Source organism: Diplotaxodon limnothrissa, linkage group LG3 (assembly GCF_057381915.1).
Source record: "Diplotaxodon limnothrissa isolate DT_005_m linkage group LG3, D_limnothrissa_male_GT1.1, whole genome shotgun sequence".
Lineage (NCBI taxonomy): Eukaryota > Metazoa > Chordata > Actinopteri > Cichliformes > Cichlidae > Diplotaxodon > Diplotaxodon limnothrissa.
In genome coordinates, this window is record NC_140598.1 from 60728068 (window position 1) to 60794470 (window position 66403).

The window sequence follows — 66403 nt, forward strand, 5'->3', positions numbered from 1 at the left end:
AACATCAACATTAGAAAATGAAATACATTTATAGTAGGTGATCATTAATCAGTATTATTGGCACTATTAAAGGGCCCCAAAAATCAAACTTTGCTTAGGGCACCACGGAGGGCCAACCCTTTTTACACTTCAACGATTGTACACAAAATACAATCATCCATCCTTCTATCTATTTATTTTCTTCCGCTTATATAATTCAGCATCACAGGGAAGCTGGATCCCAGTTGTTTTTCACAGAGGGCCAAGCAGTGGAGGGAGCTGCCGACCTCCCAGCAATACATGTAAAAGCTTTATTTTACACTGACTCTGGTCATCTTTATCTATCATAAAAATGTTCTTCATGATCTGAAACACGTAAGTGTGGCAAATATGCAAACAGCTAAGAAATCAGGATGGGCTAAATCGTTTCTTACTGCACTTCTGTTAGGCGACTGAATAAAAACACAAAGTCAGCAGTCTGGCTATGAATGTCTTTAATGTTTCCCAGATCAGAATCACAGCATACAGTGTATAATAACTTCTAAAGTAAACAGAAATATCATCACCTCATTTATTTATATAATTTTACTTTACTTTTTTTAATAATCATCTTTTTTTTTATTCCATTATTTAACATTTTTCTTCATCTCAAGTCTCGAGTTTCTGAGTTCAACAAAGAAAGTAGAAACAAGACAACAGGTGCAGATTTGCAATGGACACCAAGCTGAGGGTTTCTCTGTGGGTGTCACTGTCTCTGTGCACGTTTGACACTGTGGACGTGACACAGGATCATCCAATCATCATGTTTTGCTTTGCTGACAGGTTTTGAGTGTTGGAATAAAATAAATCCAGCAGTTATACCACAGAAAGGACAAAGTGTGGCTCTAACAGCTGTTGAACACACACAGACTGTGATGTTCTCCACACGTCACCCATCGCTCTGCACTTTTCCAGCATCCAACTGTTTTTCTGCTACATAACATCACTGCAGGAGAAAAACAACGGACAGACAGACAGACAGCACAGTGTGACACGAGCAGGTCAGACCACCTGTGTGATCTCATGAGTCTGTGAGGATATGAGGCATCTTATGGTATCAAAGCCCTGGAGTCTGTCAAACATGGCTACATGTAAACACTGCTACATGTTAGGTGAGCTAACATTTAACTGACTGCACTTTTTTCAGTCTCAGTTTAGGTCATTTATGTCCTTACTGCGAATCACTGAAAGGCAAAGCTGGCTTTTATCGCTCTGATGTTACGCACATCATGCAGCACAGATTCATCTCTGATCACAAGACTCATTTTTCAAAATAAAAGCGAGCTAAGGCTTGAAAAGAGGACGACGATTTTATGATAATAGCAGAGAAAAGAGCAACGAAAGGATTTAAAACTTGATGAAAATGTTTTTTCTCACTGAAAACTAGCAAATCCTAATAAACAGCATGACTGGCCCTCTGCTGTGAGGGGGCTTCAGTGGAGATGACTTCTGCTACAGCGACCTTCCTGCTACAGGATGGTCACATGATAACGATCAACGTTATGACAAAAATAAAATAATTGTTGAAAAAACAAAGACAAAACTGATCGGTGGTAAGGATGAACTCATTTGAAACCTCAAGCTAACGGCCATTTTTTTCTTCTCATTACAAACTGCACCTGTTGTCTTTTGTCATCACAAAATAAGCATATCATTCATTCACTCCAAAAAAAAAACAAACAAAACAAAACATAAAATAAACAAGAAACTTAATATTTACAAATATTTTGTCTGTTTTTTTTTCTTACACTTAAAAATGTACAGTTCTGATCTTCCAGATGTTTCGTCTCCATCCGTCTCCCAGTTTGGTATTTTCTTCTCTGTCCAGTGACCTCAGAGTGAGCGCTGAATGTGCCACAATGGCGCCCTCTAGTGTTAGCTTATAAAACAGACAAGGAGAAAGAACAGAGCCGAATGAAAGGACTCGTTTGTGTTCTCTCCTCTGCTGTAGCTGTGTGGTGCTGAGGTTAACTACACAACCCCTCGCCGCCTCCTTATACACAGGAGTGAGTACAAAAGGGTTCGTACGGACGCATCAGCCGGCCGTCCTTCTGCTCGACACTGTTAGCTGAAAGATGATCGGATCATCCTCTGTCCTGTATTTAAGGCTGAGAGTCTTTGTCCAGTCTCTTTTCCACAGCTACTGTCCACAGCACTGATCCACCTGCAGCACAGCCCCAGTCAGTTGTTTTATGATTTACATTGTGCACGTTTCCCTTCCAGTGAGCTTACAAAACCTCTGACAGGAGAAGTCAGGCATGTGTTTCCCCCACCTCCCCTTTTAGGCAGTAATAAAATAGAAAACAAACAATCAAACAGGCTAAAGCTAGAGCACAAGCAAAGACAGCACCGGTGACTAAGTTCTCCCATACTGGACGTACGCTACCACGTGGGCTCAAACAGCAGCACATCAGCTCAGTTTACATACTGTTGACATCTTCATCAGAGGATCAGCAGGGAGCGCTGCTGAGCTGCAGTCGTCTCCACCAGAGTGACGGAGCAGGAATCACAAACAGCACAAACCCACCGTGTTGTTTCTACCCTGTTCAGGAGATCTGAGCCCCCATCCCTTTTTGTCATGTTGCAGCTCTGCACTGCAGGCCCTGAACGCCTCCCGGTTACCCTCAGTGTGCTTAGAGTTTAATTTACAACCGACGAGCTCACAGATCATCTGCAGGCAGGTGAACGAACCCTTAATGTGAGGATAATAGCAGAGCTGAACTGAGGTCAGAAATAGTCAGGAACGGTGTCGACACAGTGAAGTCAGGTGTTTGGGAATTTGTCTGATTATCAGTTTGGGGGGGGGGGGGTCGGTGTTAAATAACAAAGGTGGTGTAGGATGGAGAGAGGAGGAGGGAGGGAGCAGTGATGATATGGAGGAAGGTGATTGGTTAAGCAGCAGGAAGGAGCTCATGCTGGAGTCTGAGTTTTTACTGTTGGCCTTTTTCTGCTTTTTGTTTATTGTTGTCTGACGCGGGCCCGCCTACGCTTGAGTGATGCAGATGTGATATCACACTCACACAGCGACAGCAGCACACACACACACAGGGGTCAGACAGGAGCAGCATCAGTCTCTGCTCTGTTTTGTTAATAACGTAGAAAAATAATTTTGTACAGTCAAGCTACATCGACGGACGCTTTACCTCACGTACCCTAAAATGAAAAAGTAGTGACAGTAAGATGAAGGCTGCACATGACACCATGACTGAGTTCACAGCTGTTGCTTTGATTCTAACGTTTAAGACTTTTGGCATCGACTCCGTTTTAATAAATGAGTGCTGGGAGGCGTCGTTTGACTTCAGGAGCTCCTGCGATGCTCTTACTCTGCGGGAGAAAACCAAAAACCAAAAGTAGCAAACATGGAGCGATATGACTCGTTTAGATTTTGGGAAACGTGCATCGACAGGTACAGTGTCCTTTTCCCCGCGTCTTTAAAGCTGCCAACTCTGCCTCAGCTTTCATACGAACAGATGAAGTTGAAGATCTTGAAGAAGTTTTGTGGCTTTCAACATTTGAAACTGCAAGAAACTCCATTCCGGGTTTCTCTGAGGCGTGGGCTTTCATCATCAGAGTTCATCCTTTAACCTATAACAATTAAAATATTCTCAAGTATGATCAACGGTTAATTACAGCACCGGCCGGAGTACCGGGAGCAGTTTGGAAGAACAAAAAGACGCGGAGACTGTTCTAAATTGTCATCCCAAACTAACTCAAAGTTTATTCTTTGTGCAGCAGTTTTTATAGGCAGACAACAAGTTTCAGTTCAGACCCTGCCCACTGGGTGGGGTGGTGTCCTTCGACAGTTGGAATCCTTTGTTCAGCAAGGGCAATAAAGATGCACTCACAAGGCCTATAAATCTTATACAGAGGTCTCCTACATCCGTGAGTTCTGACACAACCCAGATGGTCTTCACATAAACATCTTCTGCAAGGGAGTGATAAGTAAAAGAGTGATTTGTTGGTGTTTTCCCTCCAACCTTAGTATCTACTTTCACACCATAAAATCTTCAGTTGACACAGCAAGAGGAGATGAGGTTAAAACAAAGGGCATTGCAGAAACAGGGTCCTTTGTATAATATCATCAAAAACAATACTCAGTAAATGCTACCATGGTATCAAAATATCACAACAGAAACACTATCACTTGGCTTGATATCATCCTCCACTTCTGTCTCAGTATTTGATGCAACATTGTTTTCCAATAAATTGATTTGCTTTGGACAAACAGCAGGATTTTGTTCTCTTTGATTTATCCAGTTCTGAATTTCATTTAAAAACACATTTGTGTATTTCATGATACTTGAAAAGCATTCCTCTTGTTTTATTACTTCCTCTGGCACCAAAGACAACACCTCAACATGTGAACTTGAAGCCTTTTCGCACAGTGCCTTTAAATCCACCAAATACTGCTTAATTTGAGAAAGATTTTCATTGTGTTGCATGAGCGCTTTCATTTTTTGTATTAGTCCTTTCATTTTATTAACATATATTTTGCATTCATTTTGTGATTTTTCGATTTTATTCAACAATGCCTTTCCAGTCATTTTTCTTTCTCTCTTTCCCCCCAAATCATTAGAGGAACAATCATCATCACCTGTTTGACTCATGATTTTCCCGTTTGTTTGTTCGATTTTTTATTTATTTATTTATTTATTTTAATCTTCAGTGATCATCCATTAAAACATATATCCACTGGAAGCCACAATAGACTTTGACCATAAAATCCTTTCAACGTAACGGCACTTTAATTGTCCATTTGAACATCATCCAAGCAGCATAATTAATAAGACGCAGCGCAGTCATCAATCCAAGAGCGCAGCCAAAAACATTGCACATTTAACCAACATTCATTCCATTCAGTGTCTCCTCTTAAAACATCTCAGCGCTAATGCAATGTCGCTTCCTTTTCCACAACCAGACATGCACAGGTATTCTTACCTGCGCTCCTCAGAATTGCGTCAGGTGTGTCGGTGCTGCTGGGCTCACTCATTCAGATGCGCTGCACTTACTTGGCGTCTTTCAGGTTCCTTGATCTGATTTCTTTGATCCTGCTTGTGGCTGGCTTCTCCAGAATGCCGTTTTTTGTTGACTAAAGATGTAGCGACTTCCACAGTCGCTAGAGGCCGGGGATGGAGCCTGCCTATTTGCCTGACGCGCTGTCAACTTTACGCAATAATGCGAGAGGTGGAACTGTTTGCTTGTTTATTAAAGTGCTTTGAGAGTTTACAGAGTAATGTCATCGGCTCCTGATTCAGACTCTTAATGGGGACATTTCATTTTCCAGCAGGAAGCTTTTTGTTATAGCCTTTAGATCAGGGGTCGGCAACCTGCGGCTCCGGAGCCTCATGCGGCTCTTTAGTCCTTATAGTGCGGCTCTGCGTGGTTTGGGAAAATAAATTAGTATTTAGCTGAAGTGTATTTTATTTATGCCAGTTCTTTTTTTTTACTTGTAGTTCTAAATTGGAAGCTTATTGTGATTTTGCAATATACAAATAAAATTATATTTTGTTATTTTTTCATCGCTCAAAATAAGCATCACACTCGCGGAAGCCGGTGTACCCGGCGAAACACCGTGCATTTATCGAGCCTTTCAACCCCAGATAGGCCAATTATGGCTCTTTGGGTCTTAAAGGTTGCTGACCCCTGCTTTAGATGAACAGAGTTTTTTAATTAAATACATACTCTTTAATAAATGTTCTCTTTTATAAAAAGTAGGATAATTAAAAAAACTTTTATTATACCTCTATTAGAAAAAAAACTGTCTTGTTTTCTGTTGTCTGTTATGTAATATTAGGGATGTTTGTGACAATTAATTTCTTCATCGGCTAGACTAACCAATAGTCCACAACTAGGAAACAATGAAATTTTAAGTTAAGTTTGAAAACAGTTTAAAAAAAAACACCCCATTCCAAAACGTCTTGTGACAATCTCATTGGAGTGATGATGTCATAGAACGTCATAAGTCCTTTGATGTTTTTCCTTAAATAGGGGTGAGAAACAGCAAGATTTAGTTCGTTTCAGCAGCATCTGTGTTTGCAGCATACAAAACGTTCACCACAGAAACATTTGGAAAGCTCTTCAAAGTCATCGTATAGAAACTCCAACATGTTTCCAAGAAAAAAACAACCAATTCAAAAAGATTACGCCGCCTCTCCTTCCTGGAGTGGCCAGCCAATTTCCCCAAATGGCGTCTCATCCTTCCAAAGGGCATTAGAGGAGAGTAGGAAGGAAAACTACCTTCTCCAGAAAAAAATGCAACAAATTGAAGAAGAAAAACATCAACTGGAGGACAAGTGTAGACGAATGGAAGCCCAAAATAAAGAGCTGGAAGAAAGACAACAGCGCCAGCCAGACATAAACATTATTAATGAGGGCTGGGGAATCAAGTTTGCTCAGGCCCGAGAGCAGATTGTGCACCTCAATAAAGAAAACAGGCAAAAGCGCGCAGAACTAAAAGAAATGACCAACCAGCTCCAAGACAAGAAAACGATGACTGATAAGATACAACGGGATCTCCAACACATGGACCGAAAAAATCGGCTCCTCCAAAGACAGCTCCATGAAGCTGTGGAAGAAAAGAATAAATTCCTCCAACAGAAGGAAGAGCAGGACAAAAAGCAACAAGACATGCAGCACAAACTGAAGAGCATGCAGGAAAAATACCGCATGCTGAAAGAAAGCCTGGATGAAACACTGCGCCAAAATAAAGACCTTCTTCAACAGAAAGAGCAACAGCAAAAAAGACTGAAAGAAGGAAAACGCATCGTCCAGGACTTTGAGTCTAAAAATCTAAAACTGCAAGAGTTTTGTAATCAGCTGAAGGACAAAGCAACTAAAGTGGAAGAAGAAAGGGACAAACTGGAGAAACGGTGCTCACAGATGCAGAAAAGGATCGATCAGATAGCGAGAAACAACTCCGAGCTCGTTAAGGGGCGTTTGGTGGAATTCAATAACTTGAAGAGTGAACACACTCAAATGCAGTCACAAAAACAACAAAAAGACAAAATACATGAAGACAAAAATCAAGAAATCAAGAAAAGAAAGAAGCAGTTAAAAGACAAGCACAAAGAGGTCCAACAGAGAAATGCAGACATGCACAAGGACAAGCTGATACAGGAGGAAACATCCAAACAACTCAAAGACAAGCTTGAAGAACAACAAGCAGCATTGGAAGAGGTGGAACAAAGATGTGAGAAACTTGAAGAAAAACCACTTGCAGAAACCATCGACGAGCTGAGAAATCTCATCGTGGAGAAAAAAGCGCTCGTGGAAAAGTGCATGAAAAAAAAGAAAAAAATGGTTCCACTTGTTCCAGAGGAGAGACGCTACTGCTTCCTCACCTGATGTAGCCTCGTCTTGCTCCACCTCTGTTAACCCCCCCCCCCCCCCCCCCCCCCCCAGCCAGTCCCGGCAGTTGACTGTCCCCTCCTGAGCCTGGTTCTGCCGGAGGTTTCTGCCCGTTTAAAGGCAGTTTTTCCTCCCCACTGTCGCCAAGTGCTTGCTCAGAGGGGATTGTTGGGGTTTTCTCTCCTCTGCCTTTTTTCTTCTTTTACTTGTTTAACTTCTTTCATTATTACTTCATTTTACCTTGTTTCTTCATTTACTTGTTTAACTTCTTTCATTATTACTTCATTTTACCTTGTTTCTTCATTTACTTGTTTAACTTCTTTCATTATTACTTCATTTTACCTTGTTTCTTCATTTACTTGTTCAACTTCTTTCATTATTACTTCATTTTACCTTGTTTCTTCATTTACTTGTTTAACTTCTTTCATTATTACTTCATTTTACCTTGTTTCTTCATTTACTTGTTTAACTTCTTTCATTATTACTTCATTTTACCTTGTTTCTTCATTTACTTGTTTAACTTCTTTCATTATTACTTCATTTTACCTTGTTTCTTCATTTACTTGTTTAACTTCTTTCATTATTACTTCATTTTACCTTGTTTCTTCATTTACTTGTTTAACTTCTTTCATTATTACTTCATTTTACCTTGTTTCTTCATTTACTTGTTTAACTTCTTTCATTATTACTTCATTTTACCTTGTTTCTTCATTTACTTGTTCAACTTCTTTCATTATTACTTCATTTTACCTTGTTTCTTCATTTACTTGTTCAACTTCTTTCATTATTACTTCATTTTACCTTGTTTCTTCATTTACTTGTTTAACTTCTTTCATTATTACTTCATTTTACCTTGTTTCTTCATTTACTTGTTTAACTTCTTTCATTATTACTTCATTTTACCTTGTTTCTTCATTTACTTGTTTAACTTCTTTCATTATTACTTCATTTTACCTTGTTTCTTCTTTTACTTGTTTAACTTTTTCATTATTACTTCATTTTACCTTGTTTCTTCCTTTACTTGCTTGTTATTCTTATCTAAATAATAAACCAATTAAATTTATCCTTTGAGTATTTTTCATCTCATCTTTACAGAATCTTTCCAAAACATTTTCAAACATTCAGATCTGTCTTTTATTTTCTTCTTGAAACCTCATAAATGGTGAACTAAAAACCCGGATTACGGTTTGAAACATAGTTTCAGCTGAAACTGGCATAACATGCTGTGTGTGTGTGTGTGTGTGTGTGTGTGTGTTTGTGTGTGTGTGTGTGTGTGTGTGTGTGTGTGTGTGTGTGTGTGTGTGTGTGTGTGTGTGGAGAGAGAGAGCTCACAAAATTAGGTGGTGTTCTTCATTGTAATAGGAAAGGTAACATGGGTCCCCACCGTTTCTCAAAGACTTGTTTCTGTAGTCTGAGTATGTAATTTGTTCCATCAGACAGACACTCACTGGATCCATAGATTATATCTGGTTTTAACCATCTGATAGTTATGCATTTTAGGGCTGCAGTGAGTCATATATTTAGCAGGTAACTTTTGGCTTTGCAGTCAATATGTTCTGCAATCCTTCCCAACACTGCTACTGTAGGACTTAGTGGAATATTTACCTTGGAAAATGTCTTTGAGAGCATCAAATATCTGCCTCCAGAATACACAGAGTTTAGGGCAGAGCCAGAATATATGAGTGTGGTTGGCAGAGTGTGTCCCACAGTTCCTCCAGCATGAACTCAGATGTGTTGGACCCATCTTAGCAGTTATTTCTGGTGTTCTGTAGAATCTGGCACATTAATGCCCCCTTTATTTTGGGCACTGCAGGGTTTTGAGTCTAATTCTAGGCCGCTGTTTAGCCTACATGAAGTTAGAAATTCTTCAATACAGCTTGGACTCTCCACCATTTGACCCTTAGAACTGAAGAAGCTTCTCGGATGAGAGGTGAAACGTCTTCAAGTAACTCAAAGAAGTCCAGACGCTTTTCTTTCCAAGCTCCTTAGACTACGATGACCTGGATGACTGAGAACCTTCACAGACTTCTCCACACTTTAAATGCGCTCTAATGATGGGAACGTGTGGTAACATTTAGTCTTAACTGAAATAACATATTGCATCTATAAATGCGATTAAAATGTTTACCAAAGACTAACGTTTTTCATTCAGAACAAACAGCATATTTCAGGTTAGGGCTGCACAACTAGTTTGTCCAATATTAAAATGACAGTTGTTTGTTACAATTATTCACAGATTGTTGTGGCAAAATGTGTTTTGATTGCACTGTCATGTCAGAATACTGCTTTCACCTTTACTTTGTGCTACACTCATGTTAATTAATCTTCATAAATTAATGTTTGCAAACACAAAGTATAAAGTTTTCCACTCTGCTATTTGTACCTGCACAATAGATGTGAATAAAACTCAAACCTATACGAGCTCCTTCTCCGTTTCCCTGCAACATTTTGTATAGATCTAACTTTTTGCCACATAAAGAACCTTCTGATGTGTTTACAGTAAATGTATTTGATAGTAGCTTATTTTGTAACTTTTAGTGGGCCTATGCAATGTTCCCTCTAAGCTGCGCACGTGCGCAATTGCGCACTGCTGGCACAGTCTCTGCGCACAGAAATTCTGCTTTGTGCACAAAAAAAGATCTAACCTGAATTGAAATTAAAATTAATACTTTAACAATTCTGTTTTGCAGTGTTGGTCAGTAAGTGACTGGTTGCTCCCATATGGGAACGATGCCACCTTATCCCATAGTCCAGCCAATAATGCGTATATGCGCAGCTAATCAACGTGGTTGACAGGCTATGACAGCGTCCTTATGTGACGCTTTTTTGTTTTTACATTTTCATGGTAAATGGGCTAAAGCAGTTAATTAAAAGTAGTCTAACATAAATGTAAATGCTGTAATTTGATTCTTTTAATAAACCATGAAACTTGGATGGATTCGATGCCGGCGTGACCACAGTGCACACGTCTGATGTCGCTCAGTGGTCCAAGGGATCGCTCAGGGAGTTTGTGTGTTCGCTCAGACACATGAAAAATTAGAGGGAACACTGGAGTTGACCATGAATTCCTCTATGTGAAGCCATCTATCTGATAGCTGAAGCTTGGCTCAAATTGGGTCATGCAACAGGGCACTTATCCTAAGCACACCAGCAAGTCTACAAAAGTATGGAAAAAGAAAATCAATCAAGGTTTTTCCATTGCCCAGGGAAAGTCCAGATTTTGACCTGATTTAGATGCTGTGGTGGGACTTCAAGAAAAGTGTATATAAATGAATGTCCCAAAAACCCAGCAAATTGGGGCATTGTTGTAAAAATTATGCCAAATTATGGCAAATATTCTGTTGAGCTTAAATACAGAGTTTCCTGTGTCATGAAAGTTGCTCACTTTTTACCTGGTTCAAATTCAAAGTACACATCAAGTCAAGTTGGCTCAAAATGCTCTTGCTCCGCTTCTGTCAAGAGTGCATCAGTAGTCAGTTCTGTGTACTTGGTTTAGCCAAGTATTCTAAAATGCATTTTGTCTGAAACGAAATAGGACATTACTTATTTGCAAAAGCCCTCCAATGTTTTTGGACGTCTCCATTCCCGCTGGTTTAACAGAGAGCTCTCCCTATCAGTTGTCAGCTGACCAAGAGGCTGAGGCTCACCGGAGAGAACACCTGACTCGCACATCACTTTCAAAATCCCTGCTGACTTTTGCCACTTAGTGAAGCACAAATCTTCAAAAATGACACTTCTGTGAAAACAGAAAGGATTAGTGGATATGGATTAAAGGATACGTATATACACTCACACACATACCTCAGGGGCTACACAATAATGAGGCACATTTCCAGCAACAGCATTACGTTTTAAAATAGTAAATATACAGAGTGTAACTTTCTAAAGGTTTATATCCATTGAAATGTCATCTGTAATTAAGAGTATCCATAAACAGTAACAATTTCCAGAACACTTTCTAAAAAAATACATCTATTATTTTTATCTGTAGTAATGCCATTTTATTGCAAATACCTATTAAAACAAAACCGATATTAGAGTTGATGCAATCAAAAGTGACCTATTTCTTTTTATTCTTCTGTGTTGTTTTTCAGAAAAATAACTTTATTTACTATAACTACGTTGGACCGGAAACAAATATGACAGTAAATTAAACAGAAAGAACATGTGCTGTAAGGTCGCTGTAGCAGAAGTCATCTCCACTGAAGCCCCCTCACAGCAGAGGGCCAGTCATGCTGTTTATTAGAATTTGCTAGTTTTCAGTGAGAAAAAACATTTTCATCAAGTTTTAAATCCTTTCGTTGCTCTTTTCTCTGCGATTGTCATAAAATCGTCATCCTCTTTTCAAGCCTTAGCTCGCTTTTATTTTGAAATATGAGTCTTGTGATCAGAGATGAATCTGTGCTGCATGATGTGCGTAACATCAGAGCGATAAAAGCCAGCTTTGCCTTTCAGTGATTCGCAGTAAGGACATAAATGACCTAAACTGAGACTGAAAAAAGTGCAGTCAGTTAAATGTTAGCTCACCTAACATGTAGCAGTGTTTACATGTAGCCATGTTTGACAGACTCCAGGGCTTTGATACCATAAGATGCCTCATATCCTCACAGACTCATGAGATCACACAGGTGGTCTGACCTGCTCGTGTCACACTGTGCTGTCTGTCTGTCCGTTGTTTTTCTCCTGCAGTGATGTTATGTAGCAGAAAAACAGTTGGATGCTGGAAAAGTGCAGAGCGATGGGTGACGTGTGGAGAACATCACAGTCTGTGTGTGTTCAACAGCTGTTAGAGCCACACTTTGTCCTTTCTGTGGTATAACTGCTGGATTTATTTTATTCCAACACTTAGAAACTGTCAGCAAAGCAAAACTTCATGATTGGATGATCCTGTGTCACGTCCACAGTGTCAAACGTGCACAGAGACAGTGACACCCACAGAGAAACCCTCAGCTTGGTGTCCATTGCAAATCTGCACCTGTTGTCTTGTTTCTACTTTCTTTGTTGAACTCAGAAACTCGAGACTTGAGATGAAGAAAAATGTTAAATAATGGAATAAAAAAAAGATGATTATTAAAAAAAGTAAAGTAAAATTATATAAATAAATGAGGTGATGATATTTCTGTTTACTTTAGAAGTTATTATACACTGTATGCTGTGATTCTGATCTGGGAAACATTAAAGACATTCATAGCCAGACTGCTGACTTTGTGTTTTTATTCAGTCGCCTAACAGAAGTGCAGTAAGAAACGATTTAGCCCATCCTGATTTCTTAGCTATTTGCATATTTGACACACTTACGTGTTTCAGATCGTGAAGCAAATTTTTATGATAGATAAAGATGACCAGAGTCAGTGTAAAATAAAGCTTTTACATGTATTGCTGGGAGGTCGGCAGCTCCCTCCACTGCTTGGCCCTCTGTGAAAAACAACTGGGATCCAGCTTCCCTGTGATGCTGAATTATATAAGCGGAAGAAAATAAATAGATAGAAGGATGGATGATTGTATTTTGTGTACAATCGTTGAAGTGTAAAAAGGGTTGGCCCTCCGTGGTGCCCTAAGCAAAGTTTGATTTTTGGGGCCCTTTAATAGTGCCAATAATACTGATTAATGATCACCTACTATAAATGTATTTCATTTTCTAATGTTGATGTTGTTGTGAAAAATGTCATAAAAACAGATAACAAATTTGCAACTTTCATGAAAAATGTTTTCATTAATATTTTAAAAAACCAGCAAAACACCTCCCCCTGCTGGCCACACAGAGAAACAATAGATAAAACCTGAGAGCTGCACAGTTGCAGCAGTGTGGTTTACGTCATTGTGTTGTCAGCCTGTTTTACACATCGGTGGTTTCTTATTGACGTGTAAAAAGATCTGAAATCGTAGTAAATTCAGCTGCTATTGTGGGCTGGGGATGATTTACACTTAACATTTTAATAACTGGGTACTGAATGTCATAGGCCCAATGTTCCCTCTAATTTTTCACGTGTCTGAGCGAACACACAAACTCCCTGAGCGATCCCTTGGACCACTGAGCGACATCAGACGTGTGCACTGTGGTCACGCCGGCATCGAATCCATCCAAGTTTCATGGTTTATTAAAAGAATCAAATTACAGCATTTATGTTAGACTACTTTTAATTAACTGCTTTAGCCCATTTACCATGAAAATGTAAAAACAAAAAAGCGTCACATAAGGACGCTGTCATAGCCTGTCAACCACGTTGATTAGCTGTGCATATACGCATTATTGGCTGGACTATGGGATAAGGTGGCATCGTTCCCATATGGGAGCAACCAGTCACTTACTGACCAACACTGCAAAACAGAATTGTTAAAGTATTAATTTTAATTTCAATTCAGGTTAGATCTTTTTTTGTGCACAAAGCAGAATTTCTGTGCGCAGAGACTGTGCCAGCAGTGCGCAATTGCGCACGTGCGCAGCTTAGAGGGAACATTGCATAGGCCCACTAAAAGTTACAAAATAAGCTACTATCAAATACATTTACTGTAAACACATCAGAAGGTTCTTTATGTGGCAAAAAGTTAGATCTATACAAAATGTTGCAGGGAAACGGAGAAGGAGCTCGTATAGGTTTGAGTTTTATTCACATCTGTTGTGCAGGTACAAATAGCAGAGTGGAAAACTTTATACTTTGTGTTTGCAAACATTAATTTATGAAGATTAATTAACATGAGTGTAGCACAAAGTAAAGGTGAAAGCAGTATTCTGACATGACAGTGCAATCAAAACACATTTTGCCACAACAATCTGTGAATAATTGTAACAAACAACTGTCATTTTAATATTGGACAAACTAGTTGTGCAGCCCTAACCTGAAATCTGCTGTTTGTTCTGAATGAAAAACGTTAGTCTTTGGTAAACATTTTAATCCCATTTATAGATGCAATATGTTATTTCAGTTAAGACTGAATGTTACCACACGTTCCCATCATTAGAGCGCATTTAAAGTGTGGAGAAGTCTGTGAAGGTTCTCAGTCATCCAGGTCATCGTAGTCTAAGGAGCTTGGAAAGAAAAGCGTCTGGACTTCTTTGAGTTACTTGAAGACGTTTCACCTCTCATCCGAGAAGCTTCTTCAGTTCTAAGGGTCAAATGGTGGAGAGTCCAAGCTGTATTGAAGAATTTCTAACTTCATGTAGGCTAAACAGCGGCCTAGAATTAGACTCAAAACCCTGCAGTGCCCAAAATAAAGGGGGCATTAATGTGCCAGATTCTACAGAACACCAGAAATAACTGCTAAGATGGGTCCAACACATCTGAGTTCATGCTGGAGGAACTGTGGGACACACTCTGCCAACCACACTCATATATTCTGGCTCTGCCCTAAACTCTGTGTATTCTGGAGGCAGATATTTGATGCTCTCAAAGACATTTTCCAAGGTAAATATTCCACTAAGTCCTACAGTAGCAGTGTTGGGAAGGATTGCAGAACATATTGACTGCAAAGCCAAAAGTTACCTGCTAAATATATGACTCACTGCAGCCCTAAAATGCATAACTATCAGATGGTTAAAACCAGATATAATCTATGGATCCAGTGAGTGTCTGTCTGATGGAACAAATTACATACTCAGACTACAGAAACAAGTCTTTGAGAAACGGTGGGGACCCATGTTACCTTTCCTATTACAATGAAGAACACCACCTAATTTTGTGAGCTCTCTCTCTCCACACACACACACACACACACACACACACACACACACACACACACACACACACACACACACAAACACACACACACACACACACACACACACACACACACACACACACACACACAGCATGTTATGCCAGTTTCAGCTGAAACTATGTTTCAAACCATATTCCGGGTTTTTAGTTCACCATTTATGAGGTTTCAAGAAGAAAATAAAAGACAGATCTGAATGTTTGAAAATGTTTTGGAAAGATTCTGTAAAGATGAGATGAAAAATACTCAAAGGATAAATTTAATTGGTTTATTATTTAGATAAGAATAACAAGCAAGTAAAGGAAGAAACAAGGTAAAATGAAGTAATAATGAAAAAGTTTAACAAGTAAATGAAGAAACAAGGTAAAATGAAGTAATAATGAAAAAGTTTAACAAGTAAATGAAGAAACAAGGTAAAATGAAGTAATAATGAAAAAGTTAAACAAGTAAATGAAGAAACAAGGTAAAATGAAGTAATAATGAAAGAAGTTAAACAAGTAAATGAAGAAACAAGGTAAAATGAAGTAATAATGAAAGAAGTTAAACAAGTAAATGAAGAAACAAGGTAAAATGAAGTAATAATGAAAGAAGTTGAACAAGTAAATGAAGAAACAAGGTAAAATGAAGTAATAATGAAAGAAGTTAAACAAGTAAAAGAAGAAACAAGGTAAAATGAAGTAATAATGAAAGAAGTTAAACAAGTAAAAGAAGAAACAAGGTAAAATGAAGTAATAATGAAAGGAGTTAAACAAGTAAATGAAGAAACAAGGCAAAATGAAGTAACAATGAAAGAAGTTAAACAAGTAAATGAAGAAAAAAGGCAGAGCAGAGAAAACCCCAACAATCCCCTCTGAGCAAGCACTTGGCGACAGTGGGGAGGAAAAACTGCCTTTAAACGGGCAGAAACCTCCGGCAGAACCAGGCTCAGGAGGGGACAGTCAACTGCCGGGACTGGCTGGGGGGGGGGGGGGGGTTAACAGAGGTGGAGCAAGACGAGGCTACATCAGGTGAGGAAGCAGTAGCGTCTCTCCTCTGGAACAAGTGGAACCATTTTTTCTTTTTTTTCATGCACTTTTCCACGAGCGCTTTTTTCTGCAGGATGAGATTTCTCAGCTCATCGATGGTTTCTGCGTTTTTTTTCTTCAAGTTTCTCACATCTTTGTTCCACCTCTTCCAATGTTGCTTCTAGTTCTTCAAGCTTGTCTTTGAGTTGTTTGGATGTTTCCTCCTGTATCAGCTTGTCCTTGTGCATGTCTGCATTTCTCTGTTGGACCTCTTTGTGCTTGTCTTTTAACTGCTTCTTTCTTTTCTTGATTTCTTGATTTTTGTCTTCATGTATTTTGTCTTTTTGTTGTTTTTGTGACTGCATTTGAGTGTGTTCACTCTTCAAGTTATTGAATTCCACCAAACGCCCCTTAACGAGCTCGGAGTTGTTTCTCGCTATCTGATCGATCCTTTTCTGCATCTGTGAGCACCGTTTCTCCAGTTTGTCCCTTTCTTCTTCCACTTTAGTTGCTTTGTCCACCAGCTGATTACAAAACTCTTGCAGTTTTAGATTTTTAGACTCAAAGTCCTGGACGATGCGTTTTCCTTCTTTCAGTCTTTTTTGTTGTTGCTCTTTCTGTTGAAGAAGGTCTTTATTTTGGCGCAGTGTTTCATCCAGGCTTTCTTTCAGCATGCGGTATTTTTCCTGCATGCTCTTCAGTTTGTGCTGCATGTCTTGTTGCTTTTTGTCCTGCTCTTCCTTCTGTTGGAGGAATTTATTCTTTTCTTCCACAGCTTCATGGAGCTGTCTTTGGAGGAGCCGATTTTTTCGGTCCATGTATTGGAGATCCCGCTGTATCTTATCAGTCATCGTTTTCTTGTCTTGGAGCTGGTTGGTCATTTCTTTTAGTTCTGCACTCTTTTGCCTGTTTTCTTTAATGAGGTGCACAATCTGCTCTCGGGCCTGAGCAAACTTGATTCCCCAGCCCTCATTAATAATGTTTATGTCCGGCTGGCGCTGTTGTCTTTCTTCCAGCTCTTTATTTTGGGCTTCCATTCGTCTACACTTGTCCTCCAGTTGATGTTTTTCTTCTTCAATTTGTTGCATTTTTTTCTGGAGAAGGTAGTTTTCCTTCCTACTCTCCTCTAATGCCCTTTGGAAGGATGAGATGCCATTTGGGGAAATTGGCTGGCCACGCCAGGAAGGAGAGGCGGCGTAATCTTTTTGAATTGGTTGTTTTTTTCTTGGAAACATGTTGGAGTTTCTATACGATGACTTTGAAGAGCTTTCCAAATGTTTCTGTGGTGAACGTTTTGTATGCTGCAAACACAGATGCTGCTGAAACGAACTAAATCTTGCTGTTTCTCACCCCTATTTAAGGAAAAACATCAAAGGACTTATGACGTTCTATGACATCATCACTCCAATGAGATTGTCACAAGACGTTTTGGAATGGGGTGTTTTTTTTTAAACTGTTTTCAAACTTAACTTAAAATTTCATTGTTTCCTAGTTGTGGACTATTGGTTAGTCCAGCCGATGAAGAAATTAATTGTCACAAACATCCCTAATATTACATAACAGACGACAGAAAACAAGACAGTTTTTTTTCTAATAGAGGTATAATAAAAGTTTTTTTAATTATCCCACTTTTTATAAAAGAGAACATTTATTAAAGAGTATGTATTTAATTAAAAAACTCTGTTCATCTAAAGCAGGGGTCAACAACCTTTAAGACCCAAAGAGCCATAATTGGCCTATCTGGGGTTGAAAGGCTCGATAAATGCACGGCGTTTCGCCGGGTACACCGGCTTCCACGAGTGTGATGCTTATTTTGAGCGATGAAAAAATAACAAAATATAATTTTATTTGTATAATGCAAAATCACAATAATCTTCCAATTTAGAACTACAAGTAAAAAAAAAATCGAGAAGAAAAACGAAAGAAAAATAAAGTATCGCTATTTACCGTCAACTAACAGAGTTCTGTCATGTTCTCGTGACAAAGTGCCAAACTGGCCTCAGTCGTGTTTTTCTTTCTTTCATCTTCTCTTCTTTTGTTGTTTTGTTTGAAGCATTTGTTTAATTGTTGTTTTTTATTGTGTGGAAAGAATTTTTCTGAAAATATAGATATAGAGAAATGATATTATATATAGTTCTATATAAAATGTGTACAAAGGAGAAAGTATATAAAAGGGTTTTCTCAGTGGGGGATCTATGCATGAATTATTTTTAAAGACGCGGGGAAAAGGACACTGTACCTGTCGATGCACGTTTCCCAAGACTAAACGAGTCATATCGCTCCATGTTTGCTACTTTTGGTTTTTGGTTTTCTCCCGCAGAGTAAGAGCATCGCAGGAGCTCCTGAAGTCAAACGACGCCTCCCAGCACTCATTTATTAAAACGGAGTCGATGCCAAAAGTCTTAAACGTTAGAATCAAAGCAACAGCTGTGAACTCAGTCATGGTGTCATGTGCAGCCTTCATCTTACTGTCACTACTTTTTCATTTTAGGGTACGTGAGGTAAAGCGTCCGTCGATGTAGCTTGACTGTACAAAATTATTTTTCTACGTTATTAACAAAACAGAGCAGAGACTGATGCTGCTCCTGTCTGACCCCCTTGTGTATGGCACGTGTGTGTGTGTGTGTGTGTGTGTGTGTGTGTGTGTGTGTGTGTGTGTGTGTGTGTGTGTGTGTGTGTGTGTGTGTGTGTGTAGGAGCGGCAGTCGCTGTGTGAGTGTGATATCACATCTGCATCACTCAAGCGTAGGCGGGCCCGCGTCAGACAACAATAAACAAAAAGCAGAAAAAGGCCAACAGTAAAAACTCAGACTCCAGCATGAGCTCCTTCCTGCTGCTTAACCAATCACCTTCCTCCATATCATCACTGCTCCCTCCCTCCTCCTCTCTCCATCCTACACCACCTTTGTTATTTAACACCGACCCCCCCAATCTGATAATCAGACAAATTCCCAAACACCTGACTTCACTGTGTCGACACCGTTCCTGACTATTTCTGACCTCAGGTCAGCTCTGCTATTATCCTCACATTAAGGGTTCGTTCACCTGCCTGCAGATGATCTGTGAGCTCGTCGGTTGTAAATTAAACTCTAAGCACACTGAGGGTAACCGGGAGGCGTTCAGGGCCTGCAGTGCAGAGCTGCAACATGACAAAAAGGGATGGGGGCTCAGATCTCCTGAACAGGGTAGAAACAACACGGTGGGTTTGTGCTGTTTGTGATTCCTGCTCCGTCACTCTGGTGGAGACGACTGCAGCTCAGCAGCGCTCCCTGCTGATCCTCTGATGAAGATGTCAACAGTATGTAAACTGAGCTGATGTGCTGCTGTTTGAGCCCACGTGGTAGCGTACGTCCAGTATGGGAGAACTTAGTCACCGGTGCTGTCTTTGCTTGTGCTCTAGCTTTAGCCTGTTTGATTGTTTGTTTTCTATTTTATTACTGCCTAAAAGGGGAGGTGGGGGAAACACATGCCTGACTTCTCCTGTCAGAGGTTTTGTAAGCTCACTGGAAGGGAAACGTGCACAATGTAAATCATAAAACAACTGACTGGGGCTGTGCTGCAGGTGGATCAGTGCTGTGGACAGTAGCTGTGGAAAAGAGACTGGACAAAGACTCTCAGCCTTAAATACAGGACAGAGGATGATCCGATCATCTTTCAGCTAACAGTGTCGAGCAGAAGGACGGCCGGCTGATGCGTCCGTACGAACCCTTTTGTACTCACTCCTGTGCATAAGGAGGCGGCGAGGGGTTGTGTAGTTAACCTCAGCACCACACAGCTACAGCAGAGGAGAGAACACAAACGAGTCCTTTCATTCGGCTCTGTTCTTTCTCCTTGTCTGTTTTATAAGCTAACACTAGAGGGCGCCATTGTGGCACATTCAGCGCTCACTCTGAGGTCACTGGACAGAGAAGAAAATACCAAACTGGGAGACGGATGGAGACGAAACATCTGGAAGATCAGAACTGTACATTTTTAAGTGTAAGAAAAAAAAACAGACAAAACATTTGTAAATATTAAGTTTCTTGTTTATTTATACATCCGGCCCTGTATGCTTCAGGAAAAACTGAACAGGATGGAGGTGGACCCCTGCCTGGTGGCTTGGATCTCCGACTACCTCACCGACAGACCACAGTACGCCAGGCTGAAGGACATCACGTCTGACACAGTGGTCAGCAGCACAGGAGCACCACAGGGAACTGTGCTGTCCCCTCTTCTCTTCACCCTGTACACCTCTGACTTCTCTACAACTCTGAATTATGCCATATTCAGAAGTTTGCAGATGACACAGCCATCATGGGGTGTATCTGGGATGATCAGGAAGAGGAGTACAGAAGTCTGGTGAGGAACTTTGTCGCATGGAGTCACACAAACCACCTGCAACTCAACACCTCAAAGACTAAGGAACTGGTTGTGGACTTCGGGAGGTCCAGAGAAGGTCCGCTGCCGGTTCAGATAGAGGGGGAGGAGGTGGAGGTGGTCAATAAGTACAAGTACCTCGGGCTGTGGGTGGACAATAAACTGGACTGGTCATGCAACACAGAGCACCTGTATAAAAAAGCCCAAAGCCGACTGTACTTCCTCAGGAGGCTGAGGTCTTTTAACATCTGCAGGAAGCTCCTGAGGATGTTTTACCAGTCAGTGGTTGCTGGAGTACTTTTCTATGCTGTGGTGTGCTGGGGGAGCAGCACAGCAAAGAAGGACTCATCCAGGCTGGAGAAACTGATCAGGAAGGCGGGCTCTGTGGTCGGCATGAAGCTGGACACTCTGGTGACAGTGGCAGAGAAAAGGACATTAAAGAAACTGCTGGACATTATGAACAATGCTGGGCATCCTCTGCACACGGCCATTAACAACCAGAAGAGTCTGTTCAGTGACAGGTTGCTTCTCTCAAAGACAAGAACCAACAGACTTAAAAACTCCTTTGTCCCACACGCCATCAAACTGTTTAACTCCTCTCTGGAGGGGAGAGGGAGGGGAAACAGGAGGACAAAGGAGGACAAAGGAGGGGGGAACAACTAAGCTGTAGTGCCTCTTCACCTCACTGTACAATACCTTTGTGCAATACTTTTGTAAATAGTCAATGGTGCAAATAGACCTCAATACTTGAAATGTGCAATTCACTTGTATTTTTATTTTTATTCCTATTTATTCTATTTATCCCCTTCGTATATTTTATTTATATTTGTCTCTGTATTTATGTGTGTGTGTGTGTGTGTGTGTGTGTGTGTGTGTGTGTGTGTGTGTGTACATATATATATATATATATATATATATATATATATATATAACATTCTGTAACTGTAACTTCTGTCGGTGCTGTGCTTTTTTGGAAACCGAATTTCCCAGAGGAACCCACCCGAGGGATTAATAAAGTTCTATCTTATCTTATCTTATTTTATGTTTTGTTTGTTTGTTTTTTGGAGTGAATGAATGATATGCTTATTTTGTGATGACAAAAGACAACAGGTGCAGTTTGTAATGAGAAGAAAAAAATGGCCGTTAGCTTGAGGTTTCAAATGAGTTCATCCTTACCACCGATCAGTTTTGTCTTTGTTTTTTCAACATTTATTTTATTTTTGTCATAACGTTGATCGTTATCATGTGACCATCCTGTAGCAGGAAGGTCGCTGTAGCAGAAGTCATCTCCACTGAAGCCCCCTCACAGCAGAGGGCCAGTCATGCTGTTTATTAGGATTTGCTAGTTTTCAGTGAGAAAAAACATTTTCATCAAGTTTTAAATCCTTTCGTTGCTCTTTTCTCTGCGATTGTCATAAAATCGTCGTCCTCTTTTCAAGCCTTAGCTCGCTTTTATTTTGAAATATGAGTCTTGTGATCAGAGATGAATCTGTGCTGCATGATGTGCGTAACATCAGAGCGATAAAAGCCAGCTTTGCCTTTCAGTGATTCGCAGTAAGGACATAAATGACCTAAACTGAGACTGAAAAAAGTGCAGTCAGTTAAATGTTAGCTCACCTAACATGTAGCAGTGTTTACATGTAGCCATGTTTGACAGACTCCAGGGCTTTGATACCATAAGATGCCTCATATCCTCACAGACTCATGAGATCACACAGGTGGTCTGACCTGCTCGTGTCACACTGTGCTGTCTGTCTGTCCGTTGTTTTTCTCCTGCAGTGATGTTATGTAGCAGAAAAACAGTTGGATGCTGGAAAAGTGCAGAGCGATGGGTGACGTGTGGAGAACATCACAGTCTGTGTGTGTTCAACAGCTGTTAGAGCCACACTTTGTCCTTTCTGTGGTATAACTGCTGGATTTATTTTATTCCAACACTTAGAAACTGTCAGCAAAGCAAAACTTCATGATTGGATGATCCTGTGTCACGTCCACAGTGTCAAACGTGCACAGAGACAGTGACACCCACAGAGAAACCCTCAGCTTGGTGTCCATTGCAAATCTGCACCTGTTGTCTTGTTTCTACTTTCTTTGTTGAACTCAGAAACTCGAGACTTGAGATGAAGAAAAATGTTAAATAATGGAATAAAAAAAAGATGATTATTAAAAAAAGTAAAGTAAAATTATATAAATAAATGAGGTGATGATATTTCTGTTTACTTTAGAAGTTATTATACACTGTATGCTGTGATTCTGATCTGGGAAACATTAAAGACATTCATAGCCAGACTGCTGACTTTGTGTTTTTATTCAGTCGCCTAACAGAAGTGCAGTAAGAAACGATTTAGCCCATCCTGATTTCTTAGCTATTTGCATATTTGACACACCTACGTGTTTCAGATCGTGAAGCAAATTTTTATGATAGATAAAGATGACCAGAGTCAGTGTAAAATAAAGCTTTTACATGTATTGCTGGGAGGTCGGCAGCTCCCTCCACTGCTTGGCCCTCTGTGAAAAACAACTGGGATCCAGCTTCCCTGTGATGCTGAATTATATAAGCGGAAGAAAATAAATAGATAGAAGGATGGATGATTGTATTTTGTGTACAATCGTTGAAGTGTAAAAAGGGTTGGCCCTCCGTGGTGCCCTAAGCAAAGTTTGATTTTTGGGGCCCTTTAATAGTGCCAATAATACTGATTAATGATCACCTACTATAAATGTATTTCATTTTCTAATGTTGATGTTGTTGTGAAAAATGTCATAAAAACAGATAACAAATTTGCAACTTTCATGAAAAATGTTTTCATTAATATTTTAAAAAACCAGCAAAACACCTCCCCCTGCTGGCCACACAGAGAAACAATAGATAAAACCTGAGAGCTGCACAGTTGCAGCAGTGTGGTTTACGTCATTGTGTTGTCAGCCTGTTTTACACATCGGTGGTTTCTTATTGACGTGTAAAAAGATCTGAAATCGTAGTCAATTCAGCTGCTATTGTGGGCTGGGGATGATTTACACTTAACATTTTAATAACTGGGTACTGAATGTCATAGGCCCAATGTTCCCTCTAATTTTTCACGTGTCTGAGCGAACACACAAACTCCCTGAGCGATCCCTTGGACCACTGAGCGACATCAGACGTGTGCACTGTGGTCACGCCGGCATCGAATCCATCCAAGTTTCATGGTTTATTAAAAGAATCAAATTACAGCATTTACATTTATGTTAGACTACTTTTAATTAACTGCTTTAGCCCATTTACCATGAAAATGTAAAAACAAAAAAGCGTCACATAAGGACGCTGTCATAGCCTGTCAACCACGTTGATTAGCTGCGCATATACGCATTATTGGCTGGACTATGGGATAAGGTGGCATCGTTCCCATATGGGAGCAACCAGTCACTTACTGACCAACACTGCAAAACAGAATTGTTAAAGTATTAATTTTAATTTCAATTCAGGTTAGATCTTTTTTTGTGCACAAAGCAGAATTTCTGTGCGCAGAGACTGTGCCAGCAGTGCGCAATTGCGCACGTGCGCAGCTTAGAGGGAACATTGCATAGGCCCACTAAAAGTTACAAAATAAGCTACTATCAAATACATTTACTGTAAACACATCAGAAGGTTCTTTATGTGGCAAAAAGTTAGATCTATACAAAATGTTGCAGGGAAACAGAGAAGGAGCTCGTATAGGTTTGAGTTTTATTCACATCTATTGTGCAGGTACAAATAGCAGAGTGGAAAACTTTATACTTTGTGTTTGCAAACATTAATTTATGAAGATTAATTAACATGAGTGTAGCACAAAGTAAAGGTGAAAGCAGTATTCTGACATGACAGTGCAATCAAAACACATTTTGCCACAACAATCTGTGAATAATTGTAACAAACAACTGTCATTTTAATATTGGACAAACTAGTTGTGCAGCCCTAACCTGAAATCTGCTGTTTGTTCTGAATGAAAAACGTTAGTCTTTGGTAAACATTTTAATCCCATTTATAGATGCAATATGTTATTTCAGTTAAGACTAAATGTTACCACACGTTCCCATCATTAGAGCGCATTTAAAGTGTGGAGAAGTCTGTGAAGGTTCTCAGTCATCCAGGTCATCGTAGTCTAAGGAGCTTGGAAAGAAAAGCGTCTGGACTTCTTTGAGTTACTTGAAGACGTTTCACCTCTCATCCGAGAAGCTTCTTCAGTTCTAAGGGTCAAATGGTGGAGAGTCCAAGCTGTATTGAAGAATTTCTAACTTCATGTAGGCTAAACAGCGGCCTAGAATTAGACTCAAAACCCTGCAGTGCCCAAAATAAAGGGGGCATTAATGTGCCAGATTCTACAGAACACCAGAAATAACTGCTAAGATGGGTCCAACACATCTGAGTTCATGCTGGAGGAACTGTGGGACACACTCTGCCAACCACACTCATATATTCTGACTCTGCCCTAAACTCTGTGTATTCTGGAGGCAGATATTTGATGCTCTCAAAGACATTTTCCAAGGTAAATATTCCACTAAGTCCTACAGCAGCAGTGTTGGGAAGGATTGCAGAACATATTGACTGCAAAGCCAAAAGTTACCTGCTAAATATATGACTCACTGCAGCCCTAAAATGCATAACTATCAGATGGTTAAAACCAGATATAATCTATGGATCCAGTGAGTGTCTGTCTGATGGAACAAATTACATACTCAGGCTACAGAAACAAGTCTTTGAGAAACGGTGGGGACCCATGTTACCTTTCCTATTACAATGAAGAACACCACCTAGTTTTGTGAGCTCTCTCTCTCTCCACACACACACACACACACACACACACACACACACACACACACACACACACACACACACACACACACACACACACACACACACACACACACACACACACAGCATGTTATGGCAGTTTCAGCTGAAACTATGTTTCAAACCATATTCCGGGTTTTTAGTTCACCATTTATGAGGTTTCAAGAAGAAAATAAAAGACAGATCTGAATGTTTGAAAATGTCTTGGAAAGATTCTGTAAAGATGAGATGAAAAATACTCAAAGGATAAATTTAATTGGTTTATTATTTAGATAAGAATAACAAGCAAGTAAAGGAAGAAACAAGGTAAAATGAAGTAATAATGAAAAAGTTAAACAAGTAAATGAAGAAACAAGGTAAAATGAAGTAATAATGAAAGAAGTTAAACAAGTAAATGAAGAAACAAGGTAAAATGAAGTAATAATGAAAGAAGTTAAACAAGTAAATGAAGAAACAAGGTAAAATGAAGTAATAATGAAAGAAGTTAAACAAGTAAATGAAGAAACAAGGTAAAATGAAGTAATAATGAAAGAAGTTAAACAAGTAAATGAAGAAACAAGGTAAAATGAAGTAATAATGAAAGGAGTTAAACAAGTAAATGAAGAAACAAGGTAAAATGAAGTAATAATGAAAGAAGTTAAACAAGTAAATGAAGAAACCAGTTAAAATGAAGTAATAATGAAAGAAGTTAAACAAGTAAATGAAGAAACAAGGTAAAATGAAGTAATAATGAAAGAAGTTAAACAAGTAAATGAAGAAACAAGGTAAAATGAAGTAATAATGAAAGAAGTTAAACAAGTAAATGAAGAAACAAGGTAAAATGAAGTAATAATGAAAGAAGTTAAACAAGTAAATGAAGAAACAAGGTAAAATGAAGTAATAATGAAAGGAGTTAAACAAGTAAATGAAGAAACAAGGTAAAATGAAGTAATAATGAAAGAAGTTAAACAAGTAAATGAAGAAACCAGTTAAAATGAAGTAATAATGAAAGAAGTTAAACAAGTAAATGAAGAAACAAGGTAAAATGAAGTAATAATGAAAGAAGTTAAACAAGTAAATGAAGAAACAAGGTAAAATGAAGTAATAATGAAAGGAGTTAAACAAGTAAATGAAGAAACAAGGTAAAATGAAGTAATAATGAAAGGAGTTAAACAAGTAAATGAAGAAACAAGGTAAAATGAAGTAATAATGAAAGAAGTTAAACAAGTAAATGAAGAAACAAGGTAAAATGAAGTAATAATGAAAGGAGTTAAACAAGTAAATGAAGAAACAAGGTAAAATGAAGTAATAATGAAAGAAGTTAAACAAGTAAATGAAGAAACAAGGCAAAATGAAGTAATAATGAAAGAAGTTAAACAAGTAAATGAAGAAACAAGGCAAAATGAAGTAATAATGAAAGAAGTTAAACAAGTAAATGAAGAAACAAGGTAAAATGAAGTAATAATGAAAGAAGTTAAACAAGTAAATGAAGAAACAAGGTAAAATGAAGTAATAATGAAAAAGTTAAACAAGTAAATGAAGAAACAAGGTAAAATGAAGTAATAATGAAAGGAGTTAAACAAGTAAATGAAGAAACAAGGTAAAATGAAGTAATAATGAAAGAAGTTAAACAAGTAAATGAAGAAACAAGGTAAAATGAAGTAATAATGAAAGGAGTTAAACAAGTAAATGAAGAAACAAGGTAAAATGAAGTAATAATGAAAGAAGTTAAACAAGTAAATGAAGAAACAAGGTAAAATGAAGTAATAATGAAAGAAGTTAAAAAAGTAAATGAAGAAACAAGGTAAAATGAAGTAATAATGAAAGGAGTTAAACAGGTAAATGAAGAAAAAAGGCAGAGCAGAGAAAACCCCAACAATCCCCTCTGAGCAAGCACTTGGCGACAGTGGGGAGGAAAAACTGCCTTTAAACGGGCAGAAACCTCCGGCAGAACCAGGCTCAGGAGGGGACAGTCAACTGCCGGGACTGGCTGGGGGGGGGGGGGGGGGGGGGGGGTTTAACAGAGGTGGAGCAAGACGAGGCTACATCAGGTGAGGAAGCAGTAGCGTCTCTCCTCTGGAACAAGTGGAACCATTTTTTCTTTTTTTTCATGCACTTTTCCACAAGCGCTTTTTTCTGCAGGATGAGATTTCTCAGCTCGTCGATGGTTTCTGCGTTTTTTTTCTTCAAGTTTCTCACATCTTTGTTCCACCTCTTCCAATGCTGCTTGTTGTTCTTCAAGCTTGTCTTTGAGTTGTTTGGATGTTGCCTCCTGTATCAGCTTGTCCTTGTGCATGTCTGCATTTCTCTGTTGGACCTCTTTGTGCTTGTCTTTTAACTGCTTCTTTCTTTTCTTGATTTCTTGATTTTTGTCTTCATGTATTTTGTCTTCTTGTTGTTTTTGTGACTGCATTTGAGTGTGTTCACTCTTCAAGTTATTGAATTCCACCAAACGCCCCTTAACGAGCTCGGAGTTGTTTCTCGCTATCTGATCGATCCTTTTCTGCATCTGTGAGCACCGTTTCTCCAGTTTGTCCCTTTCTTCTTCCACTTTAGTTGCTTTGTCCTCCAGCTGATTACAAAACTCTTGCAGTTTTAGATTTTTAGACTCAAAGTCCTGGACGATGCGTTTTCCTTCTTTCAGTCTTTTTTGTTGTTGCTCTTTCTGTTGAAGGAGGTCTTTATTTTGGCGCAGTGTTTCATCCAGGCTTTCTTTCAGCATGCGGTATTTTTCCTGCATGCTCTTCAGTTTGTGCTGCATGTCTTGTTGCTTTTTGTCCTGCTCTTCCTTCTGTTGGAGGAATTTATTCTTTTCTTCCACAGCTTCATGGAGCTGTCTTTGGAGGAGCCGATTTTTTCGGTCCATGTGTTATCAGTCATCGTTTTCTTGTCTTGGAGCTGGTTGGTCATTTCTTTTAGTTCTGCGCGCTTTTGCCTGTTTTCTTTATTGAGGTGCACAATCTGCTCTCGGGCCTGAGCAAACTTGATTCCCCAGCCCTCATTAATAATGTTTATGTCCGGCTGGCGCTGTTGTCTTTCTTCCAGCTCTTTATTTTGGGCTTCCATTCGTCTACACTTGTCCTCCAGTTGATGTTTTTCTTCTTCAATTTGTTGCATTTTTTTCTGGAGAAGGTAGTTTTCCTTCCTACTCTCCTCTAATGCCCTTTGGAAGGATGAGATGCCATTTGGGGAAATTGGCTGGCCACGCCAGGAAGGAGAGGCGGCGTAATCTTTTTGAATTGGTTGTTTTTTTCTTGGAAACATGTTGGAGTTTCTATACGATGACTTTGAAGAGCTTTCCAAATGTTTCTGTGGTGAACGTTTTGTATGCTGCAAACACAGATGCTGCTGAAACGAACTAAATCTTGCTGTTTCTCACCCCTATTTAAGGAAAAACATCAAAGGACTTATGACGTTCTATGACATCATCACTCCAATGAGATTGTCACAAGACGTTTTGGAATGGGGTGTTTTTTTTTAAACTGTTTTCAAACTTAACTTAAAATTTCAGTGTTTCCTAGTTGTGGACTATTGGTTAGTCCAGCCGATAAAGAAATTAATTGTCACAAACATCCCTAATATTACATAACAGACGACAGAAAACAAGACAGTTTTTTTTCTAATAGAGGTATAATAAAAGTTTTTTTAATTATCCTACTTTTTATAAAAGAGAACATTTATTAAAGAGTATGTATTTAATTAAAAAACTCTGTTCATCTAAAGCAGGGGTCAACAACCTTTAAGACCCAAAGAGCCATAATTGGCCTATCTGGGGTTGAAAGGCTCGATAAATGCACGGTGTTTCGCCGGGTACACCGGCTTCCGCGAGTGTGATGCTTATTTTGAGCGATGAAAAAATAACAAAATATAATTTTATTTGTATAATGCAAAATCACAATAATCTTCCAATTTAGAACTACAAGTAAAAAAAAAATCGAGAAGAAAAACGAAAGAAAAATAAAGTATCGCTATTTACCGTCAACTAACAGAGTTCTGTCATGTTCTCGTGACAAAGTGCCAAACTGGCCTCAGTCGTGTTTTTCTTTCTTTCATCTTCTCTTCTTTTGTTGTTTTGTTTGAAGCATTTGTTTAATTGTTGTTTTTTATTGTGTGGAAAGAATTTTTCTGAAAATATAGATATAGAGAAATGATATTATATATAGTTCTATATAAAATGTGTACAAAGGAGAAAGTATATAAAAGGGTTTTCTCAGTGGGGGATCTATGCATGAATTATTTTTAAAGACGCGGGGAAAAGGACACTGTACCTGTCGATGCACGTTTCCCAAGACTAAACGAGTCATATCGCTCCATGTTTGCTACTTTTGGTTTTTGGTTTTCTCCCGCAGAGTAAGAGCATCGCAGGAGCTCCTGAAGTCAAACGACGCCTCCCAGCACTCATTTATTAAAACGGAGTCGATGCCAAAAGTCTTAAACGTTAGAATCAAAGCAACAGCTGTGAACTCAGTCATGGTGTCATGTGCAGCCTTCATCTTACTGTCACTACTTTTTCATTTTAGGGTACGTGAGGTAAAGCGTCCGTCGATGTAGCTTGACTGTACAAAATTATTTTTCTACGTTATTAACAAAACAGAGCAGAGACTGATGCTGCTCCTGTCTGACCCCCTTGTGTATGGCACGTGTGTGTGTGTGTGTGTGTGTGTGTGTGTAGGAGCGGCAGTCGCTGTGTGAGTGTGATATCACATCTGCATCACTCAAGCGTAGGCGGGCCCGCGTCAGACAACAATAAACAAAAAGCAGAAAAAGGCCAACAGTAAAAACTCAGACTCCAGCATGAGCTCCTTCCTGCTGCTTAACCAATCACCTTCCTCCATATCATCACTGCTCCCTCCCTCCTCCTCTCTCCATCCTACACCACCTTTGTTATTTAACACCGACCCCCCCAATCTGATAATCAGACAAATTCCCAAACACCTGACTTCACTGTGTCGACACCGTTCCTGACTATTTCTGACCTCAGGTCAGCTCTGCTATTATCCTCACATTAAGGGTTCGTTCACCTGCCTGCAGATGATCTGTGAGCTCGTCGGTTGTAAATTAAACTCTAAGCACACTGAGGGTAACCGGGAGGCGTTCAGGGCCTGCAGTGCAGAGCTGCAACATGACAAAAAGGGATGGGGGCTCAGATCTCCTGAACAGGGTAGAAACAACACGGTGGGTTTGTGCTGTTTGTGATTCCTGCTCCGTCACTCTGGTGGAGACGACTGCAGCTCAGCAGCGCTCCCTGCTGATCCTCTGATGAAGATGTCAACAGTATGTAAACTGAGCTGATGTGCTGCTGTTTGAGCCCACGTGGTAGCGTACGTCCAGTATGGGAGAACTTAGTCACCGGTGCTGTCTTTGCTTGTGCTCTAGCTTTAGCCTGTTTGATTGTTTGTTTTCTATTTTATTACTGCCTAAAAGGGGAGGTGGGGGAAACACATGCCTGACTTCTCCTGTCAGAGGTTTTGTAAGCTCACTGGAAGGGAAACGTGCACAATGTAAATCATAAAACAACTGACTGGGGCTGTGCTGCAGGTGGATCAGTGCTGTGGACAGTAGCTGTGGAAAAGAGACTGGACAAAGACTCTCAGCCTTAAATACAGGACAGAGGATGATCCGATCATCTTTCAGCTAACAGTGTCGAGCAGAAGGACGGCCGGCTGATGCGTCCGTACGAACCCTTTTGTACTCACTCCTGTGTATAAGGAGGCGGCGAGGGGTTGTGTAGTTAACCTCAGCACCACACAGCTACAGCAGAGGAGAGAACACAAACGAGTCCTTTCATTCGGCTCTGTTCTTTCTCCTTGTCGGTTTTATAAGCTAACACTAGAGGGCGCCATTGTGGCACATTCAGCGCTCACTCTGAGGTCACTGGACAGAGAAGAAAATACCAAACTGGGAGACGGATGGAGACGAAACATCTGGAAGATCAGAACTGTACATTTTTAAGTGTAAGAAAAAAAAACAGACAAAACATTTGTAAATATTAAGTTTCTTGTTTATTTATACATCCGGCCCTGTATGCTTCAGGAAAAACTGAACAGGATGGAGGTGGACCCCTGCCTGGTGGCTTGGATCTCCGACTACCTCACCGACAGACCACAGTACGCCAGGCTGAAGGACATCACGTCTGACACAGTGGTCAGCAGCACAGGAGCACCACAGGGAACTGTGCTGTCCCCTCTTCTCTTCACCCTGTACACCTCTGACTTCTCTACAACTCTGAATTATGCCATATTCAGAAGTTTGCAGATGACACAGCCATCATGGGGTGTATCTGGGATGATCAGGAAGAGGAGTACAGAAGTCTGGTGAGGAACTTTGTCGCATGGAGTCACACAAACCACCTGCAACTCAACACCTCAAAGACTAAGGAACTGGTTGTGGACTTCGGGAGGTCCAGAGAAGGTCCACTGCCGGTTCAGATAGAGGGGGAGGAGGTGGAGGTGGTCATTAAGTACAAGTACCTCGGGCTGTGGGTGGACAATAAACTGGACTGGTCATGCAACACAGAGCACCTGTATAAAAAAGCCCAAAGCCGACTGTACTTCCTCAGGAGGCTGAGGTCTTTTAACATCTGCAGGAAGCTCCTGAGGATGTTTTACCAGTCAGTGGTTGCTGGAGTACTTTTCTATGCTGTGGTGTGCTGGGGGAGCAGCACAGCAAAGAAGGACTCATCCAGGCTGGAGAAACTGATCAGGAAGGCGGGCTCTGTGGTCGGCATGAAGCTGGACACTCTGGTGACAGTGGCAGAGAAAAGGACATTAAAGAAACTGCTGGACATTATGAACAATGCTGGGCATCCTCTGCACACGGCCATTAACAACCAGAAGAGTCTGTTCAGTGACAGGTTGCTTCTCTCAAAGACAAGAACCAACAGACTTAAAAACTCCTTTGTCCCACACGCCATCAAACTGTTTAACTCCTCTCTGGAGGGGAGAGGGAGGGGAAACAGGAGGACAAAGGAGGACAAAGGAGGGGGGAACAACTAAGCTGTAGTGCCTCTTCACCTCACTGTACAATACCTTTGTGCAATACTTTTGTAAATAGTCAATGGTGCAATAGACCTCAATACTTGAAATGTGCAATTCACTTGTATTTTTATTTTTATTCCTATTTATTCTATTTATCCCCTTCGTATATTTTATTTATATTTGTCTCTGTATTTATGTGTGTGTGTGTGTGTGTGTGTGTACATATATATATATATATATATATATATATATAACATTCTGTAACTGTAACTTCTGTCGGTGCTGTGCTTTTTTGGAAACCGAATTTCCCAGAGGAACCCACCCGAGGGATTAATAAAGTTCTATCTTATCTTATCTTATTTTATGTTTTGTTTGTTTGTTTTTTGGAGTGAATGAATGATATGCTTATTTTGTGATGACAAAAGACAACAGGTGCAGTTTGTAATGAGAAGAAAAAAATGGCCGTTAGCTAGAGGTTTCAAATGAGTTCATCCTTACCACCGATCAGTTTTGTCTTTGTTTTTTAAACATTTATTTTATTTTTGTCATAACGTTGATCGTTATCATGTGACCATCCTGTAGCAGGAAGGTCGCTGTAGCAGAAGTCATCTCCACTGAAGCCCCCTCACAGCAGAGGGCCAGTCATGCTGTTTATTAGGATTTGCTAGTTTTCAGTGAGAAAAAACATTTTCATCAAGTTTTAAATCCTTTCGTTGCTCTTTTCTCTGCGATTGTCATAAAATCGTCGTCCTCTTTTCAAGCCTTAGCTCGCTTTTATTTTGAAATATGAGTCTTGTGATCAGAGATGAATCTGTGCTGCATGATGTGCGTAACATCAGAGCGATAAAAGCCAGCTTTGCCTTTCAGTGATTCGCAGTAAGGACATAAATGACCTAAACTGAGACAGAAAAAAGTGCAGTCAGTTAAATGTTAGCTCACCTAACATGTAGCAGTGTTTACATGTAGCCATGTTTGACAGACTCCAGGGCTTTGATACCATAAGATGCCTCATATCCTCACAGACTCATGAGATCACACAGGTGGTCTGACCTGCTCGTGTCACACTGTGCTGTCTGTCTGTCTGTCCGTTGTTTTTCTCCTGCAGTGATGTTATGTAGCAGAAAAACAGTTGGATGCTGGAAAAGTGCAGAGCGATGGGTGACGTGTGGAGAACATCACAGTCTGTGTGTGTTCAACAGCTGTTAGAGCCACACTTTGTCCTTTCTGTGGTATAACTGCTGGATTTATTTTATTCCAACACTTAGAAACTGTCAGCAAAGCAAAACTTCATGATTGGATGATCCTGTGTCACGTCCACAGTGTCAAACGTGCACAGAGACAGTGACACCCACAGAGAAACCCTCAGCTTGGTGTCCATTGCAAATCTGCACCTGTTGTCTTCTTTCTGCTTTCTTTGTTGAACTCAGAAACTCGAGACTTGAGATGAAGAAAAATGTTAAATAATGGAATAAAAAAAAGATGATTATTAAAAAAAGTAAAGTAAAATTATATAAATAAATGAGGTGATGATATTTCTGTTTACTTTAGAAGTTATTATACACTGTATGCTGTGATTCTGATCTGGGAAACATTAAAGACATTCATAGCCAGACTGCTGACTTTGTGTTTTTATTCAGTCGCCTAACAGAAGTGCAGTAAGAAACGATTTAGCCCATCCTGATTTCTTAGCTATTTGCATATTTGACACACCTACGTGTTTCAGATCGTGAAGCAAATTTTTATGATAGATAAAGATGACCAGAGTCAGTGTAAAATAAAGCTTTTACATGTATTGCTGGGAGGTCGGCAGCTCCCTCCACTGCTTGGCCCTCTGTGAAAAACAACTGGGATCCAGCTTCCCTGTGATGCTGAATTATATAAGCGGAAGAAAATAAATAGATAGAAGGATGGATGATTGTATTTTGTGTACAATCGTTGAAGTGTAAAAAGGGTTGGCCCTCCGTGGTGCCCTAAGCAAAGTTTGATTTTTGGGGCCCTTTAATAGTGCCAATAATACTGATTAATGATCACCTACTATAAATGTATTTCATTTTCTAATGTTGATGTTGTTGTGAAAAATGTCATAAAAACAGATAACAAATTTGCAACTTTCATGAAAAATGTTTTCATTAATATTTTAAAAAACCAGCAAAACACCTCCCCCTGCTGGCCACACAGAGAAACAATAGATAAAACCTGAGAGCTGCACAGTTGCAGCAGTGTGGTTTACGTCATTGTGTTGTCAGCCTGTTTTACACATCGGTGGTTTCTTATTGACGTGTAAAAAGATCTGAAATCGTAGTAAATTCAGCTGCTATTGTGGGCTGGGGATGATTTACACTTAACATTTTAATAACTGGGTACTGAATGTCATAGGCCCAATGTTCCCTCTAATTTTTCACGTGTCTGAGCGAACACACAAACTCCCTGAGCGATCCCTTGGACCACTGAGCGACATCAGACGTGTGCACTGTGGTCACGCCGGCATCGAATCCATCCAAGTTTCATGGTTTATTAAAAGAATCAAATTACAGCATTTACATCTATGTTAGACTACTTTTAATTAACTGCTTTAGCCCATTTACCATGAAAATGTAAAAACAAAAAAGCGTCACATAAGGACGCTGTCATAGCCTGTCAACCACGTTGATTAGCTGCGCATATACGCATTATTGGCTGGACTATGGGATAAGGTGGCATCGTTCCCATATGGGAGCAACCAGTCACTTACTGACCAACACTGCAAAACAGAATTGTTAAAGTATTAATTTTAATTTCAATTCAGGTTAGATCTTTTTTTGTGCACAAAGCAGAATTTCTGTGCGCAGAGACTGTGCCAGCAGTGCGCAATTGCGCACGTGCGCAGCTTAGAGGGAACATTGCATAGGCCCACTAAAAGTTACAAAATAAGCTACTATCAAATACATTTACTGTAAACACATCAGAAGGTTCTTTATGTGGCAAAAAGTTAGATCTATACAAAATGTTGCAGGGAAACGGAGAAGGAGCTCGTATAGGTTTGAGTTTTATTCACATCTATTGTGCAGGTACAAATAGCAGAGTGGAAAACTTTATACTTTGTGTTTGCAAACATTAATTTATGAAGATTAATTAACATGAGTGTAGCACAAAGTAAAGGTGAAAGCAGTATTCTGACATGACAGTGCAATCAAAACACATTTTGCCACAACAATCTGTGAATAATTGTAACAAACAACTGTCATTTTAATATTGGACAAACTAGTTGTGCAGCCCTAACCTGAAATCTGCTGTTTGTTCTGAATGAAAAACGTTAGTCTTTGGTAAACATTTTAATCCCATTTATAGATGCAATATGTTATTTCAGTTAAGACTAAATGTTACCACACGTTCCCATCATTAGAGCGCATTTAAAGTGTGGAGAAGTCTGTGAAGGTTCTCAGTCATCCAGGTCATCGTAGTCTAAGGAGCTTGCAAAGAAAAGCGTCTGGACTTCTTTGAGTTACTTGAAGACGTTTCACCTCTCATCCGAGAAGCTTCTTCAGTTCTAAGGGTCAAATGGTGGAGAGTCCAAGCTGTATTGAAGAATTTCTAACTTCATGTAGGCTAAACAGCGGCCTAGAATTAGACTCAAAACCCTGCAGTGCCCAAAATAAAGGGGGCATTAATGTGCCAGATTCTACAGAACACCAGAAATAACTGCTAAGATGGGTCCAACACATCTGAGTTCATGCTGGAGGAACTGTGGGACACACTCTGCCAACCACACTCATATATTGTGGCTATGCCCTAAACTGTGTATTCTGGAGGCAGATATTTGATGCTCTCAAAGACATTTTCCAAGGTAAATATTCCACTAAGTCCTACAGCAGCAGTGTTGGGAAGGATTGCAGAACATATTGACTGCAAAGCCAAAAGTTACCTGCTAAATATATGACTCACTGCAGCCCTAAAATGCATAACTATCAGATGGTTAAAACCAGATATAATCTATGGATCCATGTCTGTCTGATGGAACAAATTACATACTCAGGCTACAGAAACAAGTCTTTGAGAAACGGTGGGGACCCATGTTACCTTTCCTATTACAATGAAGAACACCACCTCACTGTAAAAAAAAAAAAAAAAAACGTTGCTAAAACTTAAAAACTCAAGGCAACAGACTGCATTTACGTTTTTAGGTTCTGATGGATAACTTATAATTTCAAGTTTAGGTGATAAGTTGCTTTAGCTAATGTTTTTGTGTTGACAAAATTAATAATTGTCCTTTTTCTCAACTCATATTTTATTGTTTTTGCAACGTATTTCCTAAAGTTTACACAACATATTTTTTTTGTTTTGCCAATCAATTTCCTAAAGTTTAGAAAAAGTATCTTTCATAGTTTTCATGAGGTGCTCCCTGTTGTACCAATGAATGTTTACACAGTTGATTTTCAAATAACTTTGTGTTCAAACACAACTGCACCACTGACAATGTTGACTTTTGAGATCAGCCATTTTTAACATACTGACAACATTCAGCCACAAATAAAGTCCTTCCAAAAACACAAAAAAAGTCAAATTTTTGTAACAAATGTTACTCATCCAATTTTAAAGGTGGTGTTGTCAGACAGAATATCAAACCTATCTTGATAGATAGTCACTAACAAACAGATTCAAAACATCAGATGGCAGGATGTGAACAACTTCCTGGTTTCCATACAGCTAACAACTTTCAAACAAATTTTTCCACCACTTGTCTTTTAATAGTAATGGTATCAACACTCCAATTTCCTGTGAAGTTCAGTATCGCGCCACATTTGTTATAAAACTAATACAAATGTACCTAAAACCAGATTATAAAAATTGTTTAAAACAGCTCAAGTTAGAATAAAACCTTTCAACATTTTATAATAACATGTTATACATGAAATCTGCAATCAGCCATGCAAGCTACATTAAGTAAAGTTAGAACAGAAGACATTGATTCAGAACTTTCTGCACCTTACAGTTTTCTTAAAGACAGAAATTAACTTTTTTCAGAGCAACTTGCCACGAAACCCAAAAACAGTAAATCAAAACAAATTGCCATTCTGTTTTACACAAGTTGTATTTGAGTTGAACATGTTGTCAAATAGGTTAGACTTTGGTTAAGAGCTTGGTTTTGAAGCTTCTTATCCTCTGGGAACAGGTAGATGTCAACTCCATAAAAATGTGTTGCACAGCTTCAAATGTGTACTTGAGTTCTTTGGGAAACTCCATGTTGAGCCCATAAAGTAGGCCAAACAAGTAGGCAAAGGCAGTGGGAAGGTCTGGCAGATCATCAAGAATAATGTCCTCTTCCAAAACAATGGCAGTGTTGACCACTGTGGACTGCGAGTTGGGTCCCACGTAGTCCTCCAGAACAGTGAGGATGCCCACCGTAACACCTCGGGTTGCCCTCTCAACTGGGCCCTGTTTCAGAAAGCCGGTTTGGAAAACTCAGAGTGAAAAACGACACTCACGGTTGAGTAACCCCGAACTGTCCAACTCGGAATATTCCGTTTCAGAAAGGCTGATAACAATTAGTTCAGTCAACGCGGAGTTGCTTTAACCCCAAGTGAAGCGCGCGGACGAGGATACATAAAGCCCTGATAAGCGGAGCACAGATTAAGCGAGTCACCATGGAGACGGAGGGAAAGAAGGCGCGGTCAATGTATTTCACAGCGCTTGAGGCCGAAATTCTGATGGCAGCATATGCCGATAACATGCAAATTCCGCGGAAAAAAGTAACACAGCCACAGCTGCAAAAGCATGCATGGCAAAACATAGCCGACAGAGTCAATGCGTGAGTGTTAATTTAAACATTGATCGAGGGATTTCCACCCATTTAACACGTTATTTTATCATATGTTATTTTATTTGTTATTTTATACATTTTATTTTGTGATGTGATGTGAGCGCAGGTGCAACCCAACAGGCCCCAAACGTGCCTGGCAGCAAGTAAAAATGAAATATAAAAATATAGTCCAAACAGGTAAGGTGTAATTGTATTATGAGCCATAGTGCTTGGTCTGTTTGTCCCATGTAAATCAATTGCAGTTAGAGGCTACATTAATTTTCTTTCTGTAAGCACTTATTGAAATTATCTGAGCACATTACAAGTACATATTTGCTTACTCTGTATGCTCAAATGTGGCCCGTTATAGCCAACAGAAAAAAAGCGGAGGCCCGAAAAACAGGTGGGGGTCCTCCACCACCACCACTCACAGAGGCTGAGCAGTTGGCCCTCAGCCAAAACAGTGGGCGCCCTGTGGCTGAAGGCATCTCTGCGGGGACATCCTCTGAGTCAATAACCCCGCAAGACACAAGTGCCTACATAAGGGGTAAATTCAAAATAATACATGATGTGCATACATCCTTTCTTCACAGTCACCTTTGCAGTGCGACACATTCATTTGATAAACTCTTTACCATAATGGATTATTTTGTAGTGAAGTTATTTTCCTACTGATTTTGCCTTCCCTCAGCCTTGGTTGTCTTTGAGAGCATAATGACAATGAAGTGTAAGGTGCTTGGTATGTTTGTTAATTGCCATTTGGTCCCTTGTAAGTTATAAGTGACCTGTATAAACCTCATATTCTATCAGTTGATGGTGATGGTGTACTGCATCTGGTGCAGCCTCCTGTTGAGCCAGACCAACATGCAGTTGTGAGTAATACTCCACAGATTATATGAGTTTACAGTAGAACAGCAATGTTGTCTATTTCTTTACTACAGGAAAATAATGAAGAAACATTGACAGCTGTTACAGAGGAGGAAGCAACAGAGACACTTTATGAGGTTTACATCTTTTAATACTTTGTGTACAGGAAATACAGGCGACCAATAAAGCCAGTTGAACAAAAAATCTGTTTATTCTTCTTTCAACATGTTGAGGTGATGGGTCAAAAGAAATGATTGTGACATATGGTGTCTCTGACTGCTCTTCCATCTTGTATGTCCGTGCGAGGGTCAGGATGTTCATGGTTTGGATCACTGCTGATGTTTGGTTCAGAAGGACAGTGTTCTCCTCTAATTGTGGCAATGTTGTGAAGAATCACACATGCCACAATAATGTCACATGCCCTTTCTGGGGTGACCCTGAGTCTTTGCAGGCACTGGAACCGGGCCTTAAGCATTCCGATAGTCATTTCAATTCTGGCTCTTGTCCTGCAATTAGCCAGATTATATCGCTGCTGTGGGCCCGGTTCAGGGTCAGGGTAAGGGGTAAGCAAATAGGGTAAACATGGATACCCCCTATCACCAAGCAAGTAGCCAGTGAACTCTCCTAAGACAGAAGGGTACACTTCAGTTCAAATGTCCCTGAAGCAATTGGTCTTTATATATTTTAAAGTATTCTCAACTCACCATGTCCAAATTTTGTGCTCAGTGTACATTCACGGAATATTTGTGAGTCATGGACAGAGCCTGGCCACTTGGCTTCCACATTTGTGATAATGTTGGCAGCATCACATATGATCTTCACAGTGCAGAGAACACAAATTAGCATCCATTACTATAATGAAATAATTTGTTAGTTTGACATGCTACAGGGAACTATGTACCTGTACATTAATGCTGTGGAAAGACTTCCTGTTCACATAGTCTCCTTCATTTACTGAAGGAGCAATGATTGGAATGTGAGTGCCATCTATACAGCCAATCACGCCTGGGAACCCTGAAAATAAATGTGCAATTTATGTAGTAGTCCAAGTATCACCACATCATAAATTAAGTTTTGTTCATCCTGATACCTGCAATTTTGTGGCATCCCTCTTTGATAAATCTTGTGGGTCTGTGACCGGGGAACACCACAGACGAGTACAGGAGACGTTTCAGTGCAACTGTAACATTCCTGACTGCCCGACAGACGGTAGCCTTGGAAACGTGCTCAGCGTCACCAATATTATACAGAAAGCTCCCGTTTGCAAGAAACCGAAGTGCAATACAAATAATATGCAATGAACTGAGAGCATGTCCGCGATGTGTCACATGCGTAATATATGGCCTGAGGATGTTATCCAAATAAATTATAGATTGTGCTGAGAAACGGTAACGTTCGCACAGAAAATCATCAGGAAATGATAAAATGTCCAAACGCGCTCTGATCACTCTCTCCCGGCGGAGAGCTCTGCGGAGAATTTGGGCTTCACGATCTACTGGCTCTTCAAGGAAGTGGCACGCCATGTCCGACACTTCCTACTGTCAGGTTTCCGACAAAGGGGCGGAGACAGTCAGGGTTAGTTGTAGTAAACCTGCTAGGGGGCAGGTTAGCTTCACGGAGTGTGTCGTCATAGTGACTCACTCAGGCTGCAGCTGAACTCGCTTTGTGAAACCGAAAACCCAGAGTTTTCGTTAACTCAGGGTATACTTACTCAGTTTTTCCACTAAACCGGCTTCCTGAAACAGGGCCCTGGATCTGTATCCTATGCAAAATAAAAAACAACAGTACATATAAGTCTCTGAAAACCAAAACTGAAGATTGAGTAGATTTGCATACTCACCAGACATGTTAAGAAGAGTTTGGTCTCGTCGTCGCGAACAAATATCGGTAACCCTTCCAAACTGATGGTTCGTCGATGCTGGACTATGTTTGAGACCTAAAACAAGGAAATCAAATAAGACTCAGTCTCATTTATAAACCTACCATTTTGTTTTTAAAACACATTAAGTGTTGTTGCTCAAAATACAGCCTTAAGAAATAAGATGTTGAAATGAGTTATTACAGATAATTGGTCATGTTTTTGTCAGTTTTTTTTATTTATTTATTTTTTAAGTAATTTTGATGTGCAACAAATGTAGCACACTTATTACAACATTTATAACAAAAAGTGCCATGAGCGGGATGAGAGTTGAACTGTCTGTCATTACCTGCAATCTGCCAAACACAGCGCTGCTTGTTAGCTTATAATCCCATTCAGGACACACTTTTTGAAAACTAACAATTTTTACATCAATTTAGTAAATATTTAATAAAGTATCTTTCGTTACAGTGGGAACTTCAGGTTCCTCATAAACCAGACACAAATACATTTTTATATATTACCTGTTCATCAAACTTCTGCAACAGGGAATCCATGTCATTGCGGAAAGCAGCTTTTCTAATTCGATACAGCTTAATCAGCCGAAGTGAGTAAGTGTCGAGGGCAGTCAAGAAGGTCCCCATGAGATCCTTGGTGGTAATGCGTGAGAATTCCGCACAAATCTACAAAGCAACAAAAAAAATATAGAAGAAAACTTTTAAAGGTACATTATATAAAAATCACATTGTTTTCAAATTTGGTTAAAAGAGCTTAATTTCAAAACATTTAGTTAGTCTCGGTTGATCTATTGGTCAGGCCTTGATTGGATTTTTTTTTTTCTTTTAGTGGTAGTGGTGGTACAAATTATAACTGACGTATTAAAAAAAAAAAAACAAAACAAGAAAAATCTGATCGGCAGATTTTACAGTAAGTCTATAGAATACCTAATCAAATGTTGATAAGACAAAATAATGGTTTCAATTGTTACAGGATGTATTGCAGAAAAGAAATAAATCAATAAATTGTATTTTAAATTCATTGAAAAAATTCCATTAATTTTATAGTTATGTAGAAATGAAGTAAGAATAACATCCTGTGGTCAAATTTGTATACTTTCATAACACGTAAGTGACTTTCTCAATCCTGTTCTGTGAGTTTCATGGCTGTTGCCCGCTAAGGGTCAGCACCAAAAGATTCTAGATGCCCAGTGAAGACAAGTCATTGTGGCGACCGTGGTTCAGGGGGTTGGGAAGCTCATCTGTAACCGGAAGGATGCTGGTTCTATCCCCAGCTCTCTCTGTCCTGGTCGTTGTGTCCTTGGGCAAGACCCTTTACCCCACCGCTTACTGGTGTTGGCCAGAGGGGCCAGTGGCGCGATATGGCAGCGTCACTTCTGTCAGTCTACCCCAGGGCAGCTGTGGCTACAACTGTGGTTTCCCTGCACCGATGTGTGAATGTGAGAGTGAGTGAGTGAGTAGTGGAATTATAAAGCGCTTTGGGTGCCCAGAGAAGAGCGAAATAAAAGCAATCCGTTATTATACACAGCAAGTTGACAAGTAAATAGATTTCACTTCAATAGAGTTCATATTTTTAGAGCCAAGTATTTTTTTATATTTTACCACTAGCATTGTTAGCTCAACGGTAGCCTTCAACCTTTTCTACAAGATATTGGAGTGATACAAACAGATGCTTCTCAAGGGCACAAGAAATGGAGCTCACGTTCATTTACTCACCCAGACAAGTTTCGAGGCATTTGGAGTTGTTCAGAAGGAATTGTAAAGGTCCTATATCATGTAAAATCAACTTTTTGGAGCTTTTAAACACATTTTAATGTTATTTCCTTAGATTAAAATCCCTCCAGAGTGGTTTTTGGCTTAATTCAGGCATTTCTTAGTTGTCTCAGTGAATCCTTTCCCCATAACCGTGGCTCAGCTCTCTCTTGCAAAACGACTGACTCGTAACATTGGGATTAAAATTTCTTTCTAACAACTCCAAATGCCTTGAAATTTTTCTGGGTGAATAAATGAACGTTTTCAATTTTAGAAATAAGACCACACTGGGGAAAAAGGGAAGAAGAAAAAAACGGAAGTTTTCCTTTAAATATTTAAGAGATTATCTTACCTGTTCTTTCAAGAAGAGAGCTGGCCATCTGAGCTGCATTTCCTTGACCAAGGGCTGCATCTCCACAACTTCTTTCCTCCTGAGAGAGAATGTGATGTCCATCTTTTGGGTGATGAGTGCCATGTTCTTATCCCTCTTCTTCACCTTTTGGTTCTGTTGAGATAATTAATGAGTTGGTTTTGAAAAGTGCATCATTTATATTTTTAATTACATCATCATCTGCCTCAATGTTCTGTTAAGCAAGCACCTGTTTGATTCTTTGAAATGAATGAACCTGAGAAAATTTTAAAATGTCACTAATTTCCTCAATAATTCTCTGCAAAGCACTTTTAGAAACATGTAACAATGTTTGCATGCATAGAAAAAGTCTAGCTATTTTATGTTCAAGACATTGGTAATCTACAAACTCATTGTCCTCTTTATCACTTGATGCTACACCTGAACCACTTGGTAATGTCTCTGGCTCCTGAGAGGTATTTAAGGATTTATCAGGGGAGCTACTTTCACTAGGACATGCATTTGCATGAGAAATCAGTCTAATACAGTTTTTTATATCTTTTGAGTTTTTGTGCTTTCTGCTTGTGTGTGACGTAAAGGTTGTTAAATTGTTGGTAGCATAGTCACATTTTTGGAAAGGACAGGATACAGTCTGATTTTTTTTTAAGTGCCTTAAAATATGTGAAATAAATGTATGCTGTGAGCAGTTTTCCTTAAATTCACAAAAATCACAAAAAAATGTTGAGATCTCCTGCCTTTTCTTAGCCCTGTTGTGTGATCTGCTGAGGTGAGACTTCAATGCCCCTCGTGTCCTGAACGAACAGACGCAGTCACTGTAAACACAGGGCAAATGAAATCCTCTTCTATGTCGTAGCTGGTGATGTCTTAAGAGTACTTCTTGGCTTGAACAGACAAAAGAGCAGAACTGGCACTGCATACAAAAGCTATAATGAGAAGAGAGGAGAGGACAGTGTCAACAATTCAAAAGAAACCTGAATTAATCTCAAATTACCAAAGTTACATTACCTGATAATGTGTTTGGGGCGGGGGGCAGGCACTCCTGTTCTGATTCCTCTCCTTACCAACTCCTCATCAGTCCCTCATAAATCAGGACAAGCAGTGGTCTGGAGTTGGCTTTTAATTCTCTAAATAAATAAAAATAGCAATTAGTTTTAAAATAAAATACCAGCTTCCTGACATTACTTAAGAATTTTTTTGGCTCACTAAAGTGAGCTGATTCTGCCTTGTAAAATGCCATGTGAAACACAGTAAAACAAATAATTTACAAAACATACATTACATCAAATGTTTAATTTATTTAATTTATTATTAACAAATTGTATTCTACATGGAATGCACCAACAGTATACTGGGATGTATTATGTAAGCCAAGGATAATTTTGTGTGATTGGTTTTACAACTTAGAATGACAAACATTGGATTGAGAGTATGAGTGGGATAAAACTCCTGAAGCATCTGTTTAAATTATCAGTGCATTTATTAATGGTGCTCCATAAATAAACCAAAACAATGTTGTTTTGTGCATAACAAAAAGCTCACAATTGTGCGATCAAAATGTAAACTAAAAGATGCTGAGCATAATAACAAAGACAGATTTTGCAGCTGCTCTGTTTCCAAGTTCTACTGCGCAACTGACAGCCTGGAGTTTGAAATCCTCTTTGTAACCGTGTCTCTTACAGGTGCCATTTATGGTCCTTACACACATAATATGGTAATATTACGTTGAAGCAGAGTACGTATCACTCTGCGAGGCTCCTCGGTAGCCGTAATGCTCCAACAATCCATCAAGCAGTGCAGCTTCATAGCTTACCAAAGTCGTACCAAAACATTTTTTGACATATTTTTTTAAGCTGTGTACCACATAAAATTGGTTCGAGGTCAGTAAGCACAACCAGAATTCATACATAAGGCAGACTGTCGATTTTTGAGATGAAAGGATTTTAGGCCGTGCGTCAACGCGTTAGCCCGGTTAGCTCACTAACGCCACCCAGCCCCACGCACGGGGTGATCCGCGGTAACTAGTTAACGGAGATTTGCCCCGTTAATGCAGTTATGGCATTAACTTTACGCTGACAGTACTAAAATAGTAATCTTCAAATGTTTTCTTTTTACCGACCAGCTCCTCTTTGATAGCTGCCGTGTCCATCTTGTCGTTGCCTGCAGGTGAAGCGATGGGGGAGGGGGAGTTGTGTTCAGTGAAGGAGAGAGGCGGAGTAACACAGCGTAGAGACAAAAGTGGACGAAAGAGAGGCAAACTTGCGGCTCCACGAGTATAATGATAATGTAGACTATATCGATATAAACTATATTGTCACATCTCATATTTCATTTAGTGGAGCTCGCTGGCCATGAGGACTCCACCACCCCGTTCACACAGAAACTAAAGCACACATTTTATTGGCTAGATGTGATTCGAACAAATTAAACGACATGGCAGCAGGCGCCCCCGAACTTTATTTTATTTTATTTTATTTAAATAGCGGCGGGGGGTTGCTGCCGTTGGTCATGAGTGAGCCAGCCTATTTTGTTTCGTTCGGTGGTATGGCGGCCACAGACTGCACTTCATGAAATACGCATAGGGGGCGTCGCGGAGGCTTGTCAGATATGAGCGCGCCTCTTTAGTAGCGAAGTTTGTCGGATTTTCATTGTTTTGTGACATGGCACGTAGTTTGTGACATGGAATCTTAAATGATATAGTAAACACATACCCATAAGCCACAAGGCTTCTTAGCCAAGAAAGTAATGCTATGCTAAGTTTCGGAAAAATACGAAGAACTTCAGTTGTGATATTTCTAACAGACAAATTGAGACTGTTCAAACATATACTGTCTGATATAATAAAAGAAACATTACTTGCCTTTAGAAACTTGAGATGAACGATCTATCCAGCTCCTAGCCTCACGTTCTCATTAAGGCAGACGGGCAGGTGGCTTTCAGTCCTTGCAAAAGCGCAAAGTAGACCCCGTAGCATCCAAAAATATGAGGTGCGCATGCGTACTCAGGCACAGAAAGGCGCCAACAGCTTCAACTCATGTAAAACTTGAATTCATTCATTTTGCCAGCAATAAATTTCATCTGAGACCAACTTTTGCTCCAAAACGTTAAATGATTAGTTGAAACCCTTAATGTATTTGAGTTTATGGGCCAACTGAACTTTTATTGTTGAATTGTGAAAGAAATGACTGTAAGCTCAACAACTGCAAGTTTGATTTTTTACAGTGAGTTTTGTGAGCTCTCTCTCTCTCCACACACACACACACACACACACACACACACACACACACACACACACACACACACACACACACACACACACACACAGCATGTTATGGCAGTTTCAGCTGAAACTATGTTTCAAACCATATTCCGGGTTTTTAGTTCACCATTTATGAGGTTTCAAGAAGAAAATAAAAGACAGATCTGAATGTTTGAAAATGTTTTGGAAAGATTCTGTAAAGATGAGATGAAAAATACTCAAAGGATAAATTTAATTGGTTTATTATTTAGATAAGAATAACAAGCAAGTAAAGGAAGAAACAAGGTAAAATGAAGTAATAATGAAAGAAGTTAAACAAGTAAAAGAAGAAACAAGGTAAAATGAAGTAATAATGAAAGAAGTTAAACAAGTAAATGAAGAAACAAGGTAAAATGAAGTAATAATGAAAGAAGTTAAACAAGTAAATGAAGAAACAAGGTAAAATGAAGTAATAATGAAAGAAGTTAAACAAGTAAATGAAGAAACCAGGTAAAATGAAGTAATAATGAAAGGAGTTAAACAAGTAAATGAAGAAACAAGGTAAAATGAAGTAATAATGAAAGGAGTTAAACAAGTAAATGAAGAAACAAGGTAAAATGAAGTAATAATGAAAGAAGTTAAACAAGTAAATGAAGAAACAAGGTAAAATGAAGTAATAATGAAAGGAGTTAAACAAGTAAATGAAGAAACAAGGTAAAATGAAGTAATAATGAAAGAAGTTAAACAAGTAAATGAAGAAACAAGGTAAAATGAAGTAATAATGAAAGAAGTTAAACAAGTAAATGAAGAAACAAGGTAAAATGAAGTAATAATGAAAGAAGTTAAACAAGTAAATGAAGAAACAAGGTAAAATGAAGTAATAATGAAAGAAGTTAAACAAGTAAATGAAGAAACCAGGTAAAATGAAGTAATAATGAAAAAGTTAAACAAGTAAATGAAGAAACCAGGTAAAATGAAGTAATAATGAAAGAAGTTAAACAAGTAAATGAAGAAACAAGGTAAAATGAAGTAATAATGAAAGAAGTTAAACAAGTAAATGAAGAAACAAGGTAAAATGAAGTAATAATGAAAGAAGTTAAACAAGTAAATGAAGAAACAAGGTAAAATGAAGTAATAATGAAAGAAGTTAAACAAGTAAATGAAGAAACAAGGTAAAATGAAGTAATAATGAAAGAAGTTGAACAAGTAAATGAAGAAACCAGGTAAAATGAAGTAATAATGAAAAAGTTAAACAAGTAAATGAAGAAACAAGGTAAAATGAAGTGATAATGAAAGAAGTTAAACAAGTAAATGAAGAAACAAGGTAAAATGAAGTAATAATGAAAAAGTTAAACAAGTAAATGAAGAAACAAGGTAAAATGAAGTAATAATGAAAGAAGTTAAACAAGTAAATGAAGAAACAAGGTAAAATGAAGTAATAATGAAAGAAGTTAAACAAGTAAATGAAGAAACAAGGTAAAATGAAGTAATAATGAAAGAAGTTAAACAAGTAAATGAAGAAACAAGGCAAAATGAAGTAACAATGAAAGAAGTTAAACAAGTAAATGAAGAAAAAAGGCAGAGGAGAGAAAACCCCAACAATCCCCTCTGAGCAAGCACTTGGCGACAGTGGGGAGGAAAAACTGCCTTTAAACGGGCAGAAACCTCCGGCAGAACCAGGCTCAGGAGGGGACAGTCAACTGCCGGGACTGGTTGGGGGGGTTAACAGAGGTGGAGCAAGACGAGGCTACATCAGGTGAGGAAGCAGTAGCGTCTCTCCTCTGGAACAAGTGGAACCATTTTTTTCTTTTTTTTCATGCACTTTTCCACAAGCGCTTTTTTCTCCACGATGAGATTTCTCAGCTCGTCGATGGTTTCTGCAAGTGGTTTTTCTTCAAGTTTCTCACATCTTTGTTCCACCTCTTCCAATGCTGCTTGTTGTTCTTCAAGCTTGTCTTTGAGTTGTTTGGATGTTGCCTCCTGTATCAGCTTGTCCTTGTGCATGTCTGCATTTCTCTGTTGGACCTCTTTGTGCTTGTCTTCTAACTGCTTCTTTCTTTTCTTGATTTCTTGATTTTTGTCTTCATGTATTTTGTCTTCTTGTTGTTTTTGTGACTGCATTTGAGTGTGTTCACTCTTCAAGTTATTGAATTCCACCAAACGCCCCTTAACGAGCTCGGAGTTGTTTCTCGCTATCTGATCGATCCTTTTCTGCATCTGTGAGCACCGTTTCTCCAGTTTGTCCCTTTCTTCTTCCACTTTAGTTGCTTTGTCCTCCAGCTGATTACAAAACTCTTGCAGTTTTAGATTTTTAGACTCAAAGTCCTGGACGATGCGTTTTCCTTCTTTCAGTCTTTTTTGTTGTTGCTCTTTCTGTTGAAGAAGGTCTTTATTTTGGCGCAGTGTTTCATCCAGGCTTTCTTTCAGCATGCGGTATTTTTCCTGCATGCTCTTCAGTTTGTGCTGCATGTCTTGTTGCTTTTTGTCCTGCTCTTCCTTCTGTTGGAGGAATTTATTCTTTTCTTCCACAGCTTCATGGAGCTGTCTTTGGAGGAGCCGATTTTTTCGGTCCATGTGTTGGAGATCCCGTTGTATCTTATCAGTCATCGTTTTCTTGTCTTGGAGCTGGTTGGTCATTTCTTTTAGTTCTGCGCGCTTTTGCCTGTTTTCTTTATTGAGGTGCACAATCTGCTCTCGGGCCTGAGCAAACTTGATTCCCCAGCCCTCATTAATAATGTTTATGTCCGGCTGGCGCTGTTGTCTTTCTTCCAGCTCTTTATTTTGGGCTTCCATTCGTCTACACTTGTCCTCCAGTTGATGTTTTTCTTCTTCAATTTGTTGCATTTTTTTCTGGAGAAGGTAGTTTTCCTTCCTACTCTCCTCTAATGCCCTTTGGAAGGATGAGATGCCATTTGGGGAAATTGGCTGGCCACGCCAGGAAGGAGAGGCGGCGTAATCTTTTTGAATTGGTTGTTTTTTTCTTGGAAACATGTTGGAGTTTCTATACGATGACTTTGAAGAGCTTTCCAAATGTTTCTGTGGTGAACGTTTTGTATGCTGCAAACACAGATGCTGCTGAAACGAACTAAATCTTGCTGTTTCTCACCCCTATTTAAGGAAAAACATCAAAGGACTTATGACGTTCTATGACATCATCACTCCAATGAGATTGTCACAAGACGTTTTGGAATGGGGTGTTTTTTTTTAAACTGTTTTCAAACTTAACTTAAAATTTCAGTGTTTCCTAGTTGTGGACTATTGGTTAGTCCAGCCGATAAAGAAATTAATTGTCACAAACATCCCTAATATTACATAACAGACAACAGAAAACAAGACAGTTTTTTTTTCTAATAGAGGTATAATAAAAGTTTTTTTAATTATCCTACTTTTTATAAAAGAGAACATTTATTAAAGAGTATGTATTTAATTAAAAAACTCTGTTCATCTAAAGCAGGGGTCAGCAACCTTTAAGACCCAAAGAGCCATAATTGGCCTATCTGGGGTTGAAAGGCTCGATAAATGCACGGTGTTTCGCCGGGTACACCGGCTTCCGCGAGTGTGATGCTTATTTTGAGCGATGAAAAAATAACAAAATATAATTTTATTTGTATATTGCAAAATCACAATAAGCTTCCAATTTAGAACTACAAGTAAAAAAAAATCGAGAAGAAAAACGAAAGAAAAATAAAGTATCGCTATTTACCGTCAACTAACAGAGTTCTGTCATGTTCTCGTGACAAAGTGCCAAACTGGCCTCAGTCGTGTTTTTCTTTCTTTCATCTTCTCTTCTTTTGTTGTTTTGTTTGAAGCATTTGTTTAATTGTTGTTTTTTATTGTGTGGAAAGAATTTTTCTGAAAATATAGATATAGAGAAATGATATTATATATAGTTCTATATAAAATGTGTACAAAGGAGAAAGTATATAAAAGGGTTTTCTCAGTGGGGGATCTATGCATGAATTATTTTTAAAGACGCGGGGAAAAGGACACTGTACCTGTCGATGCACGTTTCCCAAGACTAAACGAGTCATATCGCTCCATGTTTGCTACTTTTGGTTTTTGGTTTTCTCCCGCAGAGTAAGAGCATCGCAGGAGCTCCTGAAGTCAAACGACGCCTCCCAGCACTCATTTATTAAAACGGAGTCGATGCCAAAAGTCTTAAACGTTAGAATCAAAGCAACAGCTGTGAACTCAGTCATGGTGTCATGTGCAGCCTTCATCTTACTGTCACTACTTTTTCATTTTAGGGTACGTGAGGTAAAGCGTCCGTCGATGTAGCTTGACTGTACAAAATTATTTTTCTACGTTATTAACAAAACAGAGCAGAGACTGATGCTGCTCCTGTCTGACCCCCTTGTGTATGGCACGTGTGTGTGTGTGTGTGTGTGTAGGAGCGGCAGTCGCTGTGTGAGTGTGATATCACATCTGCATCACTCAAGCGTAGGCGGGCCCGCGTCAGACAACAATAAACAAAAAGCAGAAAAAGGCCAACAGTAAAAACTCAGACTCCAGCATGAGCTCCTTCCTGCTGCTTAACCAATCACCTTCCTCCATATCATCACTGCTCCCTCCCTCCTCCTCTCTCCATCCTACACCACCTTTGTTATTTAACACCGACCCCCCCCCCCAAACACCTGACTTCACTGTGTCGACACCGTTCCTGACTATTTCTGACCTCAGGTCAGCTCTGCTATTATCCTCACATTAAGGGTTCGTTCACCTGCCTGCAGATGATCTGTGAGCTCGTCGGTTGTAAATTAAACTCTAAGCACACTGAGGGTAACCGGGAGGCGTTCAGGGCCTGCAGTGCAGAGCTGCAACATGACAAAAAGGGATGGGGGCTCAGATCTCCTGAACAGGGTGGAAACAACACGGTGGGTTTGTGCTGTTTGTGATTCCTGCTCCGTCACTCTGGTGGAGACGACTGCAGCTCAGCAGCGCTCCCTGCTGATCCTCTGATGAAGATGTCAACAGTATGTAAACTGAGCTGATGTGCTGCTGTTTGAGCCCACGTGGTAGCGTACGTCCAGTATGGGAGAACTTAGTCACCGGTGCTGTCTTTGCTTGTGCTCTAGCTTTAGCCTGTTTGATTGTTTGTTTTCTATTTTATTACTGCCTAAAAGGGGAGGTGGGGGAAACACATGCCTGACTTCTCCTGTCAGAGGTTTTGTAAGCTCACTGGAAGGGAAACGTGCACAATGTAAATCATAAAACAACTGACTGGGGCTGTGCTGCAGGTGGATCAGTGCTGTGGACAGTAGCTGTGGAAAAGAGACTGGACAAAGACTCTCAGCCTTAAATACAGGACAGAGGATGATCCGATCATCTTTCAGCTAACAGTGTCGAGCAGAAGGACGGCCGGCTGATGCGTCCGTACGAACCCTTTTGTACTCACTCCTGTGTATAAGGAGGCGGCGAGGGGTTGTGTAGTTAACCTCAGCACCACACAGCTACAGCAGAGGAGAGAACACAAACGAGTCCTTTCATTCGGCTCTGTTCTTTCTCCTTGTCGGTTTTATAAGCTAACACTAGAGGGCGCCATTGTGGCACATTCAGCGCTCACTCTGAGGTCACTGGACAGAGAAGAAAATACCAAACTGGGAGACGGATGGAGACGAAACATCTGGAAGATCAGAACTGTACATTTTTAAGTGTAAGAAAAAAAAAACAGACAAAACATTTGTAAATATTAAGTTTCTTGTTTATTTATACATCCGGCCCTGTATGCTTCAGGAAAAACTGAACAGGATGGAGGTGGACCCCTGCCTGGTGGCTTGGATCTCCGACTACCTCACCGACAGACCACAGTACGCCAGGCTGAAGGACATCACGTCTGACACAGTGGTCAGCAGCACAGGAGCACCACAGGGAACTGTGCTGTCCCCTCTTCTCTTCACCCTGTACACCTCTGACTTCTCTACAACTCTGAATTATGCCATATTCAGAAGTTTGCAGATGACACAGCCATCATGGGGTGTATCTGGGATGATCAGGAAGAGGAGTACAGAAGTCTGGTGAGGAACTTTGTCGCATGGAGTCACACAAACCACCTGCAACTCAACACCTCAAAGACTAAGGAACTGGTTGTGGACTTCGGGAGGTCCAGAGAAGGTCCACTGCCGGTTCAGATAGAGGGGGAGGAGGTGGAGGTGGTCAATAAGTACAAGTACCTCGGGCTGTGGGTGGACAATAAACTGGACTGGTCATGCAACACAGAGCACCTGTATAAAAAAGCCCAAAGCCGACTGTACTTCCTCAGGAGGCTGAGGTCTTTTAACATCTGCAGGAAGCTCCTGAGGATGTTTTACCAGTCAGTGGTTGCTGGAGTACTTTTCTATGCTGTGGTGTGCTGGGGGAGCAGCACAGCAAAGAAGGACTCATCCAGGCTGGAGAAACTGATCAGGAAGGCGGGCTCTGTGGTCGGCATGAAGCTGGACACTCTGGTGACAGTGGCAGAGAAAAGGACATTAAAGAAACTGCTGGACATTATGAACAATGCTGGGCATCCTCTGCACACGGCCATAAACAACCAGAAGAGTCTGTTCAGTGACAGGTTGCTTCTCTCAAAGACAAGAACCAACAGACTTAAAAACTCCTTTGTCCCACACGCCATCAAACTGTTTAACTCCTCTCTGGAGGGGAGAGGGAGGGGAAACAGGAGGACAAAGGAGGACAAAGGAGGGGGGAACAACTAAGCTGTAGTGCCTCTTCACCTCACTGTACAATACCTTTGTGCAATACTTTTGTAAATAGTCAACGGTGCAATAGACCTCAATACTTGAAATGTGCAATTCACTTGTATTTTTATTTTTATTCCTATTTATTCTATTTATCCCCTTTGTATATTTTATTTATATTTGTCTCTGTATTTATGTGTGTGTGTGTGTGTGTGTGTGTGTGTGTGTGTGTGTGTGTGTGTGTGTGTGTGTGTGTGTGTGTGTACATATATATATATATATATATAACATTCTGTAACTGTAACTTCTGTCGGTGCTGTGCTTTTTTGGAAACCGAATTTCCCAGAGGAACCCACCCGAGGGATTAATAAAGTTCTATCTTATCTTATCTTATTTTATGTTTTGTTTGTTTGTTTTTTGGAGTGAATGAATGATATGCTTATTTTGTGATGACAAAAGACAACAGGTGCAGTTTGTAATGAGAAGAAAAAAATGGCCGTTAGCTAGAGGTTTCAAATGAGTTCATCCTTACCACCGATCAGTTTTGTCTTTGTTTTTTCAACAATTATTTTATTTTTGTCATAACGTTGATCGTTATCATGTGACCATCCTGTAGCAGGAAGGTCGCTGTAGCAGAAGTCATCTCCACTGAAGCCCCCTCACAGCAGAGGGCCAGTCATGCTGTTTATTAGGATTTGCTAGTTTTCAGTGAGAAAAAACATTTTCATCAAGTTTTAAATCCTTTCGTTGCTCTTTTCTCTGTGATTGTCATAAATTCGTCGTCCTCTTTTCAAGCCTTAGCTCGCTTTTATTTTGAAATATGAGTCTTGTGATCAGAGATGAATCTGTGCTGCATGATGTGCGTAACATCAGAGCGATAAAAGCCAGCTTTGCCTTTCAGTGATTCGCAGTAAGGACATAAATGACCTAAAATGAGACTGAAAAAAGTGCAGTCAGTTAAATGTTAGCTCACCTAACATGTAGCAGTGTTTACATGTAGCCATGTTTGACAGACTCCAGGGCTTTGATACCATAAGATGCCTCATATCCTCACAGACTCATGAGATCACACAGGTGGTCTGACCTGCTCGTGTCACACTGTGCTGTCTGTCTGTCCGTTGTTTTTCTCCTGCAGTGATGTTATGTAGCAGAAAAACAGTTGGATGCTGGAAAAGTGCAGAGCGATGGGTGACGTGTGGAGAACATCACAGTCTGTGTGTGTTCAACAGCTGTTAGAGCCACACTTTGTCCTTTCTGTGGTATAACTGCTGGATTTATTTTATTTCAACACTCAAAAACTGTCAGCAAAGCAAAACTTCATGATTGGATGATCCTGTGTCACGTCCACAGTGTCAAACGTGCACAGAGACAGTGACACCCACAGAGAAACCCTCAGCTTGGTGTCCATTGCAAATCTGCACCTGTTGTCTTGTTTCTACTTTCTTTGTTGAACTCAGAAACTCGAGACTTGAGATGAAGAAAAATGTTAAATAATGGAATAAAAAAAAGATGATTATTAAAAAAAGTAAAGTAAAATTATATAAATAAATGAGGTGATGATATTTCTGTTTACTTTAGAAGTTATTATACACTGTATGCTGTGATTCTGATCTGGGAAACATTAAAGACATTCATAGCCAGACTGCTGACTTTGTGTTTTTATTCAGTCGCCTAACAGAAGTGCAGTAAGAAACGATTTAGCCCATCCTGATTTCTTAGCTATTTGCATATTTGCCACACTTACGTGTTTCAGATCGTGAAGCAAATTTTTATGATAGATAAAGACTGTAGGTTATAAGAGTAATAAGGCATCCAACACCACAGACAAAAGTGTGCCATATGCAGTTTATTTCCCCAAATCATTAAAACACTACTGTTACCATAATTTGCCCAAACCATGGATCATCCCATGTGTTTAATTAAAACTACTGTAACCAGTAATCTTAAGTAATGTCACTCACTTGTTTTCACACTTTGAGCTCAACACCTTAAAATGAATAATGATATGATAATGAGCCCCACACTAAGATGTTCTGTAATCACTGCACAACCGTCTTCATTTCACTCATGTCTGCCTGAGTGATGCCAGAACCCTTAGAGAGGGAAAAAAAACATTAGCCAGCGGTTTGTCCTGGCAGGTCGGGCCTGGATCAACAGATTCCAGAGGTGTTGCTGTAAATCATGTGGTCAACCCTCCTTGTCTGTGAAAGGAGTGATACTGATTTTAACACAGTATGTGTTTCACATTGAATACACATTTTCCTCCTGCAGCATTTAACATTTGCCAACAATACAGTGTGTTACTGTAACCAACAAGCAGCCAGGAAAACACAGTTTTCTCCACACAAAATCAGTAACACAGAAAAGTGCTATCTAAAGGGTTAGGTCTGCAAGGCCCGCCCACACTCATGTGGACCTCCAGTCTCCCCCTCCTCTGGTCTCTGTCATCCTCCTGCCCCTGCAAAAACAAGCAAACAAAAACACACACATCCACCCTTTTTTCACTGTTTAGGGTTTATTAGGCATTAGCAGTGACTAATCCTGAAATAGTTATCGTCTTCTCAATTTCAAGTCAGTCACACTTAGTCCACATCATCAGTCCAGCCACAGTCCAATCACATGCATTCATCCAGTCACATGCAATCGTACCAATCATTGCTGATAGTGGAAAACCGCGCATGAATTTAAATATCCACTGACAGCAATATTACATCATTCCAAAAATAAAAACAATTCTTGTTGCTTTTGAAATGGATTGAATCCTTTTAAACACAGGACTTACCATCTGATATGGTCAGCGTCCTAGGTAGGTGAATTTCCTCAGAAGCCCGTTGTAATCTAGAGAAGCTCACCTTATATTTGCTCTCAATTAAAGTATTTTATAGCGCTTTTATTTCCAATCTTGCAGGCCTGCTTTTAAATCATCAACACACAAAATCTGCATCAATTTCAATAGAATCAATAATTTTATTTTTCTTCTATAATCCCAAACTTCAGGTACTGGAATGAAATAACTCAAATCTATGTAAACTATTTACATACCATTTTAAAGGTGAAAGCTGTCAGCGTGATTTGTTGTGACAATATTTTTTTGTGTTGCAACTCACTTTTCTCCTGTGTTTAAGATGAGCAGGGTTAAGAGTTCTGTCTACTTGTGGGGTCTCTGGTTTCTACCTTCGCTGTCAAACCTGCATATAATCAAACTCATCACTGACTGGACCTGAGGACCATCAGAAACCTCTAATATCTCTAAAATTTAGAGTCATTCTACTCACATACAAGGTCTTGAATAAACAGGTCTCATCTTATATTAAAGACCTCATAACACATTACCACCATAAAAAAACCCACCTGTGCATTGAATCATTAGTTGCTATTATTGAACTCTGGCTCTTTCCCATAGGGTCTTTTATCCTCTGCTCTTTTCTTTTTCTCCTCACCCCTAACATCTTGCAGGAGATTGCTGCCTGTCCCTGAGCAAGACTCTGCTGGAGGGTTCTTCCTGTTAAAAGGGAAAACACTGCCACTGAGTTTTTTTCTTTAATATTTTAGGGTCAATATAAATTACACATTATGGAGAAATACAAAACTAGATAAAAGATCTCTTCATCTGGTTTAAAGAATAACGAAGTAATGTAATCTATTTATCTGTATCTAACAAAGCTCTTATTTTCTCCAGATCTTTCACTGGCCTGCTAAAGATGCAACTAGAGCTATTTCTTAGCTTTAACCAATGACTTTATAGTAAATAGTGTGGCTCAACATGTTACAGTACTGAAAATTCTACAACAGCTTGTGCATCTTGCTCCGTGCAGACAGATGCAATGAAGTAAAAAATCATCTCACCCTGAGCAGGGACTTCTCATTATCAGCGCTGCGGTGCGTTCACGGTACATTGGTAAACTCAACACTCAACACACAGTAACATTTAAAATAAAATAAAAATAAAATACCATTGCCAATAAAATAACCCTGGGTTACACTCAGGAAAGCAAGCCTGAGCTCTGCGTGATCCGCTAATGATGCTACTACTGAGAGTAAAGTCTGGCTACACAAATACGTGAAATGTATAAAAGCCATTAATACAGGAAACCAGTAAAGGTACACAGCAAAATCTCCAGTGTTAAATTAACACTAGAGAGTGTCTATATGGGTCCACACCTCTGAGTGTTAAATACAACACTGTTGAGTGTTAAATTAACACTTTTGACAGTGTTATATGTTTAAAAGTAACCCAGTCAGTTTTGAAGATTAACAATGGCTAACACTAAGCAGTGCTGGTTTTCTAACACTGGAATATTTCTAACATTTTGAGTTATTTTCCAGTGGACCCATATAGACACTCTCTAGTGTTAATTTAACACTGGAGATTTTGCTGTGTATAAATATAGATGGAACATGATGCTTATGAATGTACATCATGGACAAATAACGCCAGTATTATGGCTTTCATAATAAAGATGTCTGTGCTATTGACACGCAGATGTGGTTAGCCCAATTCAATGCAAAAATATGAATGCTGCAAATTACCATAAAAAATAAATGAATAAATAAATGATGAAAACATTCACAACAACAAGAATAATAATAATAATAATAATATCATTTATATGATAAACATCAGCATAAACTTTCTGGTGAGGGCATACTTGCATTTCACAAGAATGTGAGCAGGTTATTAGTCTGTCATCTTATTGCTGAAGAATAGAAACAATAACAGTAGTAGGTAAATGTCTTTATTGTGTGGCAGTTTGCAGTTTACATAAACATTGTTTCCACTTCTATATTTAAGTAATGGCAGAAAAATAAGTAACTTCTGGAAATGTATTCTTAAAAGTTGTCATCAGCACATATGAGTCTGCGCACAATGGTAGCTGATAGTGAAATGTTTTTTCTTTTTTTTATATCAGACAGTAAAGAAGAATGACAGCTCTAAAAAAAGTTAAACTGAAGTTAAGAGAAGCTGTACTATATGAAATAGAAACTAACCACAGATATAAAAGATGCATTATTAGAGAAAAATGAAATGACTGACACGGGATTTACAATTCAGCTTGCATTTCCTCGAGGACTTCAATCATTCTTTTCTGTTGTCCTAGTTTCATTTCACGTTCCTCTATTTTCTCACCCAACTCCTCATTCTTCCTGTCAATGTTAGCCTTACTTTCCTTGACGGAATTCTTAATGTTCTCCATAAATGTATCAACTCGAGGAAAACCATCAGGTAAAACTTTTGCAGATTTCTTCATCAGTGCGATCAACTGGTCCATACGGCTCAAGTATTCACTCAACAGTTCAGAACCGAAGTTCACTCCTTCCTCACGCTCAGCCTGATGGGATAAAATGTAACAGTTTCATATTACATGAATGCAGTTTACTATGTTGTAACGTTATATTTGGTCATATATGTCCGCAGTTCTCTGAACATGTACTGACCTTCAGTCTGTCCGTCTCTTGTTTTATGTTCTGATAGTTTTCTTTGAGTTGTTTCTGAAAATCCAGCATATACAGTTATTAAAAGAATTTAAATTACACCAGCAACTTTGTTTGTGGTGACTCGCAAAATTACTGAAGCTTAAGAAAAAACAATTTACCAGCTGGTCCTTGTCTATCAGTGCACTTGAAAGGCAAACCAGAGACAGCAGGGTGAAGATGAGGAACAAGCCTTTGGTGGTGCTGCAAACAGTCACTGATGCCATTGCTGTTCTTAGTAACTCTGTCTCTAAGTCAAAGTTGTACAGCGTTAAAATTTGAATTGAAGGTTTACAAACTGCAGCTGACTGTCTTCATTATCCAGTGGAGTTATCATTCAAAAAAGTGCAACTTTAAGGATTCACAAAGAATCACAACTGAAAAACTCAAATTACAAATCAATCTGAAACATTTTAATTTCTATATAAAAAAAAATGTGAAGTCTGTATAAACCATGTTACAGTGATTTACTTACCTGTGATGTCAAAAGAAGCTGATGAATGAAGGAATGAAAATACGGCACATCACAAAGTTCTTTTATACATGCTTGTGGTTACACCTCCCATTTTGCGCAACTGTTTGTGTGTGTGTGTGTGTGTGTGTGTGTGTCACTGTCAGTGGAAAAAGTGGGATAATGGGTATTACACATCCTGTGTGTGGCATTCTTTCATTTCATGAGAAACTTTACTTATTGCTTGTTTTTTTTTTTCAGGAAAATGAAACTACATTTACAGGAAAACAAGATTCACAAAGGTGAGGATTTATGGCCTTGGCAACTCTCATTGTGTGAGTGCTTGTTTCTTTTGCTCTCCTCCACTCGTTGCCATCTGGTGTGAGTGTGGCTGTGAATGACAGGTGTAGCAGCCCTTGGCATCAAGAACAACAGAAGAGTCTCTAACGGGTGCAGCCATTTATTTCCTCACCAAACACGGCTCATTCTCTGGACATCGTTGAGCACCGTGAAAACTATAAAATAAGAAAAAATTGATACCTGTACAGTCCCCTTGAACCTTAACAATAAGCAATATCAACAAATGCGCTTAAACTAAATCAGGTAAATTTAAAGAAAAAAATTAAGTAATTCTGAGATTTACAGTCACTGCTTAAATAAAGCAAAAACAAAGGCTGCTTAATCGGCATCAAGGTGTTTCACAGTTAAGTAAACGTATAACATCAGATCACATTGCATCACATACCTCAGTCCACTTGCCAAGGGTGCAAACTCCCGTGAACATGTAAACATTCGTCCTGTTTCTCATGGGGCGCTGCTAGCTTGAGCGACACACGTCTAAGTTATAAAGGGTTCAGAAAGTGTGCTTCTTAAACTAAAAAGGAAAAAATATTCCCATGTACCTAGGGAACCTGTTCTGCCGTCATCCATTGGGGGCACACTGCACAGTTTGCCTGCCACCCGGGGGTAAGCAGAGCTATTTCTCTACTTAGATGCTATTTTTGGTGGGACAATCTGGAGAAAGATGTGAGGAACTATCTCACGGCCTGTTCCATCTGCGCCCGGAGAAAGAGCAGCACATCTCGAGCTGCCACGTTGCTGAAACCGTCTACCCACATTCAAGTAAGACTGTCATCCTCTTGGTTATAGACAGATCCCCGAAGGCTGCCCGCTTCATTGCTCTCAATAAACTTCCCACTGCTTCTGAAACTGCTAAAATCTTAGTAAACCATGTTTTCAGACTCCGCAGAATCCGTACAGAAATAGTTTCTGACAGGGGGCCTCAATTTGTCCCCCAAGCCTGGAAGGTTTTTTCCTGCTCTTCCTTAGGAACCAAAGTCTGCCTGAGCTGTGGATTCAACTTCCAAACCAATGGGCACACAGAGAGGCTTAGACAAGAGCTTGAGGCCGCCCTGCAGCCCCAACCTATAACCCTTCCACTTGGCCTACTCAGTTGCCCTGGATTGGTTGCTGACAACTTTTTAACCTCTTTGGCTACAGGTCAGTCTCCGTTAAAAGCTTCTGTGGATTATGAACCATCTTTGTTCTCTTCTACAGAGTTAGATCTCACAGTGCGTTCTGTACAACTCCAATGTCAGCAGGTTTGTACATCCTCGCACCGCTTATGATAGAATATAAATTGCACTAAATGTGGACGTACATGGTGACGAAGGCCAACTGACATTAAATTTGCCAGTGCACCCACATGCAGGCATTGCTGCACAACTAGAGCATATTTAAGAATTATATCTTTTTAAAGTAATCACATTTTATATTAAATATAACAGAACACTGACCTTTGGTATTGAATCTAAAGAAGACATTTTTCCTGAAAATTAAGGTAGGACAGAAATCACTGGTGATATGATTTAAACAAATAAAAATGAAATCACATTTGTTAGAGCGAGCTACTATAAGTTCACAAAAACAAAAGCGAGGAAAACAGGGCTATTTACACACACACACACACACACACACACACACACACACACACACACACACACACACACACACACACACACACAGATAGGAAGAGGGGAAATGGATATAAATGCAGACAATCACAAGGGGAAGACAAAAGTCAACCGAAGACACAAAAGATGACCATCAAAATAAAGACAGGGGAAAATCCAATGTATAACTACTAACCATGAACACAAGAAACTCACACTGAACAGGAAAACATGACTTTGGCTAGTGTTAAAATTAAAACCTTGACAAACCCACTGTGCATATAAAAGAAAATAACAAAAGACAGATTTAAGGAATGTGAAGCATTTTATTAAGAATTCAAGGTAAATAACGGCATTGCATGCGCTAAACTTTGTGGAAATGAAGTTCGCGTTTTCCTGTAAAACAAAAGTGAATATTACCACTTCTAGAGAACATAGGCACACAGACACACCCACAGACAAGCCAAGTCACGCACAGGTAAGCTGTGTCATGGGGAAGGGGGGAGGGGACACTAGAAGCATATAAAGCATTTTGTGGTGTGAGCCCTTTGTATTATCATTCATCAGTTCCCCTGTAGCAGGTGGAAAAACCCCAGCAACACTGTACTATAAGAGGATATTGCAGGTAGATTTTTATACAACATTTCCACTCAAATTAAAACATTTCACTTTAAAGATTTAAGAAGGAAATTTATAAATGTACTTTATGCTTTGTTTGTTTTTTTCCCAGAACAGTGATGGCAGCTGTGAACTTATCCAGAAGCAAAGGAGTGAGTGGTGTCACAACCATCAGGGGTTTATTCATCATTTTCACCCTGTTGGTTCTGGTCAACCTTTCAAGTTCACTGATAAAGAAGGACCAACTGGTAAAATGATTGTGATATATTTATATCTATATTTTTTGATCTGCCAGTTGTAGTTTTATTTTGTTACACTGTTTGCCTTCACATGTTTCACATGGCTGCTTGTGGACATTCTCTATCTGGATTTGCAGGAAGAACTGAAAGAAAACATTCAGAAGTTACAACAAGCAGCAGTGACAAGGAAGGTGAGTCTGTCTCTGTCCATGTTGTGCTCATGAATGAGTAATGTGGAATGTCTATAACTGCTAATATAAATATTTATAAATCTATTAAACAACCAAAGCCCCCCCCCCCCCCCCCCCCCCCTCCAAAAGAATATAAAAGTAGTTTTTACACATTTGTCTCGTTTCATTTTCTCCTCCAGGATAATCTCAAGTTAGACAGATTCTATATTCCACTATTCTATGATGATTTTATGCACTTAATGGACATTTTGTCTGAAACTCTAAATACAACAATGGGAGATTTTCCACCAGTGTTGGATTTAATGAATGACCTGAAAACATTCCTGAAAGCCACCAAGAAGTACATAGACAAATACCTTGAGACGACAGCTGGAGAAATCAAGGACTATGAAGAGAAACTAAATGTTGTGATGGAGCGGCTAACACGCCTAGAGAAACATAAAGATGAATTGTAACACATTAGTCTACATCCGTCTCTTATATTGTGTGTATTCTGTTTGTAAATCTTCTCCTTTGTACCGTGCAGTTTCAGTTTCAGTTTTTGCCTTGAGAGTGGCCTTGATATTTTAAATTGCTGAATAAAGCTAACTGTAAACTTGTGTTTGACCTGAAAAAATAACTTGTCAAGTTTTTTTTTATCATTATCTTCATTATAAAAAAATTGTAATGCAAGTACAAACCAATGATGATGGGGATTTTGTGTGTGAAGTAGTTGATAGTTATTATTGATTTATATAAAATACTTTAATGTGAATAAAAATTGTTAATAAAACTGTTATCCTTTGCTTTTAGTTTTGCCTTTTTTCCCAGAAGGAAGTACGGCATCTGTGGCTGATTGGTGTCCATTGTTTACTGACTCACCAAATTTAAATTCTATAACCCACAAAGGAGAGAATATCAATCAGCTGTTTAGCTGCTTTTGACTAACTCGTTAATATACTCTATGTTTTATATATCCTTTCCTTCATTGCCATTCTGAAATAAAAGGGCCAGTCTATGTTTTCTAGTTATACCTCAATGAGGTGATGAGGATAATGAACTATCTGGTCAAGTTCCCTTTAATGCTACCGGACTAAAAGCACAGGAATATTGTAGACTAAATCTATGATTTTTATGAAAACATCAACCACCAAAGATGTACATTTCTTTGTCAAGTACAATTAGTAAAATGAACTATTTTAAAGGATATCTGAAGAATCATTGTCTGTGAATAAAGACATTAAAGTTGTAATAAATACCTATTTTTACAAACTGTGAAATTCACAAGAAAAGACGACAGCTGTGGCTGACTGCTGAAATTGGCAGTGTGCAAACCTACAACACATGCAATCATTATCAAATGATAACATGTGAGAAACACAGAAACAAATAGATGCAAAAACTTCTACTTCTTATACTTTTGTTTTCAGTGTTTGCATCACATTATGAACACTAGTATCTCCATAGATAGTTACCAGGTTATAAATATATTACTTCATGCTAATGTTGCAATATATGTAGTGTCTATTTTAGTGTTAAGATATACTATTGATCATATGATAAAGATTATTTGAATATTAAATGAATAACTGAAAACTGGAATTATTGGAAAAGTGGAATATGAACTGGTCTCATTTTTAACAAAAGTGATGCTGGCTCTAACACTGGATTACATTTGCTTTCTGTTCATTTGTATAGTCTTTTACAATGTGTAAAAAAACATTTCTTTGTCTTTATAAGCAGTCCATGTGTTAAGCAAACCCAGTCTCAGGGCAGTTTGTAAAATAATCCCAGGAAAACCATCTAGCTTTTTCTGTTCATGTACACAAACGGTACAGTGAGTAACATGCCTAAACTCCTCCCTTTTCTGCCACATGCTTCTGTCGTGGCTGCTGTTAATATATGGAATATTCTTCAATTGTTTAACAGTCTGATGGGACTTAATTTCCATAAAGTGGATCATATTACATCTGTGAAATGAAAGAGAAAGCACAGCTCACTTAAAGTATTTGTAGTGTTTGAATCCCTTGTGTTTTCAGTCTACACCTGTACCGTGCAGCCGCTCTTTCTCCTTTCAGCAGGCAGGTAAGATCAGCAAAACTGCATCATAAGATGGTTTATAGTTAATACGTTTTATACAATATATTAATAACATAAAACAGGAAACATAGATTTAATTCTTCATTCATCATTTCATTTATTTACTGTCATTTTCTCTCCAGAAGTTTTTATTTCACCAGTGATGGCGGCAGCAGCAGGCGTCTCCAAAAGCAGAGGACTGACTGGTGTCAGAAACACCAAAGCTGTAATCATCTTCTTGCTGCTGTCCCTGGTTTATGAGGCAAATTCACAGACAACTGAGGTATATTTGAATGTAAAATTAAAGTCACTATAAGTTACTATACCTTTTTTCCTTCACTTACAGTTGTTAATATGTAGTTCTTAGGCAACTGATGCATCCTGTTTTTTCAAATTTCAGAAAATCAAGGCCACCTTAGGAGAAGCTGATGAAAAACTACAGTTTCTTCAGTCTATCCAGGAACTAATAAAGACATCATCATTTTCAGAGGATTTTCCACCACTGATGGATTTCACAAATAACTTGATTCACTTCATTGAGAAATCCAAGATGCTGTTAGAAAGAAAGGAAAAAGAATTTGAAAGAAATGAAGGACAACCTAAAACTCAACGGAATGAACTTTAAACGTTTCTGTCTAACTTCTTTAAAATAAATACATTTTAAGCAGAGCATTTAGCTATGCTTTAGACTTTAGCATCATTGTTTTTTGTTGTTGGATGGGACATGTATTTGTTTTGCTTTTACCATTACTGAATTGTGATTTGTTTTCTTTGCTGAAACTCTGCAACATCATGTTTTGTCAACTTACGTTGTTTTTTAAACACAGAGGTGCCGTCTGCAATACTGGCATGACATGTTGACAGTAAAAGACAAATATCATTCCCATGTTTTGCAAACAGATTTTGCATTTTTGTCTTTGTATTGGATTCTAGTGATGTCTTCTTATGTGTATTAGTTATACAAGTGTCTGTATTGGTAATGTACCATCCATGAACCAATAAATTCCTGCATACAAAGATGTTTGCTTCAAGTGGTGATATAATTTGATAAAGGTCTTCAATGTACATCAAACCACAATATTAACCTGTTTGGACCAGATATCATTTGACCAGGGAACAGAACAAATTATTAGTATAGACATCTATATTAGACAAATATGACTGATATTTGTTCATCATTGTTTTATTTTGCGAGCTGAAGATGCTGCTCCAGCGAGCCAGAAAACCCCTGCCCCTCTCCTCCCTGTGTGGCAAGCAGCAGGCGCACTTCGCAAACAGAGGGCGCCTTTACTCCCCGCACATGGGCAATAGAAAACCGATCAATGACCATGCAATCCCCCAAATGCGCTGGCATGATTCAATTCAATTCAATTCAATTTTATTTATATAGCGCCAAATTACAACAAAAGTCAGCTCAAGGCGCTTCATAGATACAGAGAAAAACTCAACAATCATATGACCCCCTATGAGCAAGCACTTTGGCGACAGTGGGAAGGAAAAACTCCCTTTTAACAGGAAGAAACTTCTGGCAGAACCAGGCTCAGGGAGGGGCGGGACCATCTGCTGTGACCGCTTGGGATGAGAGAAGGAAGACAGGATAAAAGACATGCTGTGGAAGAGAGACAGAGGTTAATAACAGATATGATTCAATGCAGAGAGGTCTATTAACACATAGTGAGTGAGAAAGGTGACTGGAAAGGAAAAACTCAATGCATCATGGGAATCCCCGGCAGCCTACGTGTATTGCAGCATAACTAAGGGAGGATTCAGGGTCACCTGGTCCAGCCCTAACTATATGCTTTAGCAAAAAGGAAAGTTTTAAGCCTAATCTTGAAAGTAGAGATAGTGTCTGTCTCCTGAATCCAAACTGGAAGCTGGTTCCACAGAAGAGGGGCCTGAAAACTGAAGGCTCTCCCTCCCATTCTACTTTTAAATACTCTAGGAACAACAAGTAGGCCTGCAGAGCGAGAGCGAAGTGCTCTAATAGGGTGATATGGTACTACAAGGTCATTAAGATAAGATGGGGCCTGATTATTTAAGACCTTGTATGTGAGGAACAGGATTTTGAATTCAATTCTGGATTTAACAGGAAGCCAATGAAGGGAAGCCAAAACAGGAGAAATATGCTCTCTCTTTCTAGTCCCTGTCAGGACTCTTGCTGCAGCATTTTGGATTAGCTGAAGGCTTTTCAGTGAGTTTTTTGGACATCCTGATAATAATGAATTACAGTCGTCCAGCCTGGAAGTAATAAATGCATGAACTAGTTTTTCAGCGTCACTCTGAGACAGGATATTTCTAATTTTAGAGATGTTGCGCAAATGGAAGAACACAGTCTTACATATTTGTTTAATATGTGCGTTGAAGGCATGTCCTGGTCAAAAATGACTCCAAGGTTCCTCACCGTGTTACTGGAGGCCAAGGTAATGCCATCCAGAGTAAGAATCTGGTTAGATACCATATTTCTAAGATTTTCAGGGCCGAGTACAATAACCTCAGTTTTATCTGAATTAAGAAGCAGAAAGTTAGCGGCCATCCAGGCCTTTATGTCTTTAAGACATTCCTGCAGTTTAACTAATTGGTGTGTGTTACCTGGCTTCATGGACAGATAGAGCTGGGTGTCATCTGGATAGCAGTGAAAATGTATGCTGTCTTGTGATGATACTGCCTAAGGGA

At 39.3% G+C, this 66403-nt stretch overlaps 1 protein-coding gene and 4 pseudogenes across 1 annotated transcript; 1 reads left to right on the top strand and 4 right to left on the bottom strand.

The window, feature by feature from the left end:
• Positions 1-6123: 6123 nt before the first annotated feature.
• Positions 6124-7362, top strand: LOC146636763 (uncharacterized; annotated as a pseudogene).
• An 8719-nt stretch (positions 7363-16081) lies between these two features.
• Positions 16082-17317, bottom strand: LOC146636764 (uncharacterized; annotated as a pseudogene).
• A 9950-nt stretch (positions 17318-27267) lies between these two features.
• Positions 27268-28484, bottom strand: LOC146636765 (uncharacterized; annotated as a pseudogene).
• An 8808-nt stretch (positions 28485-37292) lies between these two features.
• Positions 37293-42949, bottom strand: LOC146636766 (uncharacterized). Its single transcript, XM_085351036.1, has 5 exons — positions 42820-42949; positions 41223-41381; positions 40681-40776; positions 39198-39203; positions 37293-37609 (listed from the first exon to the last, which is right to left on the bottom strand). The coding sequence occupies exons 1-5, from the start codon at positions 42940-42942 to the stop codon at positions 37295-37297; spliced, it is 699 nt and encodes a 232-aa protein (XP_085207162.1). The 5' UTR covers positions 42943-42949; the 3' UTR covers positions 37293-37294.
• A 4875-nt stretch (positions 42950-47824) lies between these two features.
• On the bottom strand, positions 47825-49063 carry LOC146636767 (uncharacterized; annotated as a pseudogene).
• Between the last annotated feature and the right edge of the window lie 17340 nt (positions 49064-66403).

Bases quoted from the DNA above. Each gene is read 5' to 3' on its own strand.
- LOC146636766 (XM_085351036.1), bottom strand. From the start codon at position 42,942: ATGGCACTCATCACCCAAAAGATGGACATCACATTCTCTCTCAGGAGG. The intron at 41,382-42,819 runs GTAAGATAATCT...GTTGCTTTGTAG, and splicing joins CTCTCTTCTTGAAAGAACAG to ATTTGTGCGGAATTCTCACG. The intron at 40,777-41,222 runs GTAATATATAAA...TCCTTGTTTTAG, and splicing joins TGCAGAAGTTTGATGAACAG to GTCTCAAACATAGTCCAGCA.